The sequence below is a fragment of the Pithys albifrons genome, chromosome 9 (assembly GCF_047495875.1).
Source record: "Pithys albifrons albifrons isolate INPA30051 chromosome 9, PitAlb_v1, whole genome shotgun sequence".
In the NCBI taxonomy this organism is placed as follows: domain Eukaryota; kingdom Metazoa; phylum Chordata; class Aves; order Passeriformes; family Thamnophilidae; genus Pithys; species Pithys albifrons.
This window is the reverse complement of record NC_092466.1, coordinates 7300561-7363525: the sequence shown is the minus strand read 5'-3', so window position 1 is coordinate 7363525 and position 62965 is coordinate 7300561. Positions and strand designations below refer to the sequence as shown.

The following is a 62965-nucleotide window of genomic DNA, read 5'->3' as shown; positions in this document are numbered from 1 at the left end:
GAATGTTAGGGGGAGTATCTAAAGGATCCTGAGAAATTAAAATGTACCCTGTCAACACCAAGAGTGTGCTGAGAGTTGTGACTTGGTGGCTGAGAGAGAGTCAGGCAATACAGGACCAGTCTTCACAAACAAGGGATGTTCTGGTCCTTGAGAAGCTTTAAAGAAAGGGGTTCTAGCTAGTGTTGCATGAAAAGGCAGCATTGTCTCCAGAGGTGACACACCTCCCTTACTTTTCCTTAGGGACCTTGAACCTCCTTATCATAGACACTGTCCCTTATAGGCTCCAGTGGGAGCACAAGACCACTTTCCAGCAGCCCCATCCCGCGCCCTGGCCAGGACCAAGTGTGCAGGGCTATATTCTGAGAAAGTTAAATCCCTGAAATTGCATAAAAGTCACTCTACATACCCATTTTCAAAAGCATTGATACTGATCTAACTCCTCTCATCTGAAAACTAAATGAAAAGCTTTGGTGGGGGTTGTAGGGCTGCGGCAGAGAACTTTGAACTGCATTTTCCTCATTCTTGAGGAATAGAGAAATGTTTAATTGGATATTTATTTAATGTGCCAGAGCCAACAGGTGTAGGTAATTTGGAGCTGCTGAGGACAAATCACCACGTGTGTTTTTAAGACAGTTACTCCAGGGAGGAGAGAGGTGTTGGGGGGGGGGGGGGAGGAATGTCGTGTCGTGTCGTGTCGTGTCGTGTCGTGTCGTGTCGTGTCGTGTCGTGTCGTGTCGTGTCGTGTCGTGTCGTGTCTTACCATAACTAGCTCCTCACACATCCTCTCTCTTCTTTACATAATATCCCAGTCCAGTGGGCCCCTGCCAGCAAAATAAAACAATGATCCCAGCCCTGTGGGCCTGTTATTAATGATTTATAAAATACTTACAGCTAGTTGTGCTAAATATGTCCTTCTATTGCGAGAAAGAATTACTGGGCACACAGTGGTGTAAGGCGGCGGTGTTATTATTGTGCTATATGAGTTAGACATAAAGACATCTTCAAAATGTCTTCTTTTTTAGGCATTTTGACCACTTTATGAAAGCCCATCTGGAAATAAATGCAGCTGCCCTAATGTATGTAATGAATTTAATGTGCCATTCTTCCACATTAAGGATAAATCTAATAGGATGATTGAGTGGGGCCAAACTTCTCCAGGAAATTCCTTTATAATACATGATTGAATTATTGTTTTTCTATTAGGGCAGCCAAAACATTCAGTGTCCTTGACAATACAGGATGTGTGCCATAACTTTTTTGCCACTGAGCTAGGCATACTGTATCTGGACATATGCCCAGCTTTTTGAATATTTCCAGTTGAATGATTTATTTATTTTCCAAAGAAAGACTACATAAGTTATACAGAACTCAGCAAATTACTTTTCAGGTCAGAAGACAGAACTAGGTGCCTGGCTGCCAAATGAATGAAATCTAAGGAATGTGGAGGTGTTTACAGCAAAGCTGAGATTTTTCTGATTGGTACCTAAAAGTTATGCTCATGAAACTACTAAACCTTTTCTCAATAGAAACTGGGCACCTAACTCCCTTTGCAAATCTCCTTTTCAAGTCTATATTCAAGCCCCTGAGTATCCTGATTTTCAAAAATATTGGCCTTCCAGTTGCAACCACGTAAATGAAGGGAAGCTGCCGAATGTAGCACATGTAAAAATTGGATTATTTATTTATAAGCCTAAACATGATCCTAGGGGCCTAACTTTAAATGTCTTTTAAAACCTAGGACCAGATTCAATGATCTTTGGGTTTTTTTCCAACCTAAATAATTCTATGATTCTATAATTTAATGTGTGTGTTGGGTTTTTTTTTTCCGGAAAGACTTTATGTATTTGAGACACCCACTGCACTCCCAGGGATTGCAAACATAAGATGTGTATCATTATTTGGGCACATTATGAGAATATCCTGGTGACTCTGAGTTATCCTGGAAACCCATACATAAGTATATGGATATATACAAGAGGAGACAGGGAAACTGTTGCTTGGGAAAAGGTGGTGTATATTAATGTAGCCTTCTAACCTTGTCTATAAGATCTCATTGCTCATTTCCTGTAGCAGTGGAGCTTCTTCCCTTCTGTCTTCTTAATAGGGGAGGGCAATTGTTTTTCTTCTGTGAATAAAATATTTGCCCCCCCTCAGTAGTCTCAGGTCAGATTAGTCATATAATTGCAGCTGGAAACTATTTTTGGCCTAGGTTTACAACTCTGCAGAGGATATCCAGATACTTCACCAAATATTTAAGGCAGTCAGCCAGGGTGTGGGAGATGCAGGTTCAAATCTCTCTGGAGAAGTAGATTTGAATCCAACCCTGGGGAGGTAACTATCATCAGCATCTTGCTGTGTAGGGAATGATGAGTGAGACAAAATGATTCAAGCAACCCAAGGTTTGACCAGCTACTTGTCTCACTTCAGCTGTGTGGCTTTCCACAGTTCCTGGGCTGCAGGGAAGGTGGGACGGGGTACAGAATCAAGCAGAAGGCTCAGTTTGACCTCCCAGGCTAAACCAGACCACTCTTACATTCAACCAATCATCCATTTCAGCCTTGCAGAGGCGAGGCTGGGCTCACTTTCACCCCTACCCCTCTCCCAGAGAAACCAGTGTTTGACTGCTGTGTTTGATTTCCTGTTAATCCTCTTTAAACTGGAACTCAGAGGTTATCTGCTACTGAGCCAGGATCCTTACTCATCCTGGCAGAGATCAGGTTCTGACCTCTGGGACATCAAATAAAAGCAAGAAGGAAAGTAATATTTATTGGCCTTATTAGTAACACAGAGTGAAAGACACCCAAGTGGGTAAAACTGGAGTGATTCAGTACCTGCTCTGCACACACAAAATGCTTGACCTCTCCTGGTGATATTTCACCACATGTGTCCCACAGCCTTTCTCCTCAGGTTTTTCTTGAGTTAAACAGCTCACCAGGTTAACCCATACTTTTTGTGCAGGATTCCTAAGTTAGATGATTGTTTATCATCCTTGAGGAATCTTGCCTCTAGAGGTTTGATTAATTTTTTTCATACACATATAAACAGATTCAAGATGTTCTTGTTCAGTCAGAGGATAAAGGTTTCTCCTGCTATCTTAGTTCTTCATCAGAAAAACAGTTTGTCCCAATGTGCCAAGTTTCTCCCAAAGGCATAATTGCTGTCATGTGCATTTACTAATGCAGGCTTACAGGCATCCTAAAATACAGGGACAGTCTCCTTTCCTAGCACAAACTCTGAAATTTGGATAGTCCTGGGCTTGAACTGCTTCTTAAGTATAACTAGACCCAGGACAGCTCTCAGATGAGACCAGGAGATCCCATCCACATTGCAGAAGTAATGTTGGTCTGCTTCAATCAGTGGCCCATCCTCTCAAAAACAGAAATATTAAACCTATGTTTTCAGTTTGGACAAATACAGAGTATGACCTAAACCTTCTTGGATCATTCAGGAGTCTTCCCTTTTCCTCCTAAGTTGCCAAATCACGCCATCATAGACTGCTCAGCTGCTGATGTGGTTTTGTGCTGTTAGTGCCACGTGTGTGTGGGTGCTAAAAAGACTCATTATCATTAGTGAGTCTGCATTTGCTGTAGAAAAGCACTACAACATCAATGAAACCTTGTCAGGGGATTGAGCCACATGCATCCACACAGGGCTTCCTGGGGTGCTCCAGACCTGCTTCTCCTTTCCTCTGAGGCATATAGCGGGCTGAGTGTCTACCATGAATCCAAACAAACTAAAGTCTCTAAGTGATTTCTCTGATCCTAAATGAAGAGAAGATTATTTGGCCTAGGATTCAAAAAAAGTGAAAATATCTACCATTCCATCCTTTCTTGCCAAACCCCAAATATTTAAATTGAATGCAACTGGACAAAAAGAACTCCACCAAAACTGAGTATTTTGTTTATCTGAGATCTCAGCCTCCTTACTGAGAAATCAGATTGCAGAAAGTGGAAAAGAAAGTACATTTTAGAAAATCCTTTATCCCAATGCTACAGCCTTGCCCTTATGTCAGTGTCCTAACAGGACATGAGGTCATCATCTGAGGGTGGAAGTCTCTTCTGACTAGTTCTTCTTAATTCTTTGTGGGAGAAGGAGGTGCTTGCCTATACAATCTACTATAGCCTGCCTATACTATCTCATTTACAGTCTTGTCATCAGCTGTATTTCAAGCTGACAGCATGTGCATCCAGGTTCAGGATCTCTGCTTTTTTGTCCCCTTTTATTTTTCCTTCTAATTTGCATGCATGCCTATCCACATTTCAGATATATCCAATTATATCAGGTTTTGAACCTTTCCCCATCATTTGCTATCACAGAGAATTGTGCAAACTAGAATTCTTAATTCTGAAAGCTCAGAGCTTGTCAAAGTACTCCTCTGCACCACTTCCTACTGACATATTTTCATGTGAACAAAATAAAATGCCAGAATTTGGGATTCTCTGTAGCATGTGAACAGCCTTCCAGAGCAGTCTGGGGAAGGAGCTTGTTCACTGATGGCTATAGCCCTATAATGTTAGAAAATGTCATTATTAATATATTTGCTTTATTAGGCAGAAAAATATTAATTTTACCCTCATAAATTTTTTCAGTAACTCCTCCCTATGCAGGGTTCTAGTTGATGAGAATTGTAGGTGTAATTATTGGAACATGTGCTTTAATGTGTTTTAATGTCATGTTTTCCTTTAATTGTATTATATTGTAATCCTGGTCTAGAAATAACACTAATAAAGTTCCCTTTCAAAACAGAGATCAATCAAAGAGACAAGCAATTATTTCATTATCCTTAAGAAGCTCATAACATAATGAAAGGAATGTTAAAAATAAACTAAATGAGTGTACTTGATTGAAAGAATAGATCAGTCCTAGTGATTTTTCTCAGAGAGTAAAAAATTATCCAGGATTAGGTTTTCACAGCTTTGAGCGTATCATGGATTCTCTGTTTCTAATAATTAAATAGGGAAGCCTTTCTCCAATAATAAACTTAAAATGAAATTAGCAACAGTTGCATCTGAAGACAAGCAAACAGAAGGAAAGAAAAGCCAAAACTGAAGTTCTGAGAGCAGGTGGGATAAGAATATGTTTGGGTTGAGAGAGTCTTCTCCAGCCTGGCTTGGAGTAGACTCCACATGTGACTCCACACCATCCCTGCTGGCAGGCCCTGGGCAGGCTCAGCCCTGGGGCTCAATGGCAGGTGGAGATGGTGCCATTTTGATTTTCTCCCCAACTTTTCGTAATATTGGAGCCATCCAGAAGTTCAGATACTGAGGAAAGTAGTGTAAAAGGACATCAGAGATTAATTTTTTGTAACAGAAATGCTTTCCCAAGAAACTGAAGAAGAAAAAGGATATGGATCAGGGAAGGAGCTTGTCTCTCATCTCAGTCCTCTATCCAAATAAGAATTCTCTAGACAGTGGTCTAAACCAGACAGCATCTAGTAGCCATGAGGCTACCTGTTTGCAGAAAGTGCTGGTAGCTTTGCTGAGCTCCTGGAAGTACCTCCTGTGTAGCAGTGGTGCCAGATGGACTCTGCAGCACAGAAGACAAAGCTTGAAAGAGCCAGAAAAAACAAATTTCTCATTTCACAGGCAGAGCAAAATGTCTGTCTTCCTCAGTGGAGAGGGAAAACAAACTGGAAGAAGAGGGATCTCCATTCACTCCCAGCACCATCAGGCAGCCCAGGTAAGCATCACTGCACTACCCTTGTGCTTTCCACCCAGCAGCCATCCAGGACCAGGGAAGCCATCAGGAGTGGTTTGTGCTGGGTCACTCTGAACAAGCTGTGCTGGAAGAAGCTGTTTGGGCACCACCTATGGCTATGTAGCCATTTTTATCAACATAACTGTCCCAAACAGATGTGTTTTTTCTCCTCACAGTAGAACTGAGCTGGTAGTGCCTTCCTGCCTTTGGTTGGACCTGAGCTTGAAGTGAGAAACAGCCCAAAGAACACTGCTTACACTGAAATATAGTAAATAAATTCCAGTATCTCCAGGTGTATTTCTTTGTACAGAACCAGGTACAGAGATAAAGTCCAGAATAGACTACTCTGTAAGTTACATATGTTTCAAAGCTGGTCAGACTTTTTTAGCTCCTGTTTTTCCCATTTTCCTGGGTGAGGTGAGGAGGGGGAACAGCTACATGTGGCCAGGACACAGGGGGAACAAATGGCAGACTGGGTTTGAGGGCTTTGTTTTGCACACAGACAGCAATGACAAGGGTTTCAACATGACTAAAGTGGGCCCTGACTTCCAGAACGAAAATCCCTCTTGGCATCACTGCATCCCAACATGGCACCATTGTTGGTTTAACCAGTTTCTCAGTCTATGTAACCAGTTCATCCTGCTTGAGGTGTGTGCATCAGTATTCATTAAAGTGGACTCTTGTGTCTTGTGTTTGCTGAAAAAACTCTCTGCCTGACCCTTCACACCTTTTCTTTTGTCATTTCTTTCTCTCAGGGTGGGGCTTGCTGTGGCAATTTTCTTTCACATGTTAAGACCATTGTTTTTCTAACAAAAAACACTATACATTTTCACAAGCTTAGTATGAAAGATATATTTCTAAGTCTTGTTTCTTGCCAGAGGAGTAGTGAACACTAAATGTTGGCTGTAGACAGTGGTAGACTTGGGATTTGGTAGTTAACCAGTAAAAATATTAAAACAGGCAAAGTCTGTCAACATGTAAGAGACAGCTTTCAACTTTACTAAATGTCTTTCTGCTTACAAAGTTAATGGAAACCAGTCACAATGATAAAATCTGTGACTGTCTTAAATAGAAAGAATTCTTGGTTCCTTGTGGTAGAAAGAAGACTGGAATTTAAATTCTTGGGCTTTCCCTCCTCATTTTTAATTCCTTTCATTTGATTAAAAGAAAGTTTTTTAAATGAACAGTCCAATGCAGGATGAAAGAGAAACATATATCTTAGCAAGATAAAACCCAAACCCTTTTAAAAAATACCCAAACCTTGCAATTACAAGAAATTCTACAGCCCCAAAACATGTGGACCCAAAGCAGAAAGAGAAGGTAAACAAAACCTTGGGAAAAATGGGCAAATGCCTGATAAAAACATGACAGGAGAAACCACCATGCAAACCACTTTCAGCTCATGAAAAAGAATAGTAATGAGGCAGAGATGGGAGTTGCAGATAACAATGTGTGGAAAATTTCTGAGAGAAATCAGGGAGAGAAATAAGACCAATATTCACATAAAGGGAAAACTTAAGATGTCCAGATGTGCTGAAATGCCAACAGAGAAGAGAAAGGAAAGAAATTGTGAGAACATGCTGAAAAGTTGTGATACCTCTGGAGGGTCTCAACAGTTACTGAGCATTACCAAAGGAGGAAAAACTCGGCAGATCTTCTGCCTCACCTCAAACATCTCTGTCTGAAGAGGAAGGTTGGACTACCACCTGGTGCTGCTGTTGCAGCCTTACTACAGGTCAGCTCTGTCAGAAAACCTCAGCTCTGCTCTCACCTTGTGAGGAGCCATGCTCAGAGCTGGTTTTGCCTGGTGCAGCACTCAGCAGGCTCAGCCCCTGCTGGGGCTCTGAGGCAATGGCCATGGCCCAAATCACAAATAGCAGAGTACAGTCTAAACCTCACAGCATCCAAACTGAATGAGCTGACTCTTGTTAACCTAGAAAAGATAACACTGGCCACTGCACGGAAGCCAAAATGCAGTCAGCTGGTGTTAAGTGCAAATTTTTGTCTGCCCTCTGGAATACTCTGACAGAGTGATGAAAGGGGAAGTAATATTTTCGGTCCTATGAAAACTTCTATTGTAAAAATGGTCTGATCTGGTTTGTGCTAGAATGAAGCCATGACTCCCTGATGTTTTACATTAACAATGGGAAAGGCTCTCATCACAACACATAATTAGCCAGTGACCTTGACACCTGCTGTCACCTCTCCCATACCTCAAATGGGTCACCACAAGGTTTTTGGTCTTACTTTGATATATTGGAGGCTTTTTATAATGAAACTTGAAGGATCCTGAGTCTAGCCCAAGTCTCTGGTGAAACAGACTGGAGTTAATCTCTGTGAGCTTTGGCAGTGTAGTTTAACAACTACGTGACTCGTAGGGAATCAACGATGTGCCTTCTTTCATTCCTGAAAAAATACAGTCTCCAGTGAGTGAGACTCTGAGAAACCAGGGAATGATTCATGCCACCCTGAAACAGGTACCTACAATACATGTGGTTACTTCTTTCTTGCTCCATGGACCAGAACAGCAATTTAAGGATTTGCTTAGTTTAAATACCCAGCTTACACATGTCTCATGCTCAATTAGAAGAATCCACTCAGAGGCCTTTGACATGTTTGGATCAGACCCTACAAGGGCATGTGCATTTGGAAGTAGAATTTGCTGGAAAAAAAATCAGTTAAGTCCTTTTATTTGGAGGAATGTCTGTATGGCTGCTTCTCCAAATTAAACACTTTTTTTATTGTTCAGTGTAGAGGGACCATGTTGGTTCTAACAGCAGCTGGGGCAGATTTCTCAGTCCAGGCTAGAACTGTTATCAAAATGAGGAAAAGACCCCAAAAAGAAGAACTTAAAGCTACTGCATTCATAACTGTTTCTGTTGGAGGAACCTGAGCTTCATTTGGGAGGCCAAAACAACATCCAAAAGCCAAAGATACAAACTTGTCAAAATGGCAATCACTAAACCTGAGACTCTTTGTCTCTCCTCTTCCTCATGCTCTCCTCTATTGAATTGATCTGTATCCCAGCAATGTTAACATTGAAGTGTTAAAACACGCTGCTTACCTGTGCAAAAGCTTCAATTTGACTTTAAGAAATACCTCAGGGAAGGGTCAAGTGTAGCTGGCACACATTTATGCTGCAACATAGCTCTTAAATGATTCCTCTTAAATGTTTAAACTTAGTAATTCCAGTCAATTTTGAGAAATATTGATAGTTTTACTAGTTTTTAGTAGTAACGGACAGTACGTAATTACTGAAAATGTAATATTTTTACACCTGTGTTCTTTTATGATAGTGTTACTCCTGTGCAAAATTAAATGTCAGCAGAAGAAGAGTGATTCTAAAATGTAATTTTAAATAAATGTATTATTACGCTGAGGAGGTAATATGGTGATTTAATATGGTGACTAGTCACACCTGAATAACTAAAGAATTTGTTTTTACAGGGAAGCATTAAGTTTACTAAAACAAAGTATTTTATTACAAATAGATTATCTTAGTGCTTTCACTCATTTTGGTGCAAAACTTCATGTAGAAACTGAGATTTGACAAAAGTGTAGCTGGGGAAAAATGAAAAAAAAGGCAAAGGAAAAACAAGTTGAAAGTTATCAAAGAAAGATCACTAAACATGAAATGCTATGGAAGAGAGCTCCCAAGAACCTCCCTCCACAGCTTTGGGTCCGTGCTCTGCACTGAGACCCCACAGCATCCCCCGTGAGTTACTCAGCAGCCCAGCCAGCAGCAGGATCAGGACACCCCACAGCTCTTTGGGGTGAGATGGGCAGTTGCTCAGGGCTGGAACATCTCCCTCTCTGCTACTGCCAGTAGTCAAACTCCTGCTGTCAAAGGCTATTCTCCATCCACTATAACTGATAGGGCTGGAGAATTTGTGATATCTCATTTTTCAGTTTTGTTTGACCAATGCACACCAGGTGCTTAATGAATGCAAAACAACGTTGTAATTTTTCACCTAGAAATTTCTGGAAGGAACTTAATTTGTTAAAGACATAAATTCAAGAAATCTCTTCCATGACTATGTGGTTAATTGGAGTTCAGGTCTCTGCAATGCTGCAGGTTGTTCTTATTCTGCCTAGAAAAGGGTTTGTTTTCCTTGTGGGTCTTCTTAGAGCTGCAAGGCAGGTTTGTCCACAGATATGTCCACTGTGTCCACCTGCAGGAAGGAAGGCGGTGTCAGAGGATACACAACTGAACCTGCTTACCTGTTTCTCTGTCAACAGACCCGAATGTGTGTCATTTATGTTATCCTGGATTACATAAATTTTTCCTTTTTTTCCTATTTCAGCAGCACAAAAGCTATGCTGGAGATATTGGGGTACCTCAGCTCAATAACAGCAAAAAGATTCTGAATGTCTTTCAGAGTAAAAGAGTGTGCAGAAAATTTTTCTGCTTTCTCCTGAAATGGCCTCTGTAATTTCTTGTAATTTCCTTATTTTTCATCAGTGCAGTTTCCCTTCTTTGCTGATTTCTTGCATCAGACTATTCATTAGATAGGAGGATGTAATAGAGAATTAAAAAATGAAGAAAAAATAAGGATCTGTTCCCAAAGCCAGTGAAAACAATGGGAGCCAAAGAAACTGGCACTGACAAAAGCTTTTATTTCTCTCAGGAGAGTAAGAATGATCCTAGCCAAAAGTTTATGAAACAAAGATTCCAGTAATAATTCCAACACAGCAAAACATAAATTGACATCACATTTAGGTTCTTTCTTCCTTGCTAACAGTGACACACACCTCAGATTATATTTGATGAGTTCAGTAACAGTCTTCATTATTGTATTAACTGCATACAGCATGGTCTTTAATCTTCCTATGGGATTTTAGGCTGACTACTGTACATATCGTTTCTGACTGCTGAAAGCTGAGGGTAACCCCTAAAAAAGATAAAATCTCTTTTTTTTTTAGCTTTGGAAATTACAAACAGAAGAGCCTGTGATGTAGAGACACACACAGAAGGAAATGATCTGAGAGAGGAGACTTTAATAAGCTAAATAGGTTCAGCCTAATGTAGATTCATGTCTTCATTAATTAAGTGGATGATTTTCAGAAAAGTGCGCCTCTCTTTCTCTGGTGTAGGCAAAATGCAGCTAAACTCACCCCCTGCTGATTTGCTATGGGTAAAATCATCTAGAAATCACTTAATCTGAAAGCAAAAATCCTCTTAGGTATTTTCCCAAATACTTCCTTGAACAGGCTAAGCACAGGCAATCGTATATGGAAGATCATGGTTTAACTGGAGATTTTCCTATGGCACAGACCCTGCATTGCTTCTCTTCCCTCAGCTGCAAACCATGGCTCTCCCACCTCTGGTTTTGGGAAGGACCACTGACCCCATGTAACTTATAGCTGGAATTCACATTTAATAAATAAAGTTAGAGGAAATCTCATGAGAGGGAGCTGTCATATGGAAAAGCAGCACTCAAAAAGCTGGCATGTCTCAGCATATTTGTGCCAAAGCACTGCTGTTGAGGAGCTGACTGGATGGCAAGAACATCCCTGTTTCCATCCCATCTTGGTGCTCATTCATCAATAGAGAGCCACCACATGCCAGCTTCTCCTGTGGCATCCAAAATAAGAGAGGCAGGGAGAGAACAAGAGCTCCAGCCTGACATGTTACCCCCATGTCCTGCACATGGTGGAGGATGCACTGGAACTGCATAAGGGGATTCAGAGTTGTATAAAGCTCTTGGGTTTAAAAAAACCCCAAAATATAATCTAGTATCGCAATAAGTCACACCAGCTAAGGGAAAATTAGTGTAAAATATCAGTTTGCTCAGATGTTTTTATCTTTCTTGAAATTATTCAGATTGAGGAAATAGCTGCCTCTCCAGTGTGTTAGCTTTTGGGTGGCTGTTGGTTTTGTCCAGAGGTTGTGGTCTGGAAGGTTTGCAAGTGCTGTGCTGTAGCACTGAAGGGAATTCTCTAGATAAGGTACTTCATTCTCCTTGTACTTTGAGCATAGAAAACACACTAAACCACATGAATTCACTTAACTAAACAGGTCTCTGTATCTTAGTGGTAATCTAAGTGCTACAAACTCTGTTGCTTACACCACCCTAACACTTTATTTTGGGAAGCCTGGTTTCAGAAATGGATTTCAGCTTCTCAAGTACCAAATATTGCTCTTGCAATTAAATACTCCTTTTTTTCCTTTTTTAACCCCTTTATTTTCTTTTAAGGATTTTTAAAAGACCCCCTGATTATGAGGCACCATATTTCAATATTGATTATCCATACAGCTTGTAACTGGTATTTCTGTTCTGTTTTTTAGTTTTAATGGGATGCTAGACCCCTGTATTTGGAGTCTCACTAAATGCCTAAAACATTTTGTTTGATTACTATGAACTTTTTTTCTGGTTTCTTATTCACTGAAAGTGACCAAAAATCATTTAACTGTAGTACCTGTGTACAGTGAGGTAAAAATATTTTTCTGTGCAACACATACACATACATCCATGATGGTCTTTGGTGGGATCTGATAGACTAATCTGCATGATCTGATTTATTTTTTTGTCTCATTTGCCTCTGGAAGCTCTGCATGTGTTGGCAGTGAAGCTGGTGCCATGGGTGGACTAGTAAATTAGTATTAGGCTTCATCAGTGAGGGATGAGACTCTCTTTCTCCTCTCACAGTCTTTAAGTAATGTTACTGTCCAAATCCATTAATGTTTTTGCTGCCATCCTCCAGCAACGTGGGAAAACAAAAGACAAAGACTGTTTATGTCAACAAGAAATTGGAGGGGTGGGGGAGGCAGCAGGGAAGGGGGAACTAAACAAAACAAAAACAGGCTTTCATAATCAAAGAAATGTCTCTGGCCTTATACACTGCAAAGCAGGAGTGAAAAATGAAATGTATTTATGATTCTCCAGCAATAAACATGCCTGTAGTCTGAAAAGCATCAATATTCACAGAGATAATTGACATGCCATTTTAACTGCATATTTCAGTTGAGAAACAAACAGCTTTGAGAAGTCACCAAAAAACTCCTCCCAATCTGAGACATACAGAGCATGTGTTCACATCGCCACATGAAGACTGCCTAATGGTTTGCTCCAGACAGCCAACCTTAAAATATCTTAGGCCTCGTTGTGTTATTGGTGATCACAGTTTCTACTGCAGTTAAGCCCAAGAGCCCAGGGCCACAACTGTGCTGTGAATGGCATAAGAAGAGCAAACCCAGGATGTCCCCCAGATACTGCAGTCTGGGTTAAACCTCGCCTGTCCTTTAGTGGATGGTTTGTGTTTTCTCCAGCCTAAATTTTCAGTGTGCAACCTCTCTGAGGTAAGAACAACATGTTGCTAACAGGTCTGGATGGCACTGGGTTTTAAAGTGTTGTTCAATGAATATACTGAGTAGAGCTTTATATGTGCCTGTTTGTTTTGTGGTTTCGGGTTTTTGGGGCAGGGTGGGGGGGAAATGGACTCCAATGGCTTTTGGAATATTTACACTGAGCTGAGTTTTTTCTGAATCCACACAAATACAAGCCATAATAACCAATAAATTTTATATTCTGTGCTATTGTGTAATTCCATTGTAATTCTCTGGAATTCTATTGAAATTCTTTTTGGAGATGCCTCTGTCCTTTGGTGGATCTGGCCAAGGAATGTGAGCTAGTGAGGAGCCTTAATATGGTGGTGGAACATGTCCCTCCACGCTATTGTGATTCCAGGCAGCCAGTTTCTTTTCCAGTATCTTTCTTAAAGGCTGTGGGGCTGAGTGAATCAGCACTAGAGTCAGGCAGGGCATTAGAAGCCAATACACCTTCTGTTGTCTGACTTGTGACATTTTCACAGAACCATAGAATCATCAAGGTTGGAAGAGACCTTCAAGATCATCCAGCCCAACTGTCCACCCAGCACTGCCACTGTAACCCCTAAACCACTAAACCACATCACTACTGACAGACCCAGAAGCTTCTTGAACACAAACATTTTCTCATGCTTCATTCTGCCATTGTTTATTTTTAAATACCTTTTACCCTTGTTCCTTCCAGCCCCTCACAGCCTGTATTGCCACCTGTAACATCTTGCTAGACTCGCCCTGCAAGAAAGCTTCTTCAGTGGACACCTTCTCTTTGAAAGTATAATTAGTGAAATGTGATAATTTCCTTCCCTGGACAAGCCTGGATGGCTTCACTATGCCACTAATGCTCAGCTAACACCCTTGCAACTCTGCCTGCCTCCACAAAGCCTTCCCTGGCCCCCAGAGCTGCTGGTTATGAGGAGGAGGTTAAGCCTCACCTGGCCGTGGAGATGTTGACTCTGTTCCCACCACCCTGCTTTCATCTACCTACTGCCTGAGCAAGCCTGGGAACCCCATTACTCGGGCTAGGGACAGCACCACCACACTTCTCTCAGCACAGCTCAGGCAGTTGGGCACTGCAGTGAGGTACAGCCCTTTAAAAATGTGACACAGGCATGTCTTAACCAAGTACCTGAAAAATCAAGGCATGAGAAAGCCCTCTGCTAACACTAACCTGAGGCTAGTGCTTGCTTTTGTAGCTCACTGTGAACTGGGAAGCACATTAGTCCCTTTGAATGATCTCATGCATAAAGCCACATCCCCACTCCTGGCATAGCCAGCCCCACCTCCTGATCTCTCCCCTGCCTGATTCATGTGGCAAACTTCAGACTAAGCTGCTCTCTCCAGATTTTTACTGCCTGATTCTGCCCCTGCCCACCCTGTCTGTTACTAGAACTGCCTGTGAGTCGTTCAAACTCACAGAAGTCTGCTTCGTTTCTTCGCTCAGCCCTGTCATGATCAATTGTTTCAGCCACTTTAAGTTTTCTGCAGATCATGTGCCAGTTTTATTTCCAAGAATCCAACATCAACAACATTTTTCAATTATTCAGATAGGTTTTAGCCTGTCATCATCTCCATCTCACTGGAAGGAATTGCACAGGCTTGCCCTACCTCTGGTCTCGCTGACACTAATGTGATGATATTGACTCTGCAGAGGTTACTTCCAATTCAAGCAGGAAGAGAGAGCAGGATCCATCCCTAGCATCCTCCTGCCATGTGGAGCAATGCTGAGCTGCTCAGTGCATCTGGTTTCAAAATAAACCGTCTACAACAGACAAATATGTTAAACCTTTGAAAGACTTATTTCCAGGTTTCAACAACATTCTCTTCAGAAATGAGCACTTAATGGAGTTCATTTAAGGTTGTTGAAGCCACAACTTGCTGTCAGCACTATTTACCACTTCAGTGGCTCAGCTAGAGCCTCAGCTGTTGAGAGCCAGTTCAGTGCTAATAACGGAGTCCTCCTGATTTACATCAGCTGAAAATCTGACCGAGCTTCTGCCAGGCTGACAGCCTTCCTCTGTTGGGTTCCAGTAGCTGTTTATACACTTAGTCAGTGCAGACAGTAGTAAAAGCAGTTTTTCTTCTGACATTCCTGTCTATGCCCTATTTTTAATGTAAACCCAAACAAGCATGGCAGATGTTCCGGCATGGTGTCTTCTATTGACTGGGCACTTCTGCTGGGCAGGCACCAGGATTGGCTTTCACAGCCCTGGAGTGCAGCTGGATCAGTTTGTCAATGGTCCCTTGTATTCCTCTTTCAAGGACTGCATTCAGGGTCCCTTCTCCCCAGTTCTTTGGGAACTGGTAGAAACAAATCTCCATATCTCACTGCAGTCCCTGCTCCTATTTCCACTCCTTGGATTTGCTTGTCTGTGGATTTCCTATTCTTCAGTCATTAGTTTTTAATTCTATTTTTCAACCAGAAACACTCAGCTTCCTCAAAACCATTGGGCTTCTTACTTGTTGCTGGGGTAAATTCTACTCCTGCTCTTTTTTGACTCTAAATGCAACTTCCACAGACCCAAAGTAAAGGGCAACAGATCTTCCTAAACCCACAGCACTGTCTAGTTTCCAATTGTGCAGGTTAAAGTCATCATTTTTTACTTCAAGTCTTTTATCATCTTCTAGGGTTCTGACCAGGCTAATGCTGAATCTGAAGTCAGTGGAAACTGTATCATCACCTCATAGAGCCAAAGCTCTGCAAAATGGCAGCCATCTGCTTCATGGTAAACTGGCAACTCCCAGTGAGCTGAGAAGTAGATGATTTTAGTGAATAAATCCACAATGCCTTCTGTCATTTATTTCAATAGTAAATTTAATTTTATTATCTTTCCCCCAGTTTGCCACAGAAATCTGCTAAGAGCTGCCACAACTCAATTGCAATATGGCAGGTTTTGACCCCCTGAGTTATTAGTTGATAAAATTTCAGTTTATGCCTCCTGCAGAAGGCCAGCTTCTTTAACAGAGGGAAGTGACTGCTTGCAGTCAGATCCAGACATCCTATTTTGGGAGGTACCAAGGGAAGGCTGACTTACATAGCTCCTCCCCATCATTTTGTAGGTGGAGAATGGCGACATCACCCAGTGGATCATGCTGAGGGACTGGACTGGGACAGAGGACACTGTGAGCTCAGGGTCATCACACCAGAAGTCCTGGGGGGACACTGAGCTGTCATTTTGGAAAGAGACAGGTGAAAACTTGCCTGGGATCCAGCTCAGCTCTTGGGGTGGAGAAACCAGCATGCAAAGGTGTGTGGGGACTTGTCAATCCACCACATGGCCCCAAATCAAAAAGCTGAGAGGCAATTTTTGAGATTGCTGGTAATGAAATGTTTTAAAGAGGAAACAGTGAAGTCCTCAAATGCATGGAATTAGCGTAATAATAAAAGCATTACATTTGGAACTGAGCCTTAGTTTCCCTTCTGAAGGGTGCATTTTTACTGTATTTGAAAGATACTTTTCTCAAATAAATAAATAAATGCCAAAATGTAAGACTTCCTCCTGATTGCATGCTTTCATCAGATGGAGCTTTAAAGGAAGAGTTGTATAAGACATGAAAACAATAAATCAGCAGTAAGTCTTGCTTGAGTGAACTGTTCCTACCACAACATTTGTGATTTCTGAGTTTAATCTTAATGTACAGATCTCACCCTTTTCTGTCTCGATGAACTAATTTTAAAGGGCATATCAGGATATCATGCTCCAGCACTGTATGTTAATGGATTCCTGCTTCCCTTCAGGAAAAATGGAATGTTTCTTTTCTGAGTTTTCATTCAATCTTTTGCCAAGTCAAAGCAGAAAGGAAAGACTCTGTAAAATGTTTTATTAGGTCAAATGTCAATTTGTGTTTCTGAAATCTTTACCAATCTTCCTGGCATTTATATTCAGAGAAAAAAAAAAAGGAGAGCAGAAAAACAAGGCTTTAATTTCAATCATCAGTGTCTGAGACATCCAACAGACCATGATACATGGAGCCACATTTCTTTCATTTAGAGGAAAGGGGGTCAGTCAAACATGCTGGAGAAGGTGGCTGGCACCTGGGTAAGAAGGAAATGGATAGAATCACATTGCATTTGTGAGCCTTTTAAACCAGTTTGCATTAATCTTTGCTGAACCTAGCTAAAGGCGTCATACCTCTCATTTAATCTTGGTCTTGCCCACCAAAGATGTTTTGGGGTTTTTTCCATATATAAAAAAGATACCAGTTTCCACTTCACTCGGAAATCTTCCCACATTTCCAGCTCACTAGACAATATAGCATGAATGTAACTGAACCTTTTTGCATATTAGCATTGTTTGGTACTTGATATATGAAACAAATCAGCACAAATGCCTTGGTCAGCCTGGAAAGCCAGGCTGAGACGGGTATTCCATTTAACATGAGAGCTCAAGAGTTTACAGTCTTCACTTCCAAGGCAGGGGCCAGTGCCTGATCCCAGCCTCCCACAGCACCTCTCCTGGTCATATACAGCCTGAACCCTGGCCATACCCTGTACTCAGTCTGGGCATCCCAAGTGCGTGGCTCTGCCCCTTGAACATCTTTGCTGTACCTCAGCAAAGCCCAGGGCACACAGAGCAGGGGAGAGCCTGGGCAGACTCTTCCTGGATGAGTGTGGGTGCAGGGCTGCTCCATGCATGTCTGTCTGCCTTTGGGGTTCAGCTCCAAGGAAAACACTGACTGCCTAGGGATTCCCTCCTACAAAAGAGAGACAGAAACAGGTTTGCTTTTCTGCTTCCTGAGGGCTGTGGAGAGACTTGGATAAGCAATGTTCCTAAGCATTTGACACAAGAACTGCTATCTAATCCAGATTTGGTTTTGATAGACAACTCTGTTCCTACAGTTACCTGTCAGCAGGATTAGTGTCATATTAAGGCTCTGGAGTATCAGCTGCAGATTTAAATGACTTCTATGAGTTGTAACTCTTTTGTCTTTTCAGTTCCACCCTTTTTAATCAGGAAAAGGACCCTGGATTTTACTTAAAAGGTCTTTACTACAAAGGCTCAGTGTGTTAGCAGCTTCTGGGATCATGTTTGTCCTCTGGGTATTACAAAGGGACTTTAGCCAATGTCAGGGATGTGTTTGGGAAACAGAATTCATCCTCTTCACCTTGAGCATGACACAGACTTTTGGCATTAATGTCATGCCCAGAAAGTGGATTCTCCCCAAAACTCCATTGGCAATGGGATGTTGGAATCATCTGATCTGAAAATACCTGCTGCTACACAGTGAACAACTACAATATTCCTGTTGGACTGGGAATTGTGGCTGCTGGAGCAGAACTTCTTTTCTCTGCACCTGGAAAATGGGGCATTGTCAATTTGCCTCTTGGTACTGATTTCCCCTGATAACAAGAGGACAGTGAGGCACATCAGGGGCAGCACAACAGAACAGGACAGCAAATAGTATATCTGTTTACTCGCCCATGTGTTATTCTTCCTGATGCATAGGAACATATTTTCCATTGAGCTCCAGTTAAAAGTCTGCTGGACTCTGGTGCTGAAATCCCAAAGAAACCTGCCATCATGGATCATCTTAATTTTTTTGCAGGGCTGTAAAAGCAGTTACTAAGCAGAGGGAAATAAGAGATATTTAAAGTAAGAGTACAGAATAAGTCAGTAGCAGGGTCCAGATCTTGGTTTGAAAACTCCTTCAACATATTTATTATTTGCATAATATCATGTATTAACAATTACTTAGGAAGATGCTTAGGAGTGTTAATATTCATCTGGTTAATACTAAAATTATCATTTCATCAAGTAATGCAGTAAGCTTGGTAATATTAAGAGATTCTTAAGACTGACTTTCAGCATCTATAAACCCCCTAAGTTTACTGAGGTTCACATGCCAGGGCTGCTGTGTGGTGCTGCAATGTCACTGTACCAGCCCTTCTGCTGCCATGAAAGCTGCTGCTTCATCACTGCTGCCTCCCTTTTCCCATCTAAATGTGGCAACCAGGGCTAGTTCCCTACAGACCCTGTCTAATATCAGCCCATGGCCTGGAGGGAGGGCAGAGACAGACATTTCTGCGCAAGTGCTGGCTTGAAGGCGTTTCCCTTGATAACACAGAAGGTATTTCCTCAGCTTGCCAGGAGAATCCACTGACCTATAAGACCAAACCTCACTGGAGGAGGAAGCTTTTCAGAGAGCTAGAAGAAGTACATATCAATGACAGCACAAGTAAGAATTCACAGCTTCTCCTTTGAAGTAGCACAAAAATGTGTCCAAAGCATGAAAGTGCTCCTTTGCCTGATGCTCTACCTTTCTGAAAATACTTCACTTAAAAGCACAACTTTCAACAAAGAGCTTTTTGCCCAGCTCAGATCTTTTCCATCTGGTGTGGTCTGTACAAGATCCATTCATATTTTATCCTTCCTGGCTATTAGCCCAATGAAATGAGCAGGCTAGCATGAAAGAAAATGGGAAGAATGCATTTCCCCCTTCCAGCATTCTCACACTTTTCTAATATTTTTAGTAATAATCCTGTTTACAGAAGAGAGGTTCCTAAGGAGTTACTGTATGTTAGACATAGCCAAAAAACAGATTGCCTAGAAATATATTTCAGCAGATATTTGTATTTTATTGAAAATAAAAATATTTCTTAAGAATTATCTCTTTTCCTCTATTCACGAGAGGGGGGAAACATTTGGGGGAAAAAAAATTGGTAATTTCAGCTAATGATTTTTCTGCTAAAAACACCCTGGATTTGGTGAAAACAAAAATATATTCTCAACAGAATATCAATGACCTCTCTGATACATCGATAAGTAACAAAAGGATGGCACATGGCCCAAACAGTGTGAAATCAAGGAGTTCTTTAGGCAATTGTAAAGCCTTAGCTACCACAGAAGACAGTGTTGATTCAAGCTCTCTTTTATCTTTTCTTTTTTTCTGTGTCTTCGGCCCCCAGCTAAGGAATTGTCACAGAAGATTCAGGGCAGGGGAAGAAAAGGTACATCTCACTGGGTTTTGGAAGTGACCTTCACTGCTGCCCCAAGAAGAGCTTTTCTGAAATTTCTTGTTCCTACAGGAGATTAGGAACAACGAGGCAGGAGATGGGGTTAAGCCCCTGTCTTTTTCTTGAGACTTCAAGGCTTGCATGAAGACTTGTGGTTTTCATTCTGCCTTCTGCAACGACGCCAGCTTTGGGTCTGAGTTCAGCATGTGGACCTCTCCAAGATCTGGAAACGTGAGGATCCTGAGTTTTGGTTGGGTCTCCTGTTTAAAACCTGTCATTGCCCTCGGTAAATTGTGATCAATGTGTATTTAATAAACCACAGGGAATCGTGCAGCTATTCAGTACCTTTCACCAGAGGCTCTGAAAGTACTTCACAAATAAATAGCCGAGTTTTATAATAATTTCTCATTCCAGGTTTTCTAGATAGTAGGAAAGCTGACATCCAAGTGGCTTTACCACAATCACACATCAAAATTGCACCAACTTGTGAACAGAACTAATACATCCAATTCCAGCTCTAATTTCATTCTCAAACAAGATTTGTTATTTCTGCACTGCTTATTCATCCAAGGTTGCCAACACTGCTGGCCAGAAACAGGCATGATCATTTACACCACTGAACCCTTTTTTTTTCCTTGGAACTTCTTACTACTCTTTAACATGAATAAATAAAATGCATAAATTTGAGCAATCAGAGGAGGAGCCATGCAGGGGCAGCAGGGAGCGACAAGATCAAACACTGGCTACACACACCAAACCAAGGCTGGCTGTTCCTGGGCTGGTGCGTCACCCCTCAGAACTCCTTTGAAGGTCACCTGCAGGCTCTTGCCTCCTTCCTATGCAATATAAATACATAGGTGTGTATACCTACATACATTTGGTCATTTTTTATCACTAACTGTCACAGGGTATGTGTTGAGTGATGGCTGCTGTGATGCTGATCAAAAAGCTGAGAAGAAGTGTGGCAGGAAAAGCAATAGGCTGTGTGTGGAAAAACTGGACACAAATCCAGTCCTGCTCAAAGCAGACATAATTTGGAATGAGAGGAGCAAAGCTGAGCACTTTCACTGCAAAAGTAATTTTCTTGTTGTTTCTTTGGGTCCTGAATTCCTGCCCTGCCATGGAAGAATGATGTCCAAGGCCAAATACTTATTCATAATAATCATTAATTAATAACAACAGTAGGGTTATTGGAAAATTTCAGGTCCCATACTCTCAACCTGGTGCCAATCTAGTCACTTCCCAAACTGCCTTCTAAAATTAGATACAAGCAGACCCCTTCTAAAGACAATAAACAGCACTTTAATTGGACTAAAACCTATAAATATGTCAGCAACTAGTTTCTTTGAGTCCCTTGTGTGATCAGCAGCCCTGAATACCCTTCTGGGTGTTTTCCAGGGGGTTATGATGCGATCTGATGTCATCACAACAAAGGTGTGATCTAACAAGGCATGGCATGGCATGGCAGCTCAGTGCTGGGCTCTGGGACTGACATGCCCAGCTGGGTATGCTGGAGGGAGGGTGGTCAATATCAAAAGGGCAGGAGGGAGAGATTTGTGCTGAAGACCTCTGAGTGTGTGTGGCCTGTGAGTACATCGACACCCTGGGTTCCTCTCACATCAGGACCACGTGAAATGCATGTTACAATGTATTTCCTCAGAAAAACCAGTACATTTTCATCTATTATTTTATGTGATGGAACCCTTTTAAAATAATTCTAAAGTAATTCTAACATATCTCAAAAAGATGCTAAGTATTAGCATTATGATGTGAGTGACTCCATTCAGACAACGGGTAATGATGCCCTGGTTGCATCTCCCCTGACAAGAATGTGCTCCTTAGAAAAAAGACTAAATAAATACACAAATGTGAAGGGAGGAGAGAACAACCCCCTTCTGCTTAGGCAGCCCTGGCAAAAATCACTATACAGTCTCCAGAATACTAGAAAAAATCAACAGTGGTTGTAAATCCATGATACTGTTTACACTTTACTCACTTTTTACTGTCTTAATTTTCACCCTTGAAAGAAAAAGAACACTAAACAGAACTGAGTATTTCTCTAAATTATTTTGACTTGAGGCTCTTGTAAAATGAAGGAGGAGACAGCCACAGCCCTATCCATGATTCCCAGCAAACTGTAGCTTCACCTGCCACAATCCTGTGACAGGCTGGGTGGTGACTGTGTGACTTCCACCAAGTTGTGGCCACTCCTACCACTGCAAAGCTGATCCTCAACTGCAAATGTGCTCAATTCCAGGCTTGAAAGAAAAATAATAATAAATTTCAGCAGCATGCCTGTGAAAACCACTGATTCTTTGGGCCCTTGAAATAGCCTGTATTTACAAACAAAGAGTGGTTTAGTTTTTCTTGTCCTAGAAAAACACACTGGAACATTTCACTACCGATTTCTTTCACTTTAATTAGCAAGAAAAGAGGGAATGTCAAAGAGCAATTATACAAAATATATACTGTGCTGATTAGGGATTTCTTTTCTGTAGCATGGAGAAGGCAGCTTGAAGTTCACATTAAATCTCTCTACCCCTCTAATGAGATATGCCTTATCCAACCAAGTAAGATACAATTAACTCGGGAAAGAATGCAGCCACTTTCTCAGGGGAAAAAAGCAGAAGGGAGGGAAGGAAGAATTTATGTTAAAAGGTGAAGTACGAAGGGTTGATCCTGCAGATCCTGAGTATATATCTGACTTGAAAGAAACCTTCTGGGCAGCTCCAAAGCTTTAAATAAACCCACAGTCTAACAAGGCCCAGTCCTGGCCACAGACACTTGTAAATTCTAGCCAGAAATCAGCTCTCCTTCTACCTGGAAGCACTGAGACAATTTGCCTCCCCTCACCCAGGCAATGGTTGTATTGGTACCAGGAGATTAAAGAATGAGGAGACTAAATGGGTGCCTAAAAGTCCACCACCACCAGTTCAGGCTGTGCTCTCTGGGGGCTGCAGTTGGGTTTAGTCCTAGCTGACCTGTGAGAAAGCTGGAATGGGACTCTACCAGGGCATGCAGTGATAGGACTTGGGGCAGTGGCTTTATGCTGAAGGAGGGTGGATTTAAGCAAGTTATTAGGAAGAAATTCTTTGCTGTAAAGGTGGTGAGGCACAATAACAGGTTGCCCAGAGAAGTTGTTGATGGAAGTGCTCAAGGCCAAGTTGGATGGGGCTTGAAACAACCTGGTCTAGGTGGAAGGTGTCCCAGTTCATGGCGGGGGGGGTGGAAGCAGGTGACTTTTAAGGTTCCTTCCAACCCAAACCATTCCATGGTTTTATGATTCTATGATCAGACAGTTCCAGGTGGACCTTGGCCATCCCATTTCCCACAGGGATGTATGTTCTTGCTGCCCGTCTCACACTGCTGCCCAGCCTTAATGTTCATTCATATTACTTCAGGGGGGTTGGTGTTGTTTTTGGGGGTTTTCCCCTGACATTTGTTATTATTTTCATTTGAAGAGGTATGGCATCCCTCTCCTGCCGTTGCCCCACTCCCCTCCACACAGCCAAGGGCAGAGGGTCCCACTGCCAGAACCGTGTTGGAGCATGCGCTCCTCCAAATCCCTCCTCAACTGATAGCGAGGTCACGGGGGAAAAAAAACCCAACAAAACAGCAACAACCCAGGACCATAAATTGAACCCAGAAGGGCAGATGCAGACTGAGCAGGAAGCGCTGGCCCGAGGCGAAATGAAACAGCTGTTGCCATTGTTCTGCTTGTGCGCGCCCCGCGCGGCCGGGCCGCGGCAGCAGCTGCTCGCAATTACCGCACATGAAAGCGGGGCACGGGATTAGGCGAGCGACGAAAATGCGAGGGGACCGCGAGATTTATCACCGACGGGGCGAGCGGCCCCGCTCCTGAGGGCGGCGGCAGCAGCTCCGGGATGCACCCCCGGGCAGAGCCCTGTCCACCCCAGGGGAAGGGGAAGGACGGGGAACGACGCGGAATGGATGCTGCTCCCGGGCTGCGGCTCGCGAAGGAGGAGAGGAGCGGATCCAGCAGCGAGGATCTGCCCTCCGGGATCTGCTTCTGGAGATCTGCCGCAAAGGGATCTGCCCCTGGAGATCTGCCCCACAGGGATCAGTCCCCCGGGATCTGCTGCAAAGGGATCTACCCCTGGAGGTGTGTCCCCCGGGATCTGCCCCACAGGGATCTGACACTGGTGATCTGCCCTCTGGGGATCTGTCCCACAGGATCTGTCCCAGGGATCTGCTCTACCCCGTGATCTGTCCCACAGGATCTTTCCCAGGGATCTGCTCCACCCCGAGATCTTCCCCCTCAGGATCTGCCCCCGGGAAGCCCAGCACGGTGCCCAGAATCTGCTCGGGTCTGCAGAGCCACAGCAGATCCTCAATCCTGCCTGACATGGTTCCCTCTTGAAGGATCCCGCTGGTACCGGCGAGTAACCATGCTGAGCCTTCGGACAAATTCCATCACGTCCCTTCCTACGAGCAGGAAAACAACATGCAAACGAGACACAAGCCTAACATTCCTTGTGAAATTTCTTCAGATCTTCCCTATAATCAGAGTTGTAAAATAAAAATTAAGAAAACCCCAACAACAACAAAAAAAAACCTCTCCGAGATTTTGGGTTGGTTGGGTTTTTTTGTTTGTTTTTTTTGTTGTTTTGTTTTGTTGCAAGGAGTGATGAGTATAAGAATGGGTTTTTTGGAAGGTAAAGCATGTGTTTGCCATCTTTGCTCCTGATATGGAAACCATATGCTTAAATACCCCACCAAACATAAGCAATATAACACTCTTTTTTATTAAAGGTGGTTTTATAAAAGCTATCCACCTTCCATCCACTGGTGACTCCCAAAGAGGTCACATATTCTTCATTGCAACTATCAATACGTATTTGGGGTAAATTAAGCTCCAAATAGACTGTTTCTGATTATCATTGCCAAGGGAGCAAGAGGCCATCTTATTTTCCCTCACTGATAAATTAAAGGAACTGTAATGGGTGATTTCTGCAACCTGTAAAAAGGCCACACCATCTGTGACTCATTTAATGTCAATTTAAAGAAAATTTATTTTATTAATTTGGGCAGAGTATAAAGAGAATATACTTTTTTTGGTTTTTTTTTTTTTTTTTTGTGGTTGGTTTTTTGGTTTTTTTTTTTAACTCTACTGCTAAAGAGAAAGGAGCAGCCTCAGATTTACCCCATCCCTGGACAGGTTCAAAGCCAGGCTGAATCAAGCTCTGAGCAACCTGGTCTAGTGAAAGGTGTTCCTGTCCACAGCAGGGGATTTGGAGCTAGGTAGTCATTAAGGTCCTTTCCAACATAAACCATTCTGTGATTCTATGATTCAAAGAAGAAAATCCTGACCCAGAATAGACATTTCAGGAATGAAAAATGCCTGAAGTGTTATTAGAAGTGCAGAGGCTCCTGCCTTGCCCTTGACTTAGATGATTTTTGCCCTGCCAGCTAGAAGATCTCAACATGAGATGGCTCTGTCAGGGTCAATGTCATGGAAGGCAGAATGGGTGAGAAGCAAAACGCAAATAGATGCAGCACTGAGATTGAGGCTGCTCCATTGCTTGTCTCTTTTAGAATCAAAGAAGCCAACCAGCCATCCCTCTGTCTTGCAAAGACCCACACAAGATTATTTTCAGGTTGTGCAGCCAGGAACAGCACCATTTTGTCAAATGGATTTTAGTTAAGGCAGCACCAAAAAACACCACTAAAGAAGAGTAGGGAGAAAGAAAAGGGAGAAAGGATGGCAATTTCCCATCCCTCAAACCAGAGGTGATGGTAGCAACCACAAAGTGACCACCTTTGTCTGGCCTTACAAGCAGGAAGTGGAGAAAAGATCAAAAGCAAGTGGAAATCAAAAGGATTAAGATATTGAAATTCTTCTGTTTTGCCACAGGCTGTCACCCTAGCTCCACGTATCGCTCAGCCAGACAGGAATATTCTGTGCAAAATCAAAGAGAAGTAGCTCTAGAAGTCTGAAAGTTTTCTCCTCTTGAAATTTAATTGGCCTGCAGGTCACCCACAACCTCAACTCCCCTGCTTGCAATTCAGACAGCAATATTAAACAGTAACAATAATAAATGCTAATACATTAATCTTTGTAAGTGATTCCAAATTATGTGAGGCATGGCTCGGTAAGAGGGGTCTGCCTCAAATGTGGAGTACCCGATGACATCTGTACTGCTGTGGGGTTTACATGTGGACAAAAATGATGTTTTCCACTTTGGCTAACTTACATGGAACTGTTGTTCCACCAGAGGCTCACTTTGGGCCAGCCTGGCCAAATCTTCTTTAAGTCAAAGGATGAATTTGCCTTAACATCTCTGGGCTGATATTTTCTCACCTCTGGAACAGGCAGGAGATGGACAGTGTTCCAGCCCACCTACATGAAGAGTAAAGCACCACAGCTGATTTACTGAAATTGTGAAGGCTCTTCCCACTGACTTCAGTGAGCTGTACAGCAGGACCTTGGCAAAGCTGCTTGGTCGTTTATAGTTGGTGACCACATACCATTCCTTGTTCCTTTCTTTTGGGCTATCCTAACATCACTTTTTTTTTCATAGAAGTTGGAGTCTGACATCTCTGCTCAGTTCTCAAAGGCATAGAGAAGGGTGTTAAAATGCTTAACCCTTCTGCAATGAATGGACTTTATAACCTGCACTGCTCCAAGGATCTGGGCCTAGCAGAGTTATGTACCCTTGAGCATCTGGATCTTGCTAACAAGTTGTGACTCATCCAATTGCATTTTTTTCTCACCACTGACATCAGCTCTGAGAGAGTCCCATGGGCAGTTGTCCATCATGAACATTTAGCATGTGCCACCTCTTCCTCTGCCGAAGACTTCATGACTCAGTTGGCTTGGATCCCTAAAGACACTCAGGTTGCTCACTGCTCTTTCAAGATTTTGGACAAAATCACCCTTTCCAGAGGGAACGATGATAAGGATAGTGCTAGATTCATAACTTGCTGTGGAAAACATAGATGGACTTCCAGCTGTGAGAGGAGAGTGAGTGTGAGTTTTTTCAGGGCATTTGGGAACCTGAAAGGAGGTTCCAGCTGAGTGTGGGTTAACCTCTTCTCCCAGGTAACTAGTGATAGGATAAGAGGACATTGTCTAAAGCTGTGCCAGGGGAGATTTGGAAGAATTACTTCACAAAAAGGGTGATTAGATATTGGAATGGGCTGCCCAGTGTGGTGGTGGAGTCACCATCCCTAGAGGTGTTTAAGGAAGGACTGGACATGGTACTTGGTGCCATGGTTAAATTGACATGGTGGTCAGTCATAGGTTGGACTCCATGATCTCAGAAGTCTTTTCCAATGTAAATGATCCTGTGATTTTGTGATTATCTAAAATGCAATAATGTAGTGTTTGCTTTTCTGAGGAAAGGGCAGAAACCTGAGAAGGACTCATCAGGATATTTCATTGTTAAAGATCCATTTTGTTAAAATACTGCTCATCAAATATGTTGATTTTCCTCACTGATAGTAGTTTGATTGGTGCTTAGTTTACTATAGTCATCCTACCTTATCCAAATCTCATTTGACTTAATGGTCAAATCTTCACAAATCTCTGGTCTTGCTGTGACTTATGCAAAGAAAGATTTGATGATCCCATCATGCCCTTCATTTCTTTTTGCCACAGAGGAATGGCAGTGTCAGGTCTAGAGCTGCTCAAACCATTCAGTTATGGTTTTCATATACAAAGTGTTCAGGTTTGGTTTGTTTTTCTAACTGGCCCTTTACTCTCAACTGCCTGGTTTTGTCAAGTGGAAGTTGAGGGGTAGGAAGGTGGAGTTAATATTTGATATGTTTCTCAAAATCTAATATTTAAAGAGGAGTTCCATTAGTACAGGAGAAAACAGTGCATTTCATAGTGATCAACTAATCAGGCTTTTCCAGTGTAGCTCTGGAGCTGCAGAGTAGGGAAAAAGGAATTAAATTTGACTTTATGGTAAATTACTATATGTATATTTCTTTATGGTATTGTATTACACCACATGCAGGGAAACTTCCTGCTTAATTTTTGCACAGTGCAACTGCATCTTTGGTGGAAGGCTATTGATGTCTGAATTTGCAGGTGATGTAATGGCTTGGGGAATTAAGTCTTATTTGTTCCTTCCTCTTTACCTCCCTCTGCCTTCTATTTGCTTTATTTTGTTTTCTGCTGTGAGCCTTTAGTCAAATATCCCACATACACACTCATCACTGGGACAGCTTTAAGCACAATACATGGGCATGTCTGGGCACTGCATTAATACATCTTCTTGTTGTCTCTCTGTAGATTATCCTCTGTTAGTGTAATTTATAACTCCAGTCTTTTGTGTACATGCTTCCATTCTGAAAAAATGTAATATCACTGCTAATTAAACAGTGGTTTAAGAAGTCAGCTGATAGCTCCTTGCAGCATCTAGGAATTAACCTCACCTGGGAGCAAGCTGCTGGTAGAGGCTCAAGTGAAGCTTAGATAAAGGCAGGGAAAAGAAAAGACATCAAAGAACTAGTCACCACCAAAACCTCATCCTCCACAAATTCTAGGTGTGGATATGTTTTTCAGCCATAGGGATCCTCCCTCCACTGTATTTCCAAATAACTATAATCATCAGAATTCTCTCTTTCACCTCCCCCTGGCCTGATTATCTCATCTTCCTCATTTAAACTCACTTGCTATGAGCAATACATTCACATCCTCTCTTCTTTATTACCTTGATCCCCAAAAAGCCTAATTCGGTTCAGATGGTGCTAATTTAGCAATTCAATGTTTAGGGACAGCAGTGCCCTGGTGAGCTGCTTTCACCTGTGAACAAGGTTTTGTTCCTAATCTGAAAGGTCTCCTTGGTACTTGTTTCCTATGTCCTTTCTTTTCCCTCAGTGACCATAGGTCCATACTGGTGTAAAAAGAGGACAGAGCTGTCAGGGTAGCTGACCAGTGTTTGAAATCCCTGTCAGCTTTGGGAATCTAATGTTCAGAAGCCACCAAGTATTTTTTTCTCCACAATTAAATATTCTTTTTACCAGAAGTCATGGAATAAATAAAGAAATCACAAACCAAATTAAACTCATTCTGAGTAGCCTCATGTCAAAATCGAGATAACATAATCACTAATCACTCTGGCTATAACTTTTAGGATGTTGACAGAGCATATATTCTCTGATAAAGGGTACAGTATGGATATACAGCTGAGATAAGGAAATTATTTAATCCTGAAGCAGATATGCAGGGTAAATTTTAGGGGCTACATAGGGAATTCACTCAGCTCTGTGGGTGAACAGTATCACTCTTGAATGTTATTAATGCACTTTGATTCTTTGGTCTCTCTCCTTTTTTTTTTTTTGTGTGTGTGTGTGTTCACAATTCTTAATAATATGTTTGGAAACTGATTAAACTTACAAATCAAGGCTTGGGGTTAAAGGCAACCCTGTCTAACTATCTTATTATTTATAAAAAGATTATCATTAAACATCTTGCAGAGAAATCCTGAGCCAGTGCAGAATCTAGAAAAAAAAAAAGAAAAGAAAAAAAAAGAAAAGAAAAGAAGCGCAGAAAAAAATGGCTAATGTGTCTACTTTTTAATTAAATGTAAATATAATTTGTAAGGCTTATGGGTTTTAAACAGAGAAAATTTACTCTGCATAATTTCCTTTCTGGTTAACCTTATAGACAGAAGTATAAGTAGGGTTATTCAGAAGAATTTTGTAGCTATTAGAGCAGTTGCCACCTCCAGATCCATTGTCACAGATCACTGCTAGACATCCCAGGTTTCACCTGAAGTGAAAGTTCCTGGTTTGCATTGACAACACAGTAATTTTAAGCATCAAAACAGACTTTGTTTAACAACCTAGTTTGCAGCTTGTTTGGGATGTCAGCACATTTTTCATCTGTGTTACTGCAGACAGATCGCAAGGCTCTGCTCCATGCATACCTTGTCAGAATAGCCCAAACATGCAAAAGTGAATTCCTGGTTATTTTAATGTGACAAGTAAATATAGCCCAGTAACAAATACAAAGGCAGGATGAATATGCCTGACAATACAGCAATCCCTAAATTACTGCCAGCTTAGTATTAAAAATTCTGACATAGTTTCTGATTCAAAGAGTCGCATAAAAATCAGAGGTAATTTAAAACTTAGCCATCCATGGGAATATTATATATTTGCACAATACAGGCTCTCTTGTACAGGTCTGTTTATATGTTTCAGCTATGGAGAAATTTTCATTTTCAGTTCAAGAAAGTACGCATATTCAGTCTAGAAAAGTAATTAAATACATGCTTAACAACGCACTTTAGTTAGGTGTGTGCCCATTACTTGTCATCATTTGACCTGTCACAGCTTTTTGAGCCAGTTACTTCATTATTTACTTCTCTTTTTTTTTTTTTTAAAGCAACTAATTCCTAACAAGATTGTGATCCAGGCAGTGTGAAGAGTCCTCTAAGCATCACTGTCGAGAGAGACTTGAAAGTCCTGACCCTCCTATGGAAATCCATGTAAGTCCTCCCTAGTCTCATCAGGAGAATAACCCACCTGTCCATAACAGACAAGAGGAATGAAGGAAGGTATACTAACAGAAGGGACATGGTCTCCAGCCCTATGGAGACACTGTAGGAGATCAAATTAAATAACTGCCAAACTCATTTACAGATTTGTGGGCTGGTTGTCCAGTGAGTATGGAGACCATCACCACCTCTTGAGCATGGGCAGGTTTCTCAGTTCCAGTAATGGATGATATTCTTTGATCAACACTGCCAGAAATAAAAGATGCTTTCACCAAATGGACACCTAACCCATAATCAGTCATACAATTACTGGCAAAAGGTACCTCTGGAGATCTCCAGACTAAGTTCCACTTCAAAGTAGGGTCAACACTGAATTCAGACCAGGTTTCTCAGTGCTTTGTTCATCTGACTCTTGAGAAACTCCAAAAATGGGGATTTCACAACCTTTCTGGGCCCTGCTCCACTGCCCAATTAGTCCAGCATCTTTGTGCCATGGATACCACCGTTCACCTCTAAGCGCAACCAGACAGAACTTGGACCAGTTTTCAGGCAGTTTTGTCCCAGCTTTCATTGCCTGTTGTTTTCCAGCTGCCTGCTGTAACCACCTACTTCCCCAGCTTTTCCCAAAACCCTGCTGCTATTGCTGCTTACATGTAACTCCTAGCTCACCCTCCAGAGCTCTGCAGAAGGCAAATAGTTCCTAAGTGGGAAATCTGGCCTTTCCCACACCAGAGACCTTTCCTGGCGCGCCGTCATACGGCAAGCATATGCTGTGTCTACACTGCCAGGAAGCTGCGATCCAGAGCGCTGCTCCCAGCTTGATCCCTTTGGTGAGGAAGTGACTGGACTACATCTCAGGTCCCCACAGCCCACTGCTGTATGTCCTCACCCACAGTGGGTTGGGAAGGGGCAGAAGGTTTCGGCATGTGCTGGCCCTGGCACAGAGCAGAGTATGATGGAGGTTCATACCTAGACCAAAGAGCAGGAAACTTCCCTACATGGCACATTTTACTGGAGTCTCTGTACCCAGAAACAGGACAGGCCTGGCACCAGATTAGTCAGAGAAGGAGGAAGGGAGGTCTGGTAGAGATGGATGCTTGTGGCTTTCTCTTTTCTCATCAAACATCTTGTGCTGCTCCTCCTCTTAACCTAATGATCTGGCACTCCAGGCAGTGGCTTTTGGTGCCTTTCCCTGAAAGCATTGTCTTTTGAAACGGCATGTTTTCTCCTCAGCCTGCACCCAGTTGTAAGCCAGGTCCTTCAGAGTTGGTGCACCTTGCCCAACTGGAACTTAACTGGTGGGGGAAACCAGGACTCACCAGACTGGATGAGCTCTACAAGACCTGTGCTCTGGCCCTCCTTCATGGCAAGAGGGACTCCGTGGTGGGTGCTCTTTCTCTAGACATCCTTCCACTAGGGAAAGGATGGAAAATCTCCATCCCAGGTTGCAGCAAAGTATTGAAAAAGTCCTTTCCTCTATTCTCCCCTCTGAAGGAGGCAAGTGGGAAACTGCTGTGAGGAGTCACTGATAGGCTCTGTCCAGCTTATGATGGCTTTGCTGCAAAAGGAAACACCTTTCTCTCCAAGGGTCAGGGAGCCAGGGCACAGAAAGGCATGTTCCCACTGCTTGTTTGGAGAGACCAGCAGGGCTGTTAGGAGAAGGAGGAGGAGGGTGTGGGAGAAATGGAGGCAAGCCTGTGATCTGGGTGTGAAAGAATCCACAGTTGAGCAGGATCAATAAAACAGTGCCAAGGCTTGTGATGAAGGGGGCAGAGAATAGGATGGTGGAGAGTAAAAGAGAAGGAGCCCCCCTACAGCTCCTGAGAAGAGAAGGGTAGGTAAAAAGGGAGCTCCGATACCACCAGGCCCACAGGAGACTCAACGGGTTGTCTCATTATTATGGTGAACATAGAGAGCTCATGAGCTGGGAAAGATAGGAAGCTTTTATTTATTTTTTTTAAAAGAGCACAGCCTCTAGGAGGTTTTTTGCAGCTCAAATGCTTTTATTTTGTGCCAATTACTTATACAGGGTCTGCATTATTCCCGTAATCAGTCTAAATGAAAGTCAAACATGAAAGATTTCTAACAATGAGCTAATTGGAATGCCATTGCCATTTAGATTTAATAAGGTATTTGTAATAATAAACTTGCCTCAGTCTATAGAGTTGTCTTATTCCTGCTCAGATCTTGCAAGAGTGTAAGGGTTGATATTTGTCATTCGTTCTGCAAGACACTGGATATAACCTTCAAAATGTTTTAGTCTTGCAGTGCTTAGTAAATGTCAGGGACAGAAGCAAAATCTATAGCCTGCTCTTGTTCTGGCTGTGTCAAGCTCTGAGTTTACAGGAATTGTGTTAAAGCTCAACAGCAGATTATATCCCACATATCTTTCTTTATTTGCAGTCCAAACATCTTACAGTTTAGTATTAATTACTCAATGTCCTCTTATGCAGCTTCATTCATTATTTGCATTGAGGTCTTGCTGAGGAACTTCAGTCTGGTTCCAGCACTGCCAGGTACTACAGGGTCTTTGCCTTGCAGAGCTTAAGATCTAAATAATTAAGTCAATCGAAGCTCTATCTTGAGGCCAAGAGGTCTCATCTACAGAGGTAAAATCTAATTAAAGCTCCATGCACAGTTACTTTTGAGAACAGTTCACACACACACACAAAAAACGCACAAAAAAAACAAACCACCAAAAAAAACCCACCCACCCCAAAATTCTTGCTTTACATTTATGGGTGAGCAAGAAGCTTTTCACAGAAAGCATATGTGGGCTAAAAGACTTGGTTTCACTGTGCAATGAGGGAAGTTTTATTCAATTGTAGTTCATACCACAAAAGCAAGGCGTAATCTTAGTAGGTATTTCTTCCATTATAAAGGAAAAGAGCTTGAAATGACCACTTTATGCAGTCTGAGGGAATTCCCTTAGGAGTAACTAAAAAGGCAGAGGTCAAGCAGGTGTGTGTGTGTTCATGTAGGAAGCATAAAGATGAAAAGAGAAAAAGCCAATAGAGACTCAAGGCAGCACAGACAATACAGAAAACACTATGCTGGAGGTGTTCTTTAACATCATGATATTGCTTCTTCCTCCCTTTTCTCACTCCAGAAAGATGCTACAGGTATTTCTTCTTCCCCTAAAGAGATCTAACAAGCAAACAAAGGTGCAACAGAATGCTTAATTTCTGTTTTTACAGGAAAGAAAACCCACCAAATTTCCTGGTGGATCTTGGCATGAAGAAGCATTACCTATCCAATAAACTGTGCTGCCACCAGCCACAGAAGAATTATGTTCTGCTGACACTCTGTGGTCCCAGCAGCTAGTCCTGAATGATCTGACTCAACAGAAAACTTTGTACAATAGCTCAAATAAACATCAAATCATTGGAAACTGGCAAAGATCATGGAAATTTGGAATGTTCCTTTTTGAGGACAGTCTTTTAATATAATCCGACACTAGGGAGTCAGATGAACATTCATAACGTCCAGGAAATTCTAGGCACAGTTGGTAAAATGACCAATGCTCTTATAAACCTACTTTTTTTTCCCCCTCTCTAAACTGTATGTACTTCATGCCAAAAGGTTTCTTCAGAAACACAAGCCAACAGTCAATGGCCTTAAATTAACCATCTGCCTGAGCACTGTGCTGGATTGTTGGAGAAGAGCAAGGAAGCATGAAAATCAATAGCTTCCCTCTATGTTTTCACAGAAGACCATTTGTCTAAGAGTTAAAATGTGAGCCTAAAACTCAGACATTCTTGCTCTTGATGGTCTGGTTAAATTCCCTCGTCTTTTTCTGATTCACTTCATCCATTAGAAAAAATTATGCTTATTACTTAGATCACAGCAGTGTTGTGAAGCCTAATTTTTTGGGAGGTGTTCTGAGATCCTTGTATGAAAAGTGCTATAAATATACACATTCTTAGTAGTATTTAATTTACTTCCTTTACCATTCCTTTGAGCCAGCACATGTTGCCAAAAATGCAATATTCTCTAAGATGTCTTTTCTTCTTATATCTGTCTGGAGTCCAGGACATATCCCAGCCATATAAAGCATCCGATATTGATGTTTCCACATGCAGTGTGTATATATATAGCTAATACAATCAGACACTTTTTTTCTCCCCACAGGAACCCAGGCTTGCTCAATGTACAAGATGGACGTGCTTAGCAAATGAGGCAGCTGTTCAGTTTTTATTTTTATGCTCATTGTTTGCTGTGCAGCCACATGTCTCATAGAGTGCATACCATCCAACCTTTGGAGTGAATCAGACAAGGCTCCACCATAACTCAGTCACTTGGAGTATCCAACTCCACCTTCCTCCCTGTGCAACATACATATGTGATCACATAATCGGGGACTGGATCTTAATAAAGCTTTAACTTTGTCATTTCCAGACTACATTTTTAAGCCTCAGATTTTCTTTCCATGGAAGTTTTTACTGAGAATCCCTAGGGATGTAAAGCTTTTCAGTACCCAAATAATCCCCTGAAAGTTGCATCACATTGTACAAGAGCATCACTGCCTTGCAGACACAAGGACATCTGTACCTGAGCATCAGCCAGTCCCTTTTCTGGTATTTCTGAAAGAACCAGCATATCTGCAGGGCTGCTCCTGTTTTTCTCTTCTGAGTTGTGTTATGGAGCATGTGCCAAATATGCTTTCATTAACTTTCTTAATGAAGTTTGCAGCAGATCTGCCTGTGCAATAAGAGATCAACTATTCAGTGTTTTTCAGTGTTACAAGATTATTACATGTGCTTTCCCCTCTTTGAGAAAGTTGGGGGGAGATGTTTAAAGTAGTACCATATTTCAGATTCCCCAGTTTTTGGAGTAATGGATTTTCACACATTTTACAAAGAACTTTGTTCCTTGCTTCTGTCACTGGAGTTCGTATAGGCGTCTTTTGAGCTCTTTTTGTTGGACTGGATCATAACTCAGTAGTTGAATATGTCCTGTAGTCTCTAAATAGAACAATCCAAATAGCTTTTATTGGTTAACCAAGCAATTTGGGACTAGACTACAAGAAGAGAGAAATTTGAGTGTAGGAGAAGATTGTAGAAGAACAGAAACACTGGATGCAGAGCTCCTTTCGATTCTTCAAAGCCAAACACGTACAAGGAGGCAGCAAGAAAGCATCAATTTATGTACAGGCAGAACAAAAGGCCAAGGGCTTTATCTTACAAAGTTTTATACAAGCTTATCTTTAGACTTATGATTAACCTCATTAATTTTAGTACTACCTTGGCTTCAGGAGGCTTCTGAGCATGCACTATTCCTTTAGTATGTACTGGTTTTAACTGCTGCAAAGAGCGAACTCCAGGAGTGAACAAAATATGCTGCAGAGGGTATTGGGCTCAGCAATTACTGCAGGCAGGGCTAGGCAGCCAAGATAGACTCTTGTCCCCTGTTTGATATAGTAAGATATCATGAACATTTACCCAAGTATGGATAGTAGTTTTATATCTCAGAGGCCCCAAGTTTAAATCAATGTTTAAAGGGGGCCTACAAGAGAGCTGTAGTGGGACTATTTACAGGGACATGTAATGACAGGACAAGGGGGAATGGCTTCAAAATGAAAGCAAGTAGAGGTTTAGATTAGATTTTAGGAAGAAATTCTTTACTGTCATGGTAGTAAGGCACCTTCACAGGTTGCTCAGATAAGCTGTGTATGCCTCACCCCTGAAGTGTTCAAGGCCAAACTGGGGGGGCCTTGGAGCAACCTGGTCTAGTGGAAGGTGTCCCTGACCATGTCAGGGGCGTTGGAACATGATAGTCTTTAAAGTCCCTTCCAACTCAAACCATTCTATGGAGATGAGAGGAGGGTACTGTAGAAGAGAGGGGAGAATGGAGTAAGTGCCTCACACATCAGGGCAGGAAAACACCAAGAAAAGTACATCTATCTGAGCTGACTGAGCTGATGATTTGGAAACCACTGGAGTTAGGCAGTGCTTGTCACAGTACCCCATCTCCTCCAAAGCACAGAGCTGCCACAAAGTGGAGCAGCAGGAGATGCATAGGACCAGACAGTGTTTTTGCCAACATTACCATTGCAGGTTCCTTCTCTAAACTGTGACTGTCACTTTATGTTTCCCCTGTCATTGTCCCATTGCCATTCCCAAAGGTATCATCTGCCTTTTCCCCATTCCCTGGAGGTCCGCACATTTCCATTCACACCTCTTGTGCTGACACACCCCATTATGCACATTGCATTATGCAAAGGCAGAGCTCAGATCTGCAGGATCTGGGTCCTTCACCACAGTCCCCACATCATTAGGGTGCCCCTAATCATCTGTCCTTACCATATGAAGCACAATGGAGCCCACTCTTGTGACTGGGGCCTCTAGGATCTCTTCTAATATAAATAGTAATGACTATAATTATTAATCATTACTGTGATTATATGATTATAATTAATAATCATAATAATGAATCATTATAATTACTAAATGACAAGCCCTGCTTCCTCCAGCAAGCTTCAGAGGCACAAAGAATGAGCTGTTGTGTATATTTAAGGAATCTCAAACACTTCTGTACTAACAAGTCCAAGCGTCTCTGTTTTAAGGACTTCCACATTGTATTTAATTTGGAAATCTGCAGCTGCCTTGAATTGTGACCAGTGGAGTACTGCTACCATATGCAAGGTCCTTTGCTTAAAGTCCAGCAGAATCATGAACAGAGGTTGGGAAGAGGCAAGAATGTGCATATGGATGTTACTTGAAGGATGGAGAGCCAGATATGCCTAATATTGCATTTTCCCGTGTTAGTTGTACAACTGAAAGTCATTCAGTTAATTGAAGAGCATTTTCTGAAAGCCCAAATAAAACTGCAAAAGTAAAGGCTGCAGACACTTGAAAGACAGATGGTTTGACATGCCCAGCCACTTGGGTCTTGGTGTCTGTGAGCAGGACTACTTTGGTGCTATCAGCTCAGGATGAGGGACAGGAATGTATAAAAATATTAATGCAATTTTTAAACTGCACTCAGAGTGCAGGGATTTTGCCCCTTGGTGATGTGCATGCCCCATGCCCAGGTGGCTAAGACATGCTAACTGTGAGGCTCAGTGTTTTATATGAAGTAGCTGAAATCTGGACAGTAGCACATGGCTGCTTCTTGCCTTATAGAAGAGGGTGTGGAACAAGTGCCCTTGGGGAACCTGCTGGAGTCACTGTATATATTGCTTGGTTACCTTTGGTTACTGGTCTAGTGTGAGTCACCAAACTCCTTCCCAAGCATAAAGAAACTGATCTTGCAGAATGTAAAATCCACCCAGGAGATGTCATCGTTTAGACTTAACATCTCACTCTGGCATGTTCAGAAGGGGGACCAGATGGGCATAGTGACAAAGTAGAGGAATCCCATCATGTTCTTAAGATAAAATGTTTGCTAAGGTTTAGTTGATGTGATTTGATTCAGTGCTGAGGACTTAAAATTCTTATTATCCTTTGGTATAGTTGGTCATGTGTGTTTGAGATTGTGTATTTCTGAGTTATCGTAGCAATTACTGTAACAAGAAGGGTGAAGTTAAAAGAGCTGCTGTCACCATTTCCACATGACTGAATACAATGATAATAGATGAAAACTTTTGCATTTTCTCTTCATATTTCTGATACATTTTGGAAGGAAAGGAATAGGAAAAGGGCCTCTCTCTGCTTCTGCAGAAGCTTCTCTGTAAGCAAAGTAATGAAAGAAAACAAAGCTGACAGATAAGAGAGATCTGTCAGGGAGATCATTAAGGCTCCTCATGAGTAATGAAGTCTACTTTAGGTGTGCACTGGTTTAAGAGCAAAACATTGTTCTAGAATTAGGTAAGCAGAAAGGTGAAGGAGAGATTTTATTTCTAATATCTTTGCTATAACCTTGACAGGTTAGACTTTCCAAAGAGTGTATGTGCAGGATATCGCTGTGATGCTGAGAAGTCTGGCACTGTCTGTAATCCCCTTGCAGTGATAAAGTGGCCAGTGGCAGGGGAACACTTGAGAGGCAGAGGCAAGTGCATTCTCAGCCACTTTGTGTAGTGGTTATTATCTGTCTTGGGTTGAGCTGGCAAAACGTCAGCTGTCCAGGACAGAGTGAAAAGGGTGAAGCAGGGTCATTGCTGCTGTGGTTTGTGCCTCTTCTAAAAGAGGATAAAAAAGTTTGAGCTTACAAAAAAGAACTAAAATGGTAAGTAACTAATATGGCTAAATTATAACAACAGCTGTAAGTTCTGAACTTGAAGCAGAATTTAGCCATTAATTACCATATTCCTATTTGCAGTGGCTGATAGGCACTAGATATTCTATGTAAGGGCAAAAAAGATGAAGGCATAAATCCTGAAGGTTTTTTGGTGTCTAATTCTATCAGCTGCTGGCTAAAGTCAGGCTTGTGAGTCTTCACTGAGAAAGCAGTATTCCTTCAGGGAACAGTCCCGAGAAATCCCAAATGATCAACCAATAGCAGGAATGACACCCAGTGCCTTCAGGCAGGATGGAGTTTTTTTACCCCACACTCTGAGGTGGTGGGAACACAGAGGAGATGAGGCCTCAGGCGGTCAGAGCTTCTTCAAACAAATATGTGGATGTATAAATGATTTAATTACCAGACTGTTTAGGAGAATTTCTAATCTCTCTTCAACCACTCGTACTGACATCTATGATGTGTGATACCATTTAGATTGAAAAGAGATCCATTTAAATCCTAAATACTACAATTACTTTTTTAGATGCCTGGGAGCAGCTCAGAGTTCAAGCACATGATGCTCTTAAAACCCTACTAAATTAGAGGCCATGGGGCAGGGGGAGAGAAAGAATGTTAAAGTACATTATGTTTTGAAGTATGTGGTTTTCAAACTGACATGAACTAGTTTTTAGCTAGAATTGTAACCTAATATGGGTCAAGGTTTCCAAACTGAGGTGTGTATTGTGCCAAATACATGCAAGCAAAAAATAAAAATACCCCCAAAACTGGGGCAGTCCAGCTCCTACCCTCACTGTAAGACAACCTCCTGTGAACATCTGGCAGTTCCTTGCAGGAACCAGGAGGTCCCAAATACTGATCCCAGCCTCCCTTCAAAAACTAGGCTTGCCAAGCACTGTGTGGGCTGCTAGTCAGCACGAGGTGACTTTGCCTGCAATTACAGCTTGAATAGATTGGGGGGAGGGGAGCGGGGAAGAAAACTTTCAGACTGATTCTTACACATCACTTGAAGCTGCCAGTTAGGTTTTCTGATTCACAAATTTGCTCTCTTGTTATAAATAAACATTTCTTTTCATGACCATGTCATGGGGACTGGGCTTGAGAGCCTCACTGTATTTTTTTCTTTAGTCTTGGCATATCAGTACAGTTGAAAGACACACACTCTTGCCTCCTTGTACTTTTTGCCAAGCCACAACCACAAACCATCCTTACAACCCCAAAGCGCTTTTGGCAGTTGTGACACAAAACGTATGGCTCATGTGGTAAAATGTGCTGGCAAGTTCCTTATAGGCCCCATCCAGCCATCGCTTATGTGAAGAATTTGATGCCAGATAGCAGCTGTTACGTTGAGGCTGCTCAGTATCACATTAATCAGTCCTGTCTCATCCTTTCTTTTCCCTTCCGTCTCCACCTGCTGTTTTCTTTCCCTTTTTATGTTTTCTCCTTCTCTTTTTTGCATCTTAGATTAAGAATGGAAGTGCTCTGGGGCAGGGACCATCATTTTGTTCTGCATTTATATCTCTTGCTGTGGAGTCTGCTTGCCTGGCAAACAGTAATGCCAAATAATACAGCTGGCGCCCAACAATCTCTGGCAGGTTACATAGTGAGTGACCTGATAACTGACTGCTGTGGGTAAAAAACACAGCTCCAGGGAAGCTTTTAATGAACTTTTTGAAGGTTACATAGTGCTGCTTTACCTAACAGAGAGTATTTGCATACTGACCAGTTATTTGATCTATTCTGACTGCCTGCATGTGTTGTAGGTTTTTGTTTGGTAGTTGTTAATGTTTCTGGTCTAAATTGCAGGCCATGTTCATGGCTCAGGAAGGTTGCCCAATGTACAGGAATAGTTTGCTCAGAAACAATGAGGCTCTGCATCTTCTCCAGAACATGTCTGACAGCAAGAATCACGCTTGGAACTGCAGATGGAGCTCATCATTGATTAAGGTGCAGTCTCCAGTCCCACATGGCTGAAGAGGAAGGCTAGGTTGGAGTGGATGTGTGTTTGCAAGCGCTTTACCTTTCCCATTTATGTCAGTGAGCTTTCCTGGCTACTGGCAGGTTTTCGTTAAGCTGAAGCAGAAAGTCATGACTGGAGCTATAGTTCCTCACACCTTGTCTGAGACTCTCCAGTCTGAGGATAATAACAGATGAGGAATCAATGTCCCTTGATAAAGTTGGAAAAATCAAGAAAAATACCAATTTACATACATCTGACATGACTGATTTCCTCTGAGGTGTCAGTTTTCTTCCTTTGCTTTGACCACAAATACACATTATATAGCATTATTTCAGAAAAAGAAATTTGATAGTACACTCCCCATTGGAGCTCACATGGCCATTTTTGGAGACTTGATAACTATTTATTTTTTCTAAGTATGAAAGGAGCTTTCTATCAGAAGTATTAATGAAGCATTTTTCATAGTCATAGTGACAAAATAGCTCAGAGAGTAAGTGTTGCAATGTAATGCCTAAACTGGGTACACAAGAAACCCTCATGCCTCCACTGGCTGCACATCCTGCTTCTACAGATCCTCCCATGATTTGTTTTTGACCTTCTTGATGGTCCTGCCTCTACACCAAATAATGTATAGTGTTGCATGATGATGCATATATTTAAGACTTTATTTAAAAAGCAAGATGAGAGATACTATTTGAAAGTTAAATACAATCATTGCAGCATCATTCAATAAGATTTCATCTTGCACTCTGAGTACCATTTTACCACTGTCTTTAGCCAGAGCAAGAAACAGTTCATAATTGTTGCACTGGAGTTAGGAAAGTCACTTTGTCCTCAGCTTCACTATTACTTAATTATTGTGTGCTCTAGCCTTGATACTTTCTTTTCTGGCCTTATTTAAGGCAGAGACACTTGCTTTACCCTCTTACTGAAACTACAGTGCCATGGATTGTTATCTATGCACTTAAAAAGATCCTGCCATAATTGATCCCTCGTCCTTCACAGGCTACACTAAATGTTACTGCAAGGCAAGTGAGTAACCCATAACCAAACTCTCCTCCTGGGAGGCTTTAGATGCCAAAGTGTCGGAGTTCCATTGAGTTGTACTTGACTGCAGTGACCAGTGCAGTGATGAGATTCATGAGAGCTGGGGTTCCTTTGGTGTCCTGGATGATCATACGCAGGTCTAACACAGAGTGGATATGCAGATGCCAGTAATTTCCCTCTTCCTCCCTCTCTGTCCATTTTTAGGTGTCCAAAGTAAGCAAGAATCAGCTCTGAACAAGACAAGCAGTGTATTTTCCAAGAGTGTCCTGGCTGGCCTCCCCCACAGGGACTCTTTACATCTTCTGCTCCAAGCAAGGTCAGCCACAAGTGGGCACTGTCCATCTGCGGCATCCGGCTGACCCGGGATAGGCACAGCGGGCCAGGAAGCTCAGGGCTAAGGGATTTGCTCCCAGAGTTAGGCAGAGCTCTCCACAAGAACTAAAGCAAGGCTTTGGGGGCAGTTCGAGGGTGGTCAGCTCTGCTGACGCCTTATGAAGCATATTTTTATATGAAATGTTTTGCCCATGATAGCAGCGACAATGAAACGGTATTTAAACATAAATGTTCATTTCTTTGTCAGCGTCAATTTGAAAAGCAGTTATTTCTGGATGTGCTTCTCTCGAGCACACACCCTGCGTGCTACATTGAAAGGCTCTGCCTTTATCCTGACTTCCTTCCAAGAGCTCATTCCTCTGCAATTCCAAGTGTGCCACTTGAAGCTAAGGCTTCTGTTAGTGTCTGTCCATACAGACCATAGGATTCAACATCCATGGGAAGTCTTCCATTTACCAAAGCTGTAATATTTTAGCTAGCCCTAACATTTCTAGCAATTAAAGCTGCCACATAGTTTAGTCAAAGACATGATTATGCTGTTTGCTGCTGTCTCCCATTAGGAATTTAGTTGCCTAAAACTTTCCGTGCTGTCCAGCAGAGTGGAATGGGCTGTTGACGGCTATGTCTTATTTTTTTTTCAACTGCATTGGGATACAAATGGGTTTGGTAGAATATTTTCACACTGAATTGCAAATGATCCCATGCATCTAGTCTTTTCTTCTTGGCAAATATTTTCCATCTCTGGTCTCCGAACAGTTAAATGAAAGGCAGCCAGTAAAATGGAGATCTCTTTAATCCTGGGACAGGCAATTGCAAACAGAATGGAGGACACCAACCTCTTTTGATTTCCCATTTCAGATCGGGGGGTGAAAAGTCAATATTCCTCTGTGAGATGCGTCCAGCTGAACAGATGCTGAACCGCATGTGCTCGTTTTAGTCCACTCTGCAAGTTTTTGGAGAGCAGAAATATTTACACCTCGAAATAAGTCCCTCAACCCCCTCCAAACCACAAACTCGACTTCCAAACCAGGTGGCTCCAGCGCATAGTGATTGTACTGCCGGTTTTGAAGTGTGTTTACCTGTTTGGCCAGAGTAAACACACTCTGCAAGGGGCCCCGTGTCCCCCTCCCTGTGGCACTGGGGTTCTGCAGCGGGGAGCAGGGCCCGGAGAATGGTGAGGCCGGAGGGAGCGCAAATGGTGCAGCTTTTGCAAAATAGCCTCTTCTGATGTGGGGAGACTGAGGGGAGAGGGGGCAAAGCCTCTGGTTGAACTTATTTGCAAACGGACAAGTGGCCGTGGTGTTTCTGTGCGAGGGACAGAGCTGGGGGTGTTGGGGAGCGGAGCAGGGAGGCGCTGCAGGAGGGAAGGGAGTGTTCTACAGGGGACCCCGCTCCAGATGTGCAGTCAATCCCTCCTTGATCACGCACCCCCGGCCCAGCAGCCGGGCTGGGCTCCAGATCGGCCGCCCACGACGCTTCGCAAGGGCTGGAGCACCCACAGCCATCCTGCCACCAGGTCCCTGTCCCTGAATGCCTGGAGGGGCGGGAAATGCGGTTGACGCCGGGGACTTCGTGAGGCATATCGTAAGTCACCGCAATGGTCACGAGTGCGTTTGATCACTAATGATTTTTTATTGTCACTAGTTCTTGTTCTTCAGTTCCTTCGCTTTATGGCTCTATGGCCCGACTGTGCCAGAGCCTGTCCCGCTCCCTCCCGTACCCCCCAGCTCAGGTTTGACACCGATCTCGCCCCGGTTCGGAGCCGAGGTCACCTCTAACACCGGCCCTGCGCCCGCGGGCCGTGAGAAGCTCCGGGCCTGGTGCTGCCCGGAGGCCTCGGTGAAGGGTGCGGGAGACAATGGTGAACACTTTAAGCGCCGTTTGCTGAAGAAACATAGCCGGGCACTCGCACAATGGGCTATTTTCCATCAGTCATGTAACGAATGGTTACCTGATGGCTTGAAAATTCAATTGAAACCTTCACGGACCTATGTATAAATATTATTTTTTAAAAGAACAATACGTAATTAAAAACTAATATTTAACAACTTAAACGCCTATCCTCTAGGAAATAGCAGCCTTTCTTCGCAAAACCACCGAGATTGACTTCGCTTCCTCCTGTAAAATGAGGCCAGATTTAATTCTCTAAAGATCAGTGAGATCAAGTATTTCAGCGCTCAACTTACAGCTCCGGGGTATGTGGGACCCTTTGCCAGCTATCTGGGTAGGCTAGGACATAAATTCGGGAAGGAGGAGGGGAAAAGGAAGGAGAATTAATTCCCGAACACCGCAGTAACACCTGTAGTATTTCCTTAACTCAACGTCACGGCGGCGATAGCCGGGAGCGGGTTTCGCTATGGCAGTCAAATTGCGAGAAGGAAAACAGCTCAACTCTTGCAAACAAATAAACAAACACAACAGGTTTGCTCGTTTATTAGGAAGAGCCCCAAGCTGGGAAAATCCTTCATGGAGTAATTAGGAGCCGTAGGGATACAAGAGGGGAACCAGGCGAGGTACCATCTGCCACCTCCATAAACATCTAGCCTGTGGATGCATGGGCTGGAAGGAGCGAAATACAAATAAATCTGCTACTTTCACTTAAATATTAAATATATATATATATATATATATATATATATATATATGTATAAAAATACATTACACCGACTGAGAGTGTCCCCGCTGCCTCCAGGGAATCGCGTACTGCTTCCCCTCAGCGTCTCTGCTCTTCTCTGCATTGTCACACCGCGGCCCGACTGCGACCTTCCCCAAACCCTCCGCAGGCTTATCCTCTCTTTCCCCGCTCCCTTCTTCTGAAGCACAGCGAAAGCGGAGAGAAGCCCACCCCTGCTAACTTCCCGGGAAGGCGAGAAGGGGAGACCAGGCGGCCCTTCTCCCTGCCGCCGGCCACCCTGGCCACCACCCTGCCCTTGCTCGCCACGGTGCCTGTGCTGCCCACTCTTTGCTCTGCCTATGCGGGAAGCAGCGGGGAGTTGCGGACAGCGCTAGCCGGAGCTTCGCTGCGCTGCGCTGGGGCTCGGGGAAGCTGCAGAGCAGATTTTCAGCGGCGAGGCTCTGCTGCGGCACTGCCTGCGGAGCAGACCCCTCGCACCCGCACGCACGTCTTCCCACAAGGACCAGTCTCCTGCTCTGCCTTCGCGATAGCCTTTGGCTATGCGGAGCACTCCACCTCCGGGACACCCGTGGCTCCCGGACGGAGCCTGCCGACGGCAGCGCGCCTGCCCCTCGCTGATGCGAGGAGCGTGATGCGGCCCTGGTTGCCTTCTCCGACTTACGGTGGAAAAAACCACTTTCTTTACCATATCATCTCTTTTTTTCTCTCTTTTCCCCCCTTTGCTTTCTTTTACTTTTAATTTTATTTATTTCCCCTGTAACCGTCCGTAGAAAGTTAAAAACAATTGGAGGTAGGTGGTTTCTGGAGAGAACCGCCGTGTGCGCGCTCACTTGCCCATATGGAGAAAATTATCCCTCAAGTTCAGATTTTCGTTGGATCGCAGCATCAAACAGCCCAGACCAGGCAGGAGTCGGGAAAGGGGATCACTTTCGATTCCCGACCGCTACTCCTGCATGGCCCGAAAGAAGAGGAACGAGGCCGCCACAGCTCCCCAGGTGCCCTCCCTGCCGCCGGCTGCCCCGCACCGTGCCTGACGGAACCACTGCCGAGTGGCTGCCGCCGTCCCGCTGTGCTGCTCGCACTCCTCTCCCTGACATAGGCTATTCCAGCCGGCCCTGACGCCGGACTGGTCTGTCTGGATGCTGACGGAGAGGTCTGGCGGCTGTGCAGGGTTTGACCGAGCACCACGGTCAGTGCTCTCCCGCGGAGCAGGGTGCGCGGAGACGGACGCCGAGCGGCGACTTCCCGCGGCGGCCTGACCTTTCCCGGTGTTCCTGCGGGGAAAAGAGCCGGACAAGCGATGAACGATTTGCGTTCTCCCAGGGGAATGGCCAGCGAAGCGACGCAGGGAAAGGCAGCTCCTCTGCCCAGGTATTCTCTCATCTGTGCACTGCACTGAGGTGAAGTTTTCTAAAACTCCAAAACAAGTTTTGCATTACTTTTTTCCGTTCCAGGAAAGAAAGAAAGAAAGATAAACAAATTAGTCTGTAAAAGAGCCCTTGATTCCGAATTAATCTAGGGTAAAAATTGCGTGGGAGCAACGTAAGGGAGCGGCAGCCCTATGGAATCACACATGCAGTTTAAGCAAAAGCCCCCCGTATATATTTGACATACATATGTATGTATAAACAACAACACCGGACTTCGGGGGCCTGGAACACCCAGGGAAACCGCTGATTTTGCTTTAGGAGCTCTGTTTTATTACACTCTGTTTGAATTCCACAGTGCTATACATCCCTGTGAGCTTGAATATTTGGGAACACATCAGCAAGGGGAAGAATTCAGTGAGGTTATGCGTTTCAAACCTGGATACTTATATTTCTATTCCAGGATGCCACTGGAAGCAATTATGCACTTGAGGTCCTTGAAGGAAATGAATGTTTTAAAATGAGACACGTATTAATTAGTATCCTTAGTGGCACTTCAATGGGCTAAAATTTAGTTGCTAAATTTAAGAATCTTGGAGAATTGAGAGTTGTTCAGTCTCTTTCACTGCATACTCCTTCTACCCCATGCAAATCACCAGAAGATAGATATTTCGAGAGGATGGAGAGGCTGAGGGGTGGGAGAGTGCAGAATGAATCACTCTAAAAAGCCCTCTACTCCTTTGTAAGCTCCAATTTCCCCAAACGATGAACAAGAGTGGACGCACACACCGAAAAAAAAAAAAAAGACCGGACGGTGGAGGAGAAGGGAGCTCACTCCCAGCAGAGCCAACTTCCTTCCAGGCTCCCTCCAGGCCAGGTGAGACCAGGAGAAAATACCGACGACCCTCTCCCCGTTGCCCAGAAAAACGACTCCTGAAATGCAAAGCGAAGTTAGGCGGGTCCGCGGGATCGGGCCCTCTAGGAGCAAATCGAAGTAGAATAATTCACAAAATTGAATGTCTGAACGAGAAACTAAAAGTATCCTAGTGGTACCATAAAGTGCCTAACAGAACTAGTGGTAAATAATAGTGTGATTTTGTATTTTCCCTTAGAAACAAAAGTTTTTCTTTTGAAGACAAATTTTACTTTGCTTCTCCCCGCTTCTCCATCCCCATAGGGACAACGGTGCGCTTAGTCCAGAGGAAAGTTTAGGCAAGTTTGTAACTACAGCCCGGTCCTCGGGCGGGATCTCCCGCCACGAAATCCCTCTACATCCTCCGCCGCTCCGGCCCTGGACAGTGCTGGGGATCCGGTGTGGGACCTGCCAGGCTCCGGTGTAGGACCTGCGAGGCTCCGGTGTGCGACCTGCTGGCACCCTGGCAGGACGGCATGCCCGCACCTTTTTGCCGGCTGCAGAAGAAAAGCACGGCACTGATGTGGAACACTAAGTGGGATCTGAGATGTGACGGGGAGCGAGAAGATCAGAGCCATGGAGATAAGTCAGCTCAAGGCAGCGAAAGCTGCGCACTCCCGAGGTCCACCCGGGTCCCTCCCGCCCCACTCGGGCTGTCGTGGACAGTGAGTTTCTGCTTTGGTATGCTTTGTCTGCCACCAAGAAAAACAAGCACCAGGTGGAAGAGCATCTCCCACACGCTCTTCCCACGCAACCTCAACGACAGAGAAGGCTCGGGCACATTTTCGTTCCCATATAGGTCAACGAGAGTTTTCCCGTGGGATGTTCGGAGCGCGGACACCTGCAGCCCCTGGTTGATTTGCACAGCTCTGCCCTCTGCTTTAGCTTTTTTTTTTTTTTTAAGTCTGGCGAATTTTCGTCCAGCGAGAGCCCTCGTGGCAGACGTGGGTGCTCAGAAACCCACAATTTCAGCTGTTGTCCAGACAGCCCCTGCCGGGCAAAGCCCGTGTATCTGCGAGTTCAGTATCCGACGGCTGGAAACCGGCGGTAACTCACCGGCGTGCGGCACCGCACTGCCGACACTCTGACCATTTCCGAGCCCACGGGAGCCTCCACGGCACCGCTCCTTCGGGACGGAGCAGGTCAGCCGGCCAGGCAGGCAGGAAATGCAGGCGCCTTTTCCAACGCCTCTCGCCCATATAGCAGCACCCACGACTGCGAGAAGTTGCCGTCTCAAGCCCCGATTTCGAAGGAAGTGTGAAAATAAGCTCAGGGGCTGAATGCAGAGTTTGGACGCTGTTCCGGTCGTGGCCCCGGAGGGGCAGATTTCAGACGTACAACTGGTCTGTCAGCGGGTAGTTCAAACCCTGCTCTTAAAATAAGCGCTCTGCCAACGGGTGTCGCACTGAGAAGGTTTTAGAGCGCGTGTGCGTGGACATGTGTGCACACACTCGCGTGGCGGTTTCTCCGCGCATACTCTGCGCCACTTCAAAAAAAAAGTAAGCCCTTTAGGACTTTATTCATTTTATTAATAGACATATTAAGTGGTCTTAGCGCTCCTCACGGCTTTTTAACGGGGCCGGGGAGCCCCTGGGGGGATGGCAGGGCCCTCCCGGGAACCGCAGCCGGCGGCGGGGCCGCGGGGCGGGCAGGAGCTGTGCGGCGGCCGGCAGGGGGCGCTGCCGCCCCGCGGATGCGCTGCGGGACCCGCGGGACCGGGATGAGCCGGGATGGGCCGGGAACGGACCGGGATGGGCCGGGAAGGGAGCGGCAGGAGAGGCGATGCTCCTCGGGGCCTCCCGATACCGCTCAGCTCACCGCGCCAGCACGCAGCTCCGGGTATTTCCTCCCCCTTCCCCCGCACATGTGGGCGTTTTAGACGAGCCGGAGTCTGGCACGGATGCGTGCGGGTTACGGCTTCGCCTGTAAACCCTGTGGGGTTATGGATGTCCCGTGTTACTAACATCATTTTGGAACCGCATGTCCGGCACTCCCGGGATGAAAAGAGCCACGCGGAACCACGGCGGGGCTCTTCGCGCCGGGCCGGGCTGTGCGGCGCCCCAGAAAGGTGGTTGTGGAGAGAGGGGGGGAAGGGGCTCTGAATTAGAGTCGAAAATTAAAAAGCTAAAGTGACGGTCCGTGTTTGCTGTTCCCGAGGCAGGAGAGAGGACCCCGGGCAGCAAGGCCTTTCCCCGGTCCTTGTCCCTGTCCCTCGCCGCTGAGGCGGGCCCCCGTCGGCACCAGCGCTGTCCCAGCTGTGCAGGACAGAAATAGAGGGGTGAGGATTTCAGGGCTGGTCTCGTTGTGGAGGCCTGTGGGAAGCACCCCGTGTGTTTGCCCCACTCTGGAGCCCCGGCTGCGTGGGGAGCGAGGCTCCATCCACCCGGGGCTTCAGGTGCTCGGGGGAGACAGACTCGTCTGCGACACCCCCTCGGATCGAATCCACCTGCTCAGCAGAGGCCGGGGTGCCTGACCCCAGGCTCTCCAGGAGCCCCACATCCCGGCCCGGTTTCTGGGAGCCCGGCTTGGCTCCGCGCTTCGTGGCCCGGGATCTCGTCGCTCGCGCAGAGGACTGCGCTTTTATGGAGGACTCGAAGCACTGTTAGACATACTGACTGGGGGTTAGGACGTCCAGAAAATAATTTAATTAGATATTTCACTCGCTCCTTTAACTCAGTCAGCCCCCTCCAGACACGACCTGCCTGGGTCACATCTCCTCCCCGCTATGGTCACGAATCCCAGGGACGGGAGAGAGAAAAGGGAAACGATCCCGCCTGAAAAAGAAAAGTTAAGGGGAGCCCGAAACTTTCCTCACCGCCACCCTCATACCCGCGAAAGTTCAGCCTCGTTCATCCCGTGCATAACCGTCTTACCCTGAGGTCTCCCGCACCCGAGACCTTCCTCGCATTTTCTGCTTGACTCGTCTTTTAAAACATGAGTATTAGTTTGGAAATCCGGAGCTAGTGCCTATGAGGCCAGCCATACAATTTGACTGCGAATGTAGCGCACCCCTCCCTCCGAGGGAGGCTGCCTCTCAATGCGCTTGGAGCATATCGGGATTTCTGGGAAGGGAGCCCCTGCCAGATTTTCTCCATGTAGATGCCAAGAGGACAGCGAGAGCAGCCTGTCAAGACCTTGGGTAGGAAAAGTTCAAGAGAGGGGCTTCGGGAAGTGTTCTTGGGGCAGGCCGGTCTGGAGCTCGGGGGCCGCAGCCGAGCTAGCAGAGGCCCGGGGCTGTGCGGGAGGCACCCACGAGTAATGGCCACGGATACAAATGGGAGAACTATGAAAAAATTTAGGGAGAAGACGAAAATTCTGGGAAATCCCATTTCGAGTCCCCTTGGTGTTTGTTCTGACAGTCCCGGCCTGTTTTACCTCTGACAAAAACCTGAGGGAGCTTGTGCTCTCCAGGCTCTACCTGCGGTTTCTCTGCCTCTATGGAACCTCGCACACACAAACATATTCACACACAGATATTCATATGTAAGTATAGAGCACAGAGAGCGAGCAGGATTCGGGGTGGCGAGAGGGACCTCTAGGCTGCTGCGGCCGAGATCACCCGTTTCCCGAACGAAGTTGGACTTGGCCGTGGAGAGCTCCTCGCTGCAGCTGTAGCCTCCTCCGCTCGGCTCCAGAGCAACGGGATGCCCCTTCGGAAAGGGATTTTAGGCTAGAGGATATTTCCTCGGCGGTAAAGAAGGTTGAGGGGAATTTATCTAGCGTTTTGGAGGGTTATCCCCGCTCTGCGCTTGTGAGGTTTTTTTCAAACGGATATAATTCCTCCCTCCCCAACTGCTAAATTACTTGATGCAGTTTTCAAAGGAGCCCCGTGATTATGTCAGGATGTCTGGAAAGAGAAAAAAAAAGAAGGAAGAAAAAAGGAGTTGAAGTTTTTCCAATTCAGATTCAATCTTCAGTCCCGGAGAAGTGTAAATATGCAGAAGCAGAACACGGCTCTTCCTAGGGGAAGGAGAAGTTTCTCTTGGCTTTTTTTTTTTTTTTTTTTTTAATTTTCAGTGTTCTGGAACCAAGACCCCAGTCGAAATCAGCACTTCAAACAGCCGTCATATTCAGGGCACTTTCTCAGCCTTGCTTATGTCAATAACGCCAGAGCTTTGAGAGAAGAGCCGTAATTACCGCCGTTTGAGGGACAGAAGTTTCATGGAGAAAGGGTGAGGGGACTTAAAAAGTTAAGATACTAGCGATTCACGAGGGATACGAGTAGAGCTACAGGCAAATCTTTCTCTTTCTCGGCACTCTCAGCTCTGTGGGGCCGAAGCCCTGCTCCCGGGTGTGTTCGGGCAGGAGAGGTTTTCCCAAACGTGTGAGACCTGGGAGAACGGCACCTCGTTGCAAAAATCTGCCCAAAGACTTGAGTTACTCTATATAAAACTCTCTCTCTCTCTGCTCAGCGCTCGTATGCACGTGTAGGTACGGATGTCTGTCTATATGTGCAGCCGCCCCACTCCTGGAGATCAGATTTACATTTCCTACATAAAGTGAACTTCTCCCTCCACAAAGTGCACACAGCGCGGGGTACACAAAGGGAAACACGGCCCCAAACAAAGGCGCAAGAACAGTTGCGTGCCCAACACTGTTTTGTCACTTATATTTAGCCCGTCGATTTGGTATTGTGTTAAAAATACTGGCAAGCTGCGAACAGATGCTTTTAGTAGAAAGCGGGGAAGACAAATAGAATCCATCTCGCCCCTTACTGGAAACGAGTAAGGACCATTTAGAAAGAGATTTATTTTTTAGCATATTTTAATGCAGCGAAGTAACGGATTCTTTGTGTATAAAGTGGAAAGAAAATAGAAAACAAGGTCCGGGAACGAAGGAAAGAAACGCTAGACTGGTTTTAAGACTCCCCCCGTCCTTTGGTTCAACAGAAACATTAATTTACATTAGCAATTCCGCATCTTTAAGATAAATTACACAGCGGCGTAATAGATTTAAAGTACGCCAGATTTTTTTATCATTAATTGTAAATGTGCAAAATACCTGCTGGTACTTCACTTTAGAAGAATGTAATTGGCAAAAATGGGAGGCTGATGAATAGATAATAGATCCTTAACTACCAATAAACAGTAAGCACCAGCCAAGAGTATTAGGATGTGATCATAATTATTCTGCAGTTCCAGCCAATGGGAGGAGGAGAACTCAGCCCTAAAATCATCTCCGGACCCAAAGGTAAACGCGAAAATACGGACAAGGCTGGAACCGGAGACGTGATCCCCTGTCCCGTCTGCGAGAGCCCGGCGTGTCCCAGCTTTGCACGATGCAACTGCCCTCCGCTTTGTGTTCCGCACCGCGCGGTGCGGGCAGTGCGGAGAAGCGAAGGGGAAGTAAATAAGTTCGGAGAAGGAGGACGACCCGTTCTGTCACCAGGACGAAATCTTTCCCAAGCGGGGCATCTCTCCCTGACGCCCCGGGGCTGATCAAGGTAACCTCGCTGGGCTCAGAGCACCCGAGAGGTGGCAGGGAGAGGGGTGTTGCTCTGGTGGAACAGCCCAGCTCCCCCATCGCCCCTTCCAGAGGAGATGCGGTGTCCCCCACCCCCTGACCCGTTGAGTACCCCCATGACCCCCGTCTGCCTACCTTGGTCGCCGAGTGGAGGCAGGGGAGGAAGGGAGGGCAGCGCGGCGGCGGAGGGGCACGGAGCGGGGCCGGGCGCGGCGAGGTGCGGGGGCGGCGGCGGGGCGGGGGCGGCTTTGCGGGGCGCCGCGCTCCCCCCGCGCTGGCAGACGCGCTCCCGCCGCACTCCGATCCGCGGCTCCATCCCTCCCGATGGCGCTGCCCGGCGCTCGCCTCCCCTCTGACGCACTTTAAAGAGTCTCCCCCTTCAACCTCAAGGCGAGTAATAGCGACCAATCATCAAGCCATTTACCAGGCTTCAGAGGAAGCTGTTTATGTGATCCCAGCACTAATTAGGCTCATGAACTAACAAATCGTTTGCACAACTTGTGAAGGGGCCGATCACATCCATGGATTGTCTTTGGACTTAGGGGGGGAGGGGGGGCCGACCGCCTTTTCCTTGCAGGAGGGAAACTTCTCCCAGCAACTTTTTTTGTGTGTGTGTGTGTGCGTGGTGCGTGTGTGTCTCCCTTTTGGGTACCGCTGGCTGCCGCTGCCTCCTTTTCCTCCAGCCCCTGTCTATTTATGTGTGTATCTATCCCTCCTCAAGTCACTCCCTGCTGCAAACTTCCCCGGATCGTCTCCCGCGCACCAGAGAGAGACGGGCAGAGATTGGGTCGGGGACTCTCGTCGCGGCAGCATGTTTCAGCCCACACCCAAGCGGTGTTTCACCATCGAGTCGCTGGTGGCCAAAGACAGCCCCTTGCCCGCGTCTCGCTCCGAGGATCCTATCCGGCCGGCGGCGCTCAGCTATGCCAATTCCAGCCCGATGAACCCTTTTCTCAACGGCTTCCACTCCACTGGCAGGGGGGTCTACTCCAACCCGGACTTGGTCTTTGCAGAGGCCGTTTCCCACCCGCCTAATCCGGCCGTGCCGGTCCATCCCGTGCCCCCTCCTCACGCCCTGGCCGCCCACCCTCTGCCTGCTTCGCACTCCACGCATCCACTCTTCGCCTCGCAGCAAAGGGACCCCTCCACCTTCTACCCGTGGCTAATACACCGCTACCGGTACCTGGGCCACAGGTTCCAAGGTACGTTCAACTTTTCTTCTCCTTCCGATCCACCCCTCCCTCCTCGGCGGCTCCCGGCCGGCCCCCGCCGTGCGGATGTTGGGGGACCGCGGGTAGGCGGGCGGCCTCTGCCCGGAGTTGCGGACTCGGCTCGGCCGGGCCCGGGGTCTTTTGTCCCTGTCTCCCGCTCCGCCAAACTTGAGGGAGCTGTCAGAGCCGAGGGGCTTGGGCTTGGTTTTGTTTTGCTGCTTTTTCCCGGTTTGTTTTGGTTTCTCGTGAAGAGGGGGAAAGCGGGAAGGCAAGGCCGGCTGGGACTTCATTAGCTTTCTGCCCCCATTGAAAGCAGGGAAAAGGTGGATATTTTTTGTTCCGGTGTGTTAAAAGCTATAAAGGAGCCCTCAAAGGAAGCGGCCCCGCAGAGCGGGGAACGGATTCGCCCTGAGGCTGAGGTTCCCCGGGAAGGCAGCGGTGCCCGCCGGGCTGCCGGGGCCGAGCTGCGGGGCCGCAGGAAGCCCCCGCAGCCACCCCAAGTCCGGCTGCTGCCCTTGCTAGAGGGGAAGAAAATGAACGAACCTCAAAGAAAAGAAGAGGGAAGTGTGAGGGGGGAAATTAATCCCAGTGCCGGAACAGCCCGGTGAGATGGGGCTGCGGAGGATAGCCAGGGAAGGGGCAGGGAGGGCGATCCCGACCGTGCGGGCAGCGAGGGACTTCAAATGCCAAGCGATTAATACCCGGCTGAAGGGAAATAACCAAATCCAATGGCGGGCAATCAATAAAATCCCCCTTGTTTAACCCTTTGTAATAGGCAGCGTCTTCTCCGAAGGGTGAGTCGGTTTCTGCTGCAATGGGTCCAACTCCTGCCTCTTTCGTTATAGACAAACCAACCAACAAACAAAAAAACCAGCCTGCACTGGGAGGGATTCAAATGCAATTTTTTTCCTTCTGTTTTTATTTATTAATTCGGAATGAAAACAAACCACCTGCATGTTGCCTTTTCCCCGGCCTTCCGCAGCCTGGCCGCTGCAGCCGGATTGGAAAAGGAGCCAGTCTCTCCGAAACCAGGCGATCTGAAACACAAAATGGATTATTACCCTCTCAGAATAAAATTACAGGTTTCGCTCACCAAATTATTTGTCGCATTCACCAGGCGATTGGTAACGAGGGATAGATGAAAGGAGGAAATGTCCTGGTGTTGAGCCACAGTCTGATTTCAAACACACCCTCCTTCTCCAATGATTTTTAATGCACTTACAGAGAGAGTCCCTCGGTGCCTTTCCCTCCTTGGAAGGACCGACCCGGAGAAGAAGAGCGGGGACACCCTGAAGGGAGATGATCACCGAAAAGCCCCAGTTAACCCACCCCCCTCTACCGCCCCCGCTCCCATGCAGGCCGACAGGGATGGGATGGGATAGGATAGGACGGGATGGCCTCTCTGTGGCCTCAAAGTTTGGTTCTTTTTTTCCACGCCGGTTCTCGTTGCCACCGAGACTGTGTGGAGGGAGCCCCGCTCCGGCCAACACAGCGACAGGACGAAGGGGAGCGGAGGGAGAAAAGCCTCGGCCGAAGTTCTGGGCAAGGAAAGCAGAGAAAGGCCGGGGGAGCGGGCAGGCGGCTCCGCGAAGCCGGTGGCGGCCAGGGCGTCTCGGGGGGCTCGGCCAGGGAGTCCCGAGCGTCGCTACCCAGCTGTCCGCGACAGGAAAGTGGGAACAACAAACAAATAGGGAAAGATTTGAGGCTGCCGGTGGTCGAGAGGAAGGGGGGCAGCCGCGGGGATGAAGCCGCAGACACCGCAGCCGGGCTCTGGCCAATTCTTTTCTTCTTTTTTTTTTTTTTCCTTCCTTTTCTGTAGTTCTCCCCAGGTTGTGTTTTAGCATTTTAATTTCTTCTATCACTCTCCTTCACCTACTCATTTATCCTTCCCCTCTACCTATTTATCAAGGAAAAATTCAATAAAAAAGGCTCTGAAAAATAAAAAAGAAACTGTAGTCGTATTTCTCCTGCGAATAATGGTGGGAGAAAAAAAATGCTTTCTGTAGAAAGTCCTGACGAGTGCATTTGGGAAAGGTGTTTTGCTAATCTCTTATTTTACCCTGTTGCCCAGGGAATGAAACCAGCCCGGAGAGCTTCCTATTGCACAATGCACTGGCCAGGAAACCCAAACGGATCCGTACAGCTTTCTCCCCATCCCAATTACTGAGACTGGAACATGCCTTTGAGAAGAACCATTACGTAGTAGGAGCAGAGAGAAAACAGCTGGCACACAGCCTCAGCCTCACAGAAACTCAGGTAAGGGGGAAATAGGGAACGGACAGCTGGGAAAGTGAAAGTACCAGCATCTCCTTTGGAAAACCCACCCGTCCGGGCCGAGATTCGGGCGAAAATACGGGCAAATTCTAGGAGGTGTTTAGGCCTTTAGTCCCGAGCCGGTGGAGTGGAGAGAGGGGTCTACCGTCACCTGTGTGTTGCAAAGTCCTTTCCCGTTCGTGATTTCACTGCTTGTGCCGGGGGTCGTGATGCCTCGGCCCGGCGTGGGAAGCCACAGCACGATTTGTGTCCCCCGGGCCGCCCCGGCTGTAGCCTCGGCCCAAGTGGGGAGGGAGAGGAGAGATCGGCGATCTAAGGGTCCATCCGTTTTGCTGCGGGACTGGTTTGACCCTCAAGAAGTTCGATGTTACGGGAAAAGCCACCAAAACAAATGCGTGGAGAGGGGAAAGACCCCTCCTCTTTGGACTCTACGGCAGAAACAGAGTTTCTTGGATGGTTTTTTACTCATTTCTAGCCCCGCGTCCGGCAGAGGGGATGTGAGAAGCCGGTTCAGGAGGGCAGAAAGATGAAAAATAAGAGCAGAGAAATTACTAACAAGGAATCCCCCTCTGCTCCCCCCGTCCACCCCCCTACTCCTCCCTCCACTGACTGGCTGTGGGCCAGAGCCGCACCGGAGACTGTTTCTGTCGTGTATCTGGCGGGACGATTAGAGATGTTTCTGCTCCGGTCGTCCCAGGGCGAGGGTCTCGGCAGGTACCGTGGCCCGGCACTCGTGGGGCGGCGCGGAACCGGCGCAGAGCAGCGGCGTGGGGAGGGTGCAGGCTCCCCCCGACGGCGGGGGACCCACGGACGGCGGGCCCACTGTGAGGGCGTTTTTCACGCGGTTTTCTCTACTCCGGAAGAAAAGCTGGAGTTTGGAGGGTTGTCGTTGGTTGTTCTTGTTGTTGTTGTGTGGGGCTTTTGTTTTGTGCCCTTCCAGGAGACTCGTGGAGAGAGGATTCCAGATGGGGATTGTCTCTGCTACAGTATGAGGCACTGTACTAAAAAAAAAAAAAAAAGGCAAAATACCCAGCCGCAGCCTAGTTCAAAGTTCCCAGTAAACACAGCGTTCTCCGGGCGGATTAAGTTGTAACACTTTTTTTTTCCTTAACTCCTTTTCGTGGGGGAAGCAATAAAGAGGTTGGAGCTTTTGTTTTAAAATGTCTCCCTAACAAAACAATAAAAAGGGATCGCCACTTTTATGAGGTTCCCCGAACAAGGGACCGGTCACAGGCTTATTTCTACTGGAAAGCTGTATTTAAGGTGGTCTTTGTGCTGCTTGATTCCGAAGCTGGTTGGGGTCTTTTGTCCGGATGTCAAACCCCCAGTCCCCTACAAATGAGCTCCCTTTTGGGAGATCAGTGTGCAGAAATGAACCGTCCTCCCCTTCAATTAGCAAACTAAAAGCAAATTAAACTCACCCCTTGTTCCCCGCTCAGCTTTTTAATGGGGGACTTTTGGAGAATATGAAAATGCAGCAGAGATGTGTGTCCGGCCAGTCAGGTCTCTGTTCTGAAGAGGCAGCGAAGCGGGTTAAACCAGCTTATTAAAATGCTCCAGTTCTCTTTCCCCCCTTGCTGAGGCCTTTATCAGGCACTTTCAGACAGAACCAGAGTTTGAACTGCTTTAAAAAAAAATGTTTACCTTTGGACGCTACAAGGAGTGTGGCCAGCTCTGGAGATTGCTCCCAGATCAATACTATCTGTAATTAAAGCACTGAAGTCAGCTGTCGGATGGTTCAGTCAGATGTACTCGGCGCTGAACAAAATCAGAGGGATATTTATAATGGCACTTATAGGTTTCACCGCGCTACCATAGCTCCTGGACGGCGCGTCCTGGGGAGATGCTGCAAAGGGCGACGGACGTTTTTATATTCGGGGTTTTTCTTACATTTTATTCACTTTTCCATTAGGAATAAATCTCGTACCTCCGCTCCCAGAGCCCCATCCTGGAATGGGTGAGGCCCTCGGTCTGCTTTGACCCATGGGCCGAGCCGGGGCGTGCGGGCAGGTGGGAGCCCCGCAGCCGGCCCGGCCTTCCCCGCCGCAATCCCGAGGCCGCGGGACTCCTCGCCAGGCGCGGGTAATAGAAGCTTCTCTCGTGGCGGCCCCGACGGCTCGGCCGTCGAGGTAACAGCCGCGCAGCCACGCTGTGTTTTCGCCGTGTAGGCTACCTGGCCACTGCTCGGGCCTGCTCGTCCGAAGCTCCTCGCCCCCGGCCCATGTGCACACACGGGACATCCTCCCCGACGGTGCTGCCCGGGTGCGGGAAGCGGGGCAGCGCACACGCATCGGGGGCGGCTGCCCACTCCCGCACGCCTGGGTGCTGTGGAGGTGCCCGGTATGCGTGGGACAGCCTGCTTGTGCCTTTCCCGCAAAGGTTTACGTGGCAGATGGGCCCCGGCTCTGCTCGCCGCTCTCCAGGGCGCGGAGCCGTGAGACCGTGGTATGGACAGAGCTCAGTGCAGGCAGGGCACGGCCCAGGTAGCACCTGGAGCCCCGCGGCAGGTCCAGGGAAGCGGGGGGCGGGCAGCACCGGTGGCCGGGCAGGCGACGGACTCAAACCTGGTGCCTTTCCCCCCGCAGGTAAAAGTATGGTTTCAGAACAGACGGACAAAGTTCAAGCGGCAAAAGTTGGAAGAGGAAGGTTCAGACTCACAACAGAAGAAAAAAGGGACTCATCACATTAACCGGTGGAGAATCGCCACCAAACAAGCCAGTCCAGAGGAAATCGACGTCACGTCGGACGATTAAGAACTGGCACTTTGGGACTTTTCAAAGCCAGCACCCCGCCAACCGAAAGTGTTAAAGGCTCACACCCCCTCGGCGTGGCGGTGCGGGGAAGGACATGGAGATCTTCATCAAAACGCGATTCCCGTCTGAGAGGGAGCTGGGAGCGAGCGAGGGCCAGACATCGAGGGGTCCGAACTGTGGCACTGCCGGCACCGCTCTGGCAAGGGGGATCTGTCAATCAAAGCCAAAACACCGAGACGAGGTGATTGACAGGTATTCCGTTTATCGCAGTCCACTTTTAAAAGCATAACGTAAAAAAAAATATAGAAAAAATGTTAAAAAGGAGAAAAAAAGCAAAAAACCCCTCCCCAACCAAACCAGAAAAATTACCACCTTACAGGACATTTTGCACTTCACAGTTTTTTCCGTCTTTGAAAGAGAAATTTCCATAAACGGCCAAACCCCACACCTGTTTCAGAAACTTGAATTGCATGTGTAAAGCCGTCTGGGCAAAAAAAAAAAAAAGGTAAAAAAAGAAAAAAGTTTAAAAACTACTCTGGTTCCTAAAGACAGAAATGAATTGTAATTTTTTTCCCTTTAAGACAGGTTCCGTGTGCTTTTTAATTTTATTTTACGAGAAATGTGCAGTCTGTAAACATTTTATGATAACTTCTGGCGTCAAAGTGTTTGTGAAAGCTAAATGAAGTAGCAGTAACAAAGCATAGTGTTCCTTCCGGATGGACAAACACGGTGGGGAGGGGAGGGACGGGAGGGAAAGGCGGGGAGGGGGGGAGAGGGGAGGGAGGCTGGGTTTGGTCATAACTTTTGCTGCAAAAAAGAAAATCAAATGAAATTATCTTCCCCCACCCTCCCCATCGTATCTCCATTGCAAAACCGGATGATGATTATTTTTTAAGATTAATAAAGCGCAAACCCAGCAACCAATTTTGGCGGTGGGGACACCCTCTAGGCTGGGAAGATCCAGAGAAAAGAGACTTAAAATCGTGAATTTTTTTTGGTTTTTATTTTCTAATGGCCATTTTCATTGGGGCAATTTTCAAGCACTGACCTTATAATATTCCGAGATCATAGAGCTACTAAAAAAGTGACAAATGTTTTCTTCATGTCTCCTATACCAGAATGTAAATATTTTTGTGTTTTGTGTTTAATTTGTTAGAATTCTAACACACTATATACTTCCAAGAAGTATGTCATTGTCAATATTTTGTCAATAAAGATTTATCAATATGCCCTAAATTTTTAATAAGTATCTTTTCCATTTCACCCCCAAATTTCTCGGAAATCAGTAGTTTTTCCCCACACCGCCTTGTTTTTAGCTGCTGAACCCCTGCGGTCGGAGCCTGCGCTTCCGCGGCCGCGCCGCGCGTTCCTGCGGCCATAGTGGCATTTTCTTAATGTATTCGCTGGCTGGTAAATAGATCTCTAAAAGTAAGCCACAGAGACCCACTTGATGTAAATAAACACCTAAAAGGAAACAAAAACAAATACAAACAAAACCCCTCCAATGAGAAACCCAACCCCTTTCCTGGCTAGAATCTGAAGTGTGAGCCGGTTCGTAATCGTGAAACTGGTCCACAGCAGCCGTACTCCGCTGAGAGGGGCTTTCCTTGTTAAGAATAGGTATTTAGCTAGAGAGGATTTTTTTCTGCCCCATTCCCAGCCGTCTTTAACATCCTCTGGCCAGGTCGCTGCGGTGAGGAACAGCTCCTATGAGCAGAGGCTGTGCCCCAGCTGCTGCTCTCCCTGCTGCTCTCAGGGAGCGATCCTGGGCACAGAGGAAAACTCTGACATTAAAGACGTGGGGGAAAGAAAAAAAAAAGTTGTTCTGGGTCCTTGAGGAAACTAGCTGGTTTTCTGGGGGTACCCAGTTGTTTTTTCATGCTTCATTTGCTCTTTAGCCTGATAGACTGCATTAATCAGTTTTATTTCCATTGATAGAGAAACCTCGTCTGCTCTGTTCGAGCTACAAAGAATCCTGCAAGCTTTTGTGAAAGTGCAAATCAGTTTAGGCAATTATCATACCAGGAATATGAAGGGGAAAGAGGAGGCATTGCCCAGTGGTCTCCTTTAATCTCTTAATCCGTGGATCCAGGGGGGCTAGTTGGACATAATTTAGGACAATCTGACTACCCTTTACACTGTGATAAGGCGAAGTTACAATGCATTGCAAAAATACGAGCTTTGTTAAACATACTGCCTTGAAAAGTTAAGATTAGACATTCTGTGCACGTGTTGGCTCTATCGGGTACTATGTAAATTTAATTTTTTTTTTAATCCGATCTTATTTTTTTAGCATCGCTTCTTATACAATCCCGGTGACTTTCCATTCACTAGTGCTACAAATATGAGAGGCCCAGTCAGGGTTAGGACGCATGTCGCAATGCAGTCCCTTCCATTTAAACCTCGGCTAATTATTTAGTAGAGCTATTCCCAAGGTAAACTTCTCGTTGCATCTCTCTCCTCCTCGAACAGCTGATGATGCAGATCTGGAAACCAAGCAGGACGCACATTTCCCCTGAACTCACCCAAGCTGGTTTGCACTCCACTTCAAACCCGGGAAAATGGGCAAACATTAAATGGATTGTGGCCGAACAGCAGACTTGGGCCTTTCTAGAAATTGTTTCCCATCTTGATAAAACGCCTATTTCTGCAGGAACCATATACTTCTCCCTCCACCCTCTTTTTTATTTTTTTTTTAAACCATGAGGGAAGAGAAGGAGAGAGGGAAAAAAATTAAGCGTCCTATGTAGCGTAACAGCAATAAAATCTTCAGAGAATGCCATTAGCTTTGAAAAAAAACCCTAAAAGCTTTATTACAAACCCAGCTTTGAAAATAGGGGGGATTAGGAGTCTGAAAGGGTCCCACAATGGTTAGAAGAAAAGGTTTCATGCTAATGAGGTTAATGCCCTTTGTATCTCAGGACTCCACAACTTCATTACTCCCTATCTCCGGCTGCACCAAGCGGCTCAGAACACTGCAATCCACTCCAGCTCTCCCCTGCCTTGCCTAGAGAAGGATTTGATAGCAGCTCTGTTCAAACTAGATAATTATATCTTTTCAAGTCGGAATTAAGATAAAGAAAGTGAAGCAAAGGCGGCTAGCCTTGATCCACTGCAAACAAATTTGGCGCACTTTCTAGTCTCTCTCCCCCTGCCTCAATAGGCAGGACAGTCAGCTTATTAGACCCTCATTTGCTTTATTAATTCATCTATTTAAAGTGGCAGGATTAGAGAGAGGGAGAGAGAGGCAGAGTCTAATGTGGGACAGTGGATGCCAGGCAACGTGGAAATATAAATATTGGCGAGATGCTATCCGAGTGGGTGTTTAAAAATACATTTTATATTAAATAACTGAGAAGAGTGGTGGAGGGAGGGTGGAATTCGGGTGGCAAATTGCAGACTCGGGCGGATTTTTACTGCTCTTTCGAAGGAAAGCCAGGGAACGGCTGTCACTCAGGAGGACGGGCGGCATTGAGTGCCTCTCCGGGGATTCGGCCCGCTGGACCCCAGGGTTGCGCAGGGGGCTACAGGCCGAGCAGAGGACCCCCCCTGCACCGCACCGCCCGGGACCGCTCCTCAGCAGCGCTGCGCGAGGCTGTCGCGGGGCGGTGCGGAGACGAGCGCGCTGTCCCGTGCACTGTCGCAGGCAAATCGGACCCGCCGGTTTTATGTGGTTTCCCTCCTCCATCACTTTACCCTGTCTGTCGGCCAAGGTCGGCGCAGCCCGCTCCCCGCCTCTCGCCTCCCCCGACCCTTCTCGGACTTGTCACCGCCCAGCAGAAGCTCCGAACACCGGGGTCTCCCGCCGACGCTGCCCTCCGCCAAGGGCCGCATCCCCACCCTCCGCAGCTCTGCTGGCTCCCTGTCCAGGATCTGACACTGCCGGTCTTGGATTTTTAACCCTTTGCCTTCGGACAAAGCCAGTGGCGTCCAGTCGGGGTCACTTCCCACTGGTGGGATTTGCACCACCCACGCGGGCAAGAGCCCGCACCGACGCACCCCTCCCTTTGCCAGTGGACCGTGGTGAAGCCAGAGACCCTTGGAGCCCTCTCTTTGTTGTGTTTAAACGCTGTTTATTTACCTTCCTTCTTTGATGGATCGCGCTGTTACCTGTGAGGGCTCGACGGAAATTAGCGGTCCCTACTAATTAACACCCAGCCTCCTCATACCCCATAGGAAACAGGCAGAGAAGCTCTGGCCGGATTCCCCGATGAACAGAATTCTCCCAGCCCCTGCTCCCGTATCCATCAGCGGTTCATAACTGCTCGGAGCTAATGCAGCCACTGATTTACTTCTCCAAAGGGTCCTGCTGCGAGGGGGAAGCGGGAGTTTAGAGAACCTCCTGACCCCAAGCCGTAACCTCTCTTCTCACCAGCCTCTCTC

General features: G+C 45.7%; 1 protein-coding gene across 1 annotated transcript; it reads left to right on the top strand.

Annotated features, from left to right (window-relative positions):
• Nucleotides 1-52010: 52010 nt before the first annotated feature.
• On the top strand, nt 52011-59812 carry EMX2 (empty spiracles homeobox 2). The gene is given in 5 exon segments (XM_071563195.1): nt 52011-52275; nt 52278-52324; nt 53066-53546; nt 55627-55811; nt 58415-59812. Coding segments are annotated over 5 exon segments (1131 nt in total). The 5' UTR covers nt 52011-52025; the 3' UTR covers nt 58583-59812.
• Nucleotides 59813-62965: the final 3153 nt, after the last annotated feature.